At 39.1% G+C, this 72,089-nt stretch overlaps 1 protein-coding gene across 5 annotated transcripts; it reads left to right on the forward strand.

The window, feature by feature from the left end:
• The first annotated feature begins 18,396 nt into the window (after positions 1–18,396).
• On the forward strand, positions 18,397–44,199 carry ppp2r5ca (protein phosphatase 2, regulatory subunit B', gamma a). Of its 5 annotated transcripts, none has more exons than XM_030718175.1 (16): positions 18,397–18,773; positions 18,862–18,927; positions 19,912–20,062; positions 32,335–32,534; positions 34,943–35,053; positions 35,180–35,272; positions 35,438–35,568; positions 35,668–35,727; positions 35,827–35,935; positions 36,206–36,259; positions 36,428–36,598; positions 36,697–36,824; positions 37,818–37,919; positions 38,077–38,149; positions 39,499–39,615; positions 41,706–44,199. In XM_030718175.1, the coding sequence occupies exons 1-16, from the start codon at positions 18,627–18,629 to the stop codon at positions 41,838–41,840; spliced, it is 1,848 nt and encodes a 615-aa protein (XP_030574035.1). In that variant the 5' UTR covers positions 18,397–18,626; the 3' UTR covers positions 41,841–44,199. The 5 variants fall into 5 exon arrangements, with proteins under 5 accessions (XP_030574035.1, XP_030574037.1, XP_030574036.1 ...); XM_030718177.1 differs by having other exon boundaries at positions 18,405–18,773; positions 39,534–39,615; positions 41,706–41,836; XM_030718176.1 differs by lacking the exon at positions 39,499–39,615 and having other exon boundaries at positions 18,406–18,773.
• Positions 44,200–72,089: the final 27,890 nt, after the last annotated feature.

A 72,089-nucleotide genomic window follows, 5' to 3' on the forward strand; every position in this document is an offset into this window, starting at 1 on the left:
AACTCAGCCATGAAGTGGTAGGCCACATAAAATCACAGAGCGTGGTCAGTGGATGCTGAGACGCATAGTGCACAGACCTCCAAACTTTGTGTGGCCTTCAGATTCAGATTAGCTCAAGAACAGTGTGTAGAGAGCTTCATGGAATGAGTTTCCATGGCTGAGCAGCTGCATTCAAGCCTCACATCACCAAGAAAAATGCAAAGCATTGGATGCAGTGGTGTAAAGCACACGCCACTGGACTCTAGAGCAGTAGAGACATGTTCTCTGGAGTGACAAAATCACGCTTCTTCCTCTGGCCGAGTCTGGGGTTGCCTGCAGAAAGGTACTTGTGTGACTGCATTGTGCAAAATCTAAAGTTTGGTAGAGGGGGGCATTATGGTGTGGGGTTGTTTTTCAGGAGTTATGCTCAGCCCCTTAGATTGAGCAAAAGGAACTCTTAAAGCTTCGGCATACCAAGACATTGTGGACCAGTGGTCCCCAACCTTTTTTGAGCCGCGGACCGGTTTAGTGTTAGAAAATATTTCCACGGACCGGCTTTTAAGGTGTGGCGAATAAATACGTCAAAATAAATGATACGACCATAACCAAGTGTGATATTTTCTACGTATAATAATAAAAAACGGGAATCCACTTTGTATTCGTATGCAACTCTATCAGCAGCGTTCTCGTAACATCCCGCCTCAACATGAATAACAGGCTCTCTGCCCACAGCGCTCCCTGGTCAGCTGTTAGAGCCATGGTAAAACATGCCTTCAAAATAAGATACACTGCAAAAACAAATACAGTAGAAATCACCTGAGTCGGATTCAAATGGCCCAGTTTGGGGTCTATTATCGAATTTCGCTGCAATGGCTTCTGCTTCATCTATTAATTTGCTTCTGCAAATTTTATAATCTGAAATTTTACTCGTAAGTGCAAGTTTGTAGCTTACACTTGCCACGATTGTCCCCGGTGAAATGAACTGATATAAACACTAAAACAATTTCCAGGCGTTGTTAGTGTGTGTGTAGTTGTGCATAAACGAGCCGATGCATGGAAGTGGGCGGACAGGAGCTGAGGAGGGTTTTAGCGCTAAACTCATCCAGCTTATGCGATCACATTTAACTGGAAATTTATTACAATGGGACCAGATTTTTCATCCGAGGTAGGTGAATATCCGACGGATTTATGTGATGATTTTATTGGAATTAATGTTAGGAAAAATCAGGACCTGCAGATGCCATCCAACTAGAGCGAAAACCCGATTTGTGCGACTTCGACTTAGGTGATTTTTACTGTATAAAGCGCATGAAAAATACAACTCACCATAACACTGAATCAGTGTAAGCCCCCTGAGCTTGTTTCTCTGATACTCATTTTTGCTGGCTTCTGGTTTGACTGGGTTCGGCCGATTTCACATGGAGCGTGGCTGCAGAGCCGCGGTGTCAAGCGCTGGAGAGTCAGTTTGATGGCTGGGTCTACCTCACTGCTATCCCCAGTGTTGATAAATAAAAATGGTAAATGGACTAGTTCTTACATAGCGCTTTTCTACTCTTGTTGAGCACTCAAAAATTTAAAGAAGCGTTATGTAGGTCAACCAACCGATTTCGTTAGACAGGCCTGAAGCTTCTGGGTTTAATTTTAGCGGTGACGTATCATGTGAGCAGAAACGTCTTGACACGTCAAGAGGAAGTCATGGAGGGAAGTAACGGAGCGAATCCGCCCATTTTTCAAAATAAAATATAGTTTAGGCGCAGATAATAAGTAAAACGGAAATAATTTAAGTTATTTATTCTTTATGTGCGGCCCAGTACCAAATGTCCCACGGCCCGGTACCGGTCCACGGCCCGGGGGTTGGGGACCTCTGTTGTGGACAATTTCATGCTCCCAACTTTGAGAGAACAGTTGACCTCTTCCCGTTCCAATGTGGCTGTGCATCAGTGCAACAAGCAAAGTCCATAAAGACATGGATGAGTGAATCTGGTGTGGAAGAACTTGACTGGATAGAGTGGAGACTGAGAGCTAGGCCTTCCCATCCAACATCACTGTCTGACCTCACAAATGGGATTCAAGAAGAATGGTCAAAAACACGCTCCTAAATCTTGTGGAAAGCCTTCCCAGAAGAACTGAAAGTATTATAGCTGCAAAGGGTGGGCTAACATTATGTTAAACCCTATGGATTAAGAATGAGATGTCACTCAAGTTCATATGTGTGTGAAAGCAGATGACTGAATACTTTTGGCAGTATAATGTATAAAGAAAAGAGGGGTAGTACTCAAGCATCAATATGCACTGTACAAGGTTAAAATTGAGCTTTAGTGAAGAATATTTAAACCCCATTGTCAACAGTTACACATGTAGGTGTGTGATGGTATTTTTGAGTACTTTGTAACTTCTAGACTTTAATTAAAATTATTTATATTGCTATCTAAATGCCGAAAATGCTGTTCGTGATTTTTAGAACTGAGATATCTAAAATTCAACCTGTATTTTAGTTGTAGTATATAGGCTAATGTGGACCTTGCAGGTTTACACTGTCATTGCCACAATTAACCTTTGATATTCTCTCCTTTGTTTGACTCTGAGATGCAGAACAAGAAAAGGTCATGATATTAAAGGTGACAAAAGGTCCCCATAACATTTCGGTCACTGAGGTTTTAGCAATTAGCAAACACATGGCAGGTAAAGCCTTTCATGAAGGAATTGGGCAGTCACTAAGGAAGAACCGATTAACCTTATAAACCCTAAATCTACCCACCTGTTTGCTCAGTGACAGCAATGCTAGACAGTATCATCTACCATAACAACAGAAAAGGGCACTAATACTGAATACACCTTTGTACATGCATATGTTTACCCAAGGAGACAGATACACAGGTCACAGATACAAACACACGGAGAAAGATTGATGCACATATGCAAATACAAAAATGTCTGCAGTGACAGTGTGTAGGCTACCGCTCACAACAGTGTTAATCATAATGAGGAGTTCCTGGCAGAGAAAATACAGGATTTGAAGGTAAGAGGAATAAAGAGAGAACGTGGGAGGGTGAAGGAAAGTCAGGAATCTCTCTCTCTCTCACACACACACACACACACACACACAAAACCCAGGGGTTGTCTGTTCAAGACAACAATCTATCTAGTTTAGTCTAGATGAACCCCAGATGAACATAAATAGAATGAGGCATGTCAATCATCTTTTTTAATGAAACAATTGTTGCTCAAATTATAATAAGAAGATGTCTGTGGAGCCAGACTTTATAAAAGATTTTTAAAAATGCTCATTCATCTGTACAAAGATTGAAAAAGTGCTTTATCACTTATGATAGTGGAGTTACCATTAATCATCTGTTCCTAGATGCAGTGTGAAACTGTATACCTGCAAAATGTATACAGCATCTTCCAAGGGGACTCCCTGTCCCCTCTCCTTTTTGCATTGCATTGGCACCATTATCATCTCTTTTGAACAAGAGTGACTATGGATACAGACAAGAAGAGTCAATCATAATCCATCTGTTCTATATGGATGACCTAAAGACCTATGACAAATCAGACAAGGAAAAGAAAGGCCTTTCGGCTATTGTCAAAGGCTTCAGGAATGATATCAGCATGGAATCTGGCCTAGATAAATCACAAAAGCCACATTCAAGGAAAGAAAATGATCCAACAGTGAAAACACTGAGATTGACCTTGAAACCATGATCCAAGATCTAGAAGAAGAAGGAACGTACGTGTACAAGTATCTGGGTGTGGATGAAGATGACGGAATCCAACACACAAAGATAAAAGAAGAAATCCAGAAGGAATATTACAGATGACCAAAGCTAAAATCTGAATGTAATGCTATACAACAGAATTAAGGCTATCAACACCTTAACAATCAAAGTCATCACCTACAGCGTCAACATTATAAACTGTGCAATGGAAGAACTCAAAAAGCTGGACATCAAAACAAGAAAGTTCCTAACAATAAAGAAAATGTACCACTTCAAAACAGATGTAGAAAGGCTATACCTCCCAAGAGCAGCAGGCGGGAGAGGCCTCATTCAAATCAACACCACCTACAAAACCACCATTACTGGACTTGACACATACCTAAAAAATTAAGACAATCATCTTCTGGGTATTGCCTGGGATCATGAGAAAACAAAGAAAGCACTGTCAGTGCATCATCCAGCCACCAAATTCAACTTAAGCTACCTGATATATAGAAAGGAGAAAACAAGACCGTTACTGACTACATCTAAAGAACAAAACAAAAGCAAAGGCAAAGTAACACTGGAACAGTTTAACAACATACGGGAAGACAAGCCCTATATAGTTAATATCCAAAACATATTAATGACAAATATGTGGACAAAACACAAACAAATGGCTGGCCTCAAATCAGAAACAGAAGGTTTCATAATCATCTCTCCAGACCAATGTATCAAGACCAGCTACTACAGAAACAAGATTTTGAAAGATGGTACTAACCCTATGTGTAGAATCTGTGATCAGTTTCAAGAGACAATAGACCACCTTGTCTCAGGTTGCCCTGAGATACAGCAAGGCAGCAATATATGTCCACTGGACAATCAGCAAACTCTACAACACTGAAGTGACAAAGAAATACTATGAGCATGAACCATCAGCGTGACTGAAAATGAAGACGCAATAATACTCTGGGTCATGCCAATCCAAACTAACAAAGAAATCAAGACAAACAGGTCTGATATAGTAGTCAAGGATAAGAGGGACAAAACATACCTGCTCATTCATTCATATTCCAGTGCCAACAGACAGAAATACCAGCTTAAAGACATCTGAAAAACTATCAAAGTATAATGACCTAGAAATAGAGATTGAAAAAATGTGGTGAATGAAAAGTTAAACATTACCAGCGGTCACTGGTGCACTAAGTCTAATCAAGAAAGGGATAGAATGATACACCTTAGTACAGTTCATATACTGAAGAGAACTATGAAATAGCACACCCATATGATTTCCTCAAGTTCAAGGAATGAACTCGGCACCATATTAGACATAAGCAGGAATCTAAAGATAATAATAAGAATGATGTTTTTCTAAATATACGTTTCTATCAAATGCTTTCATTATAGGAATTAATATTACTGATTTAGTATAACCCTGGCTTTCTTTGAAGTCTTAAAAGGACAATACTGTGTTTTTGTTTTTTTCAACACATCAGCATAATTAAATCTTGGTTTTAGATCCTAAAATATGTCTTTTGGCATTATTATAGATAAATATGTGCTATTATGCCTGTGTTTGCTAATAGCTGCTATACTTTCAGCTCTAATTTTTACAAACACAAGATAATTAAACAAATCTTGTTTGCAGATCCTAAAATATATGACTTTTGGCATTATTATAGATAAATATCTACTATTATGCCTGTCTTTGCTAATAGCTGCCATACTTTCAGCTCTAATTTAATTGCAATAGAACACAATGTCTGCAACTGCAGTGCTGAGTGGACAACCCAACCACAGTGATCCTCCTACGCTGGCCAGTGACAGCTCCAATAAATACTTCATGGCTGCTGCAGTTCCTCCGGAAAGCTCATCACGGAATAAAAATGTCTTGCTTTTCAGACCTTCTGGAGCAGTTATCATTGGAAATTCACTACATCCACAGGCTTTGTTATCTTCTGGTACAGAGGAAGATATAGTTGTGTAGTATAGTTGTATGTAATGTTTAGAAAGTATCATATTTACAATTTTTCATCTGCTACTTACCACTTAATGCAGGGAAAAGCTGGGGCTGATTGAGTCTTTGCTTGGCAGTTTCTAAGGCCTCAGGTATGGACAGCTTGCTGTAGTTCTTAGGCACCGCTTTCTTCAGCTCAGATAGCTGGCTAACTCTCCATGCTGCCTTGATCCTGACCTCCAGTTCTGTTTTCCATGGAAGGTACTACTCATTGCGGTTGTTCATCTTATAGCCAAGCATCTCAAGGATCACTATTGCCGTGGTAATGATCAACTGGTTGGTTTCAGTGATGGTTGCAGTAGGGACTGTCCATAATGCTGCATTCGCATCTTCTAGTTGACTTTCAGAGGATACTTCATGTAATCTTGGTAATTGCCTGTGGAGGGTCCAGGTTTTCAGCGTAGCCATGAGCTTCTCTTTCAGGTCAGCTGTTCTGTCATTCAGTGTACCAGTTGTTCTTGGGACTTGGTATTCAAGTATGGGGATGATGATATCTCCCCCTTGACATGATGTCCTGGCTCCCCTTACTATAGCAATCTCTTCTCATCAATCTCTAGTTGTGATAACAATTGTTTCTTGCAGATGTTGGACACTGAGTTGTTTCAGTGTCAGAATTCACAGGTCCCTCATCTCTTCATGTAACCCCTTTCACTGTCATTAGGAACCTGAATATCTGTAACAAATTCATTCATATTGTTTGGAACTCAAGACTGTCTCTAATTGCAGGGAAACTAATGTCAACTAGATCGCCATGAATTATGGAATCACCAAACTAATTAGGATGTCACTGAGAATTTACATGGCAGACTGACAGGCCAAAACCTCCAGCCCTATAAACACCTCATAATAGTGAAAATGAGAATTCAGATAACTGAGGTAGAAATAATAAATTCATCTACATTATTATTCCAGAAAGTCTTCGTTTTCTGGCTTTAAAGCTTGCACACAAGACTTTTTAAGGAAGAAATATTCTGAACCATTCTGACAATGTGCTGTTTTTGCAGCCAAATTGTGTACACACACACACACACACAAACACGCGCGCGCACACACATGCACACACACACACACACACACACACACACACACACACACACACACACACACACACACACACACACACACACACATGCACACACACACACACACACACACACACTTATCAGATCATTGCTCTACCTAAAGGGCAACACAAATCCTCCAAGAAATGCCTCTCTGCCTAAATTTGCCAGAAAAAAATAAACCTTCATCCCAATTTCCTGTCTTTGTACAGTGCTGCCATGCAACCATGGAGCGAGATAAAATGGTAAGTAATTTCCATACTTGCTGTACTGCCTGCAAAGTAACTGAGGGACTAATTAGTGCTGAATGACAAAAGAAAGCATTTTTTTCTGCACATTTTGAAATACACCATTAAAGGCTAATTATGCGAATCCATACCTTACAGGAATCACATTTTACATTGCTGAATCTGTGCTTTGAGCTTAGATGCAGAGCTCCCCACAAAAAATTTTGCTGCTGTGATAAAAGGTTTTAAGCATGAATTAACAAAACCCTCATTAGCAATACACAACACCCACGTATACAGTAATGTACAATTATGTAATTACCCATTCAAAGAGCTGTTTATTTACAGACAGATGATTGATGTAAAAAAAGGCTTCCTTTTATTCTCCTGTTATCTGTGAATTTATTTATTTTACCACAAAATAGGCAATATACAGCATCGTCTCTTCTACTGGTCAATGTGTTGAAGTCAAATTTAAATTTCTACTTCTACAAAGTGATTCTGAACGTCACGTCTAGGTGATAGAGCCTCTCCAGATATGAAGATGCATTTCTCTTTCTAACGGTCAAGTACATTTATAGGTCAGGTTGGATGGTATCTGACTTGAGGCACGAGTACAGCCTTTTATCAACCTGGAAAAGCTGGCCTTTCTGTCAGCCTCTCTCTTGGTCTTCAGCCGCCTGTATTCCCCAGATTATAGCCTGGGCAGCTGGCTCATTTTCTGACCTGACTCCCCAGCAGAGAAGATGGGGCAGAGACTGAGAGAGAATGCAGAAGATAGTGTGAGGAGGAGATAGGATGAAGAAATTTGAATAGGATAGAGGAAAAGGGAAAGAAAAGTTGCTCTGAGAGAGTCAGTGGTGCAGAAGAGAGGAGTCAGAGGAGCCACTGACTCACTGAGTGGCACTGTGGTATTTCATTTCAGAAGCATGCTTTTCACTGGAGCTTTATCTCTTATGAAATATGGTGTATGAAAGCAAGATATAAACTCCAGAGAACTGAGGCTTTCTTAGAAGGCAGTATCATAAACCACACATTTTCCCACTCATGTGTGATATTACCAGTAAATATAACAGTCTAGTAACAAAATGAGGCAATTATAAATTCCAAACTGGAATAATATTTTACAAGGTGTTTGGATCACAAACTATTCAAAGAGAAATACGCACAACATCCTGTCCTGTCCTTTATCCTGCTTTGTTTCTATGGCAACACAACCTTCAACAAGTCCACATTTCCCACCAACACAGCAGCCACAGATAAACCGTCACAAGCTTTCTCTAAGGAAATTGCTCAAAGCAGACATATACTATTTGACTGGAGTGTATTTGATTTGTTGATGTTCTCTTTATATCTGCTGTGTACATTTTTCAAGGAATCAGGGTTAGGCTAGCTCTCTCTTTTAATTTGCATGCATTCGCGTCATTTTCAGCACTAGTGTATAAGGCTTCAAGATTTGAAGCACAGAGTTACCAAAACCATAAAAGCATCAGTTTACCTCAGACTAAGTGCTTGTAGGAAAGCGGAACAACACCTCAAACCTCAAATCTTGTCCTTACATAAGTTTGCGATGATGGAATTTAAAGGCATTTATCTAACAGTTCTTGCAGAACAACACTTTAAATATCTTTAAGGAAGATTAGAACACTGTGATTAACCCAAATTAAACTAAATTTATACTTAAAATCCAAACGCCTGTTTTGCACATCAAAGTCTATGATCGTAAGAGTGCAGAAGTTTCAGAAAGCTGACTGTGGCTCTACTAATTCTGCATCCTGATATTTTGAATATATAAGTGCATTAACACTGACAAGTACAGTCCCGATTGTCCAGATGATCCAAAAGTATTGAATGCTGTACACTTCTCAGTGGTTGCCATCTTGACTATGTAGCAGAAAGGAAGGGATCACAAGTTCAGCAGCTAGTTTTTTTGGGTATTGATGAAACAGGCTGTGATGTTGCATGGTGTTTATGCATGTTAAATTATCACCTTCAATACAGAAGGTCTGGCAAAATGTTTAAGCTGAAAATTTCCATTTCAAAGTGAGACGAAACTACCCTATCAAAATCCATGCCCCTATGACCATTGCAGATCTTTACATTTAATATCAGCTGAAAGCTCAGCACACCTAAATATAACACATAACACACCTAAGTATCTGCCCCAGCTGTAGGTGGGAAAGATGCATTGCAGATAATGGAGGGGACAGGGGTCACTGAGTACTGAGGTGCATAATGTGTAAAAAGTCACCCTCACTCTGATGGTTCAGTCACTGCAGAGCTCCAAACTTCTTCTGGCATTATAATCAGCACAAAACTGTACACCTGGAGCTTCATGGCATGGGTTTCCATGGCTGAGCAGCTCCTGTATGCATGGCCCAATATTTTTGTCCATCTAAGTAAACAAATAAAAACCACATGTGTGAGAAAACACTGAACTGTCTCAAGAGTGTCAAACAAGCAATCACAGTAACAGCTGCAAAAAGAAGATAGAAGCGGTTTAATCTGATTAAAATGTAGTCCCTGTCTTTATTCTGAGCCATCCCCTCTTGCGCTCTCTTTTTATTTCTCATTTTATGGCAGTGACAGCTGCAGCTGTGACAGGCTTTTTTTTTTTTAAATCAGTCTTTCTTTTCCTACTTTTTCTTTTAAAAGATAAATGAAAAGCAAAGGCAAAAAATAAAAGAAAGGTCTGATCCACATAATGAGGCAGATTCAGTTTCATTGTTGATGTTCACCATGGCGTTTAAGAGCTGGCAGTTTTCATCCCTGTGGAGAAGAGTCCTCCCTTCTTTCATTGAAGCAGCAGGAGGAATGACTTGAGAAAGCAGGAACATAAACTGTTGAACAAAAGGTACTTTCATTACAAGCAAAGACTGACAGTGTCAGTGTCCAAATGAACATGACACTGAGATGGCAGCTGTGGCTGCAGACTGTCAGCCCCTTTTGGTAAGACAGAGCCAGTCACAAACACATGACAGAAAGTACAATGCTTGGGTGGTATCACAGTATTACCATTTATAATGCATTTAGAAATTCAGATGGTATGATTTTCAGTGCTTTCAAAAATACAGATACTGATGAGGAGATGCTGAATTGAGGTAACGTACCTTGGCGCACTGTACAGCAGTGAAGTGTATAGCTCAGTGAACTATGAACGACATAACTAGAATAACTAGTAAAAAGAAAATGCCTCTGCTTCTGTATGATAGCACTTTATATATAATCCCACTGATAAATAAGCCAGCTAACACAAAGGAGCTGCATGACCACTGGAATCATTCATCCACTATCTGCAAATCATCACTGGATAGTGGTGGCAGTTTAACATTATCTCAGTTCGAAGATAATGCTAGAATCAGCTACCTTCTTCCCTCGTAGGTCAACGTCCATACGCCTGTTCTGAATATGGTTACACAGTTCTCCAATCAAGTGGTTATGTGCATAGAATTTGTGTGACATGGACTGCATGTAACTACTACTGCTGTGCAGCATGGACTGTACAAAATTCATTCCAGATTTCACAATAGTTCCCTGCTGTTGTACACTGATGAAATATCAAACAGTATTTCTTGTGCTGACTAGCAAGTGGAACAACCTTTATACAATTAATCAAATCATTGTGCAAATTATTAGGTTTAACGTCTTCTACATAACTTCTACTGCCAGCGTACTCACCCCAGTCTCTTCTGGTGTTCCTCAGGGTTCTGTTCTTGGTCCTCTCCTTTTCATCATCTACTTCCTACCACTTGGACATATTTTTAGAAAACATGGTATTCATTTTTCATTGCTACTCGAATGACACCCAGCTCTACATGTCTCTGACTGTCTCCTGGAAATAAAAAATCTGGTCTCACATAATTTTCTTAAACTAAACAGTGACAAAACAGAAATTCTGCTTGTTGGCACAAAGTCCATTCTTGCCACATCAAATAATTTTACATTCACTATCGACAATATTTTACATCATCCCTATCTCCTCCAAAGTCAAGAGTCTGACAGTTAGCACACTCTGGAAATTACCACACTCGCCTATGAGGCCCACATCAATACCCTTACTCGGTCTGCATATTTCCATCTACACAACACCAACCACCTTTGTCCATCCCTCACACCTGTCAGCACTGCCATTGTTGTTCATGCCCTGGTCACTTCTCACACTGATTACTGTAACTCAATTCTTTCTGGTTTACCACTCAAACTCCTCCATAAACTTCAAATTGTCCAGAATTCCACTGCTCGCATCATAATCCAAACCCCCTCCACTCAACACATCAACTCCATCCTTCAGGAACTCCACTGGCTCCCTGTACACCATCGTATTGAATATAACATTCTCCTACCCACCTACAAATCTCTTCATAACCTTGCACCCCATACATAGCTGCTCTCATTCACTTTTACACTCCCTCAAGTGCACTTCGTTCCTCTTCTTCCATGCTTCTCACTACACCTCCTGTCTGTCTATCTACAATGGGGTCCAGAGCATTCTGTTACACAGTCTCTCCTCTCTGGAACTCACTCCCACAGTCCTTGAGGGACATAGACAGTCTATATCTAAAAACCTACCTGTTTAAACATGCATTTGGAATCTAACTACAGTGGTTTTTAGGGATTTCATTGCATTCCGTTTAACACATTTGTTTTTATTCCTCCTATGCTGCTGCTTTATTATTTTCCTTGTTTTATCTTTCCCATGTTACTGTTTTCTTGCCTCTGTTTGTTGCTCTATAGTATTTTATTTTTACTCTGTAAGGTGACCTTGAGTGTCTTGAAATGCAAATAAAATGTATTGAGAACCTCAGCTTCATTTGTCAGCTTAATCTAGAAGTGATGATGATGATGATAAAGCCAAGTGCTGCACAAAAAGCTGTTGCATTCAAGCCTTACAAAAATAGCTTGACAGACATATGAGAATGGTCCTGCTTTTGTCATATGAGATGCAACAGGACAGTCCATTTTGCCAAAATTTCATTGAAGCAACTCAAAATTGTACACAGTAGTTTGTATGGCCCCACGTGCTTATGTATGTCTGACAACATCGGGGCATGCTCCTAATGAAACGATGTCCTGGAGGAACTCCTTCCAGATCTGAACCAGGGCATAACTGAGGTCCTGGACAGTCTGAGGATACAATTCTGTTTTCCATGGCAAAGAAATGGCCAACTGGGCTCCACAATGCCGGGCAGTGAGCACAGGGCGCACTAGAGGATGTCAGGCCCTCAGGCCACCCTCATGAAGTCTGTTTCTGACTGTTTAGTCAAGGATATTTGCAATAGTGGTCTGCTGGAGGTCATTTTGTAGGGCTCTGGCAGTGCTCATCCTGTCCCTCCTTGCACAAAGGAGCAGATACCATTCCTGCTTATGGATTAAGGTCCTTCTATGGCCCTGTCAAGCTCTCCTAGAGTAACTCCCTGTCTTCTGGAATCTCCCTCCATGCTCTTGAGACTGTGCTGAGAGACACAACAAATACTGACTATATGCAACCGCTGTAGGGTTCAGGTATCAACTCATGGTACCAGTAGTGGCACTGACTAGTCGAATGCAAAACTAGTGAAAAAACTGTTATAAAAAGATGAGGAGGGAAACAAGTCAGTGGCCTCTACCTGTAAAACCACTCCTGTTTTGAGGTTGTCCCACTAGCGCACCTGCTGTTAATATCATTAACTTCAAAGGAGCTGGAAGTGATTAACAATCCCCTCTGCTACTTAACTGACCAGATCAATATCCCAGATTTTTAAATTACTTTTAAATGACTTGATATATATATATATATATATATATATATATATATATATATATATATATATATATATATATATATATATATATATGTGTGTGTGTGTGTGTGTGTGTGTGTGTGTGTGTGTGTGTGTGTGTGTGTGTGTGTGTTTGTGTACATTTTCCCCTTGTATCGTGTCTATTTAGTCTATTTTTTTAATGCATCATGTATGTGACGATAAATCCTTTCATTGTTTTGTAACCAGATACAGGTTCTCAGAGTTCTTTTCTTCATTTTTGTAATCTCTGTAATGCACTTGTCTACAGCTCTTACAGACCAAAGAAAATTTCTATCTGTTTCCTCACAAAGAGGAGTTAAAAATGTTTCTGGCAACCAGTGTTAGTGTCAGTTTTTTCTCTGAATCAAAGTAGGATGTGTTCCAAACAAAGCTGTCTTAATTGAAACGTTAACATCACAATGCTATTTCATGTGGAGACACTGTCAGATGTACCTTATTAGATATTGCATGAATGTGTTTGTTTTATGATAAACAGCTTAAAAATATCTAAAGGGACACACCAATGACTAATAAGAGCAACTAAGTGTGTGACATAGTTAATTACACACAGATTCCTTGTCTGCAAATCCTGCAGTTTAGGGCTGTCCTGAATATTATTTTTTGGGCTTTGGAGCTTTAGTGGTAATCTGCAATGAATATTTGAAGCTGTGGCTGGTGGGGGTCAGGATGGGGTGACGCTCATGAAGAATCTTGTAACTGCAAGGTGTCAGATTGCTCCAATTCCTCAACAGTTAATGCAACACTTTTCATGAACCCCTTGCACTTCAATCACATATTGACTGTTCGATTAAGAACCCACTGTTGTGGTGTACAGAGGCAAAATTGAAAAAGAACTGTCCAAAGACCCATGGATCTAACTTTCATGAAAACTAGCTCCTTCCTGGAATCTGTTAGAGTCACTCGTCTAGTTGGGTGAGTACAGCTACAGTGAAAGTAGTTATCAGTGGGACCACTTTGGACTTTACCTTCTACATCTACTCCAGTTGTTCCTTAAGCCCTGGTGTTTTGGTAACCTTATCTTCATATTCTATTTTAGCCCCACAGGACAGGGGTCTACAGATCAGTAAAATGGGAAAGAATAAAATTCTATCTATGTTAAGTGGGCATAGCTCACTTGGAAAATGCTTGAGTTGTCTTGACTGAAAATTTCCATTCTCCTTCCACAAATTACACACAGAGAATAGTAAAAGACATTTACTATTAAATACATCCATGTTTTAATTTCCTTTTTTCACTTAAGATTCCTTTCTTTTTAATGCCTTGACAATTCTATTGTTAAATTTAAATTTGTTATGTGAACTTTTTCAGGTTGACCGATAAAAAGTGTCTGAATGTATAAAGTCTCTGTAAAAGACAGACATCAGGCAGAAACGTGCATGCAAAGGGTAAAGTCCAGGGAAAAGCTCTTGGGAGAGCACTCCAAAAACACAAGGAAAAGGAAAAAAGGTCGACGCTGGCACAGCATGCACCATAGCCTGCAGAATATGAATTGAGACCAAGTGGAATTGGCACAGAACAACAAAGGGACAGTAGAGAATAGCTACAGGTGAAAAGAGTTAAAGGTCACTTTGAAGAAACTAGAAAGATGAATCCCAGAGGAAGATGTTACTGAAGCAGGTGGTACATGTTATTTTTCCAAGCTCATCAAGCAAGTCATCTGCTGAGACAAGATGAGAGCAGCAGGATGGGTGTAATAGAAGTAACAGGAAGTAACAGATAACAGACTCGCACGTGCAAACTTGACGGAAACAAAAGACAAACACGGAGACTAAAGGAACAGAATAGAAATACAAAGGGAACTAACAAACCTATAATCAACAAAAGCCAGGCAAAGGACTAAGGTACCAAATAACAAAACTCACAAGTTCAAGGGAAGTAAATGCAACATAAACCACAGGGAAAAAAAAAACAGTTACTGCAATGAACAGGAAACAACTGATCAGGGAACAAGAGTTAATTTGACACAGGGGAGAACAGATGGACTAGACTAGGGGAACATGGAAAGACAAAGCACAAAAGCAGATGAGACTGAGACACCAAGGAACACAAAAGGGAACTAAACCACCCACACGTCAACAGAAACTAAAACTTAACAAGAACTGAAACTCAGAGGAGTAGGCCTAATCCATAAAGTGCCACAAACAACAGGAAAGTTCTCTAAACTTCAAAAACAGAGGGAATCAACTGCTAACAAAGACAAGGACAAATAGTGAAATACAAATGATGAACTAAATATACCGTGCCACAATGGAGGTACCAAAGAATGAGTAATACAAACAAGGTTACAAAGAAGCAATACTTGAACATAAGTCGTTCACAAAATGCACGGAAACATTTACAAAAACTCAAAGCCCTGGGACCATGACTTAGATTTTTAGTCTATAAAATATTGGAAGAAATGGAAATGTGCCTGTCATTACCCAGCAGTCCCAAACCCAAAATATATGGCACCCTTCAGGTAGACAATATTGTAGACACCGAGTGTACAATATTGCAAGTGTTTCACATCTGCCTTTCTTTCAAGTTGAAATGTAAGAGTGAGATCAGAGGTCAAATGTGACATGATATTTGGATGCAAACTAATGTGATAATAGGAATCCCCATATACCAGTATCATTACTGCACCTAAATGTTCCCAGTACAAGCAAAGGTAACAGAAATAAGCAGAGTTTTAGAGATAAAATACATTTCATGAAAGTTTGACCTTATTTGACCTTGAAGAAGAGGTCAGAGATCAAAAGTAGCATGATATTTAGAATCCCCATATATCATTCCCTGTATGCCTCTATGCTGTCAATACAAATAATGGCACTAAAAAACAACAACATTAAGTTGACCTCAAAGACCTTGGTGGATGTAAAGCGACAAAGTTTTATCAGAAGTCATTCAAAACTTTTCGAGTTATTGTGTTCACGGACAGAATGACATGCACGCACACACACAATAACAGGATAATATCAGACTGCAGCCTTTTGTTCTAGATTCATTTACTTGTTGAGTTTGAAACTTCTGTAAAGTGGGGGAAAGATTTTGAGGGGGTCACTGCTGTACAACTCGCTGTGCAGGTGGAAATTCTGAGCTGTTGGTAGCACTTAAAGGATCACAAAAAAGCAATTCAGATTCATCCTGAATGAAATGAATTACCCTCTAAATCAATCTGCTGAGCAATCACAGTTCCCTTTCATGATGAAAGCAGGTAAACAGACCAGCATATGAGTGCCAGCTTGTGTGACATAATCAATACACATTTGTGTGTTATCAATGGAGATCGTGCACCTGTGATAAAGCACAATGATTACAGTCAACCGAGCCATTTCTACCTACTGATTCTCTTTTGTCCTTCCAGGCAATCCTCTTTTATTGTAACAAGCGGTCCATTTCTCTCTCCTGTCATTCTGTTCACTCTCCTGGAAAAATAAACAAGCTTTTGTCGAGCAGCCCCCTCATTAGCCCCCTTTTTCCAGGACAGTTTCCTTACGAAAAAAGCTGGTGTTATGGTAACACTCACTTCGCTAGAACCTATTATACCGAGTGCTATAATAATTTACATCAGGAGAATCTCACAAAGGGCTGTCTAATGAAGAGTCAGGAAAAGAGACCCGAGAAGACGGAGGCTAAGCTTTAAGTCAGTAAGGAGGTATAGGCTACTGGGAAGATTCACATGGAAAAAAAAAAAATCGCCCCTCAAACTACTGCTAATTCTTCATCACAAGGACTTGCAATGAGAACTACTCCATTTATTACTTTTCTTTGTGAGGAGAGGACAGATTGTGCTGTCTCACGCACAGCCATCCATCCACCCAACCATGTAGGCACAAAATGCAGACCCTTTTTTCCCCCTGTGTTGTTGCATTGACTGCTGTTGCTGAGACAGGAAATGAAGGGAGCCGTATCATCGAGTAATAACACTGCGATGATGAAGAAGCTCTGGCCATGGACAACAGAGAGAGAGAGAGATGGAAACACAATGATTCAGAGAACAGAACACTCTCACAACCTAATCAATACACACCAGTGTGCCGCATCAACAACCAGAATAGAAAACAATCCTACTCTGTTTGTAGCCCACACATGCATTTATTACTCATGTCAATCTGTACTTTCTTCTCCAATCAGTCAGGATAAAACACAGAGCTCACTGGAAATGCCCAAAAAAAGCAGATGTCGAGAGAGGTGAACTGTATTCTCTCTCTGGTTTAAGGAGGAGTTCATAAGGTTTTCAAAGACAGAGAATGAAAAAAATAAACAAGAAGCATAATTACCAAGAGATTGGTTTATTATTAATTTGTTTTTTCTCTGTTAACACTAATTGGACTTCAGAGTGTTAGGGTTACAGAATTGGTGCCGAATTTTCTGCAAATGACAGAACACTCACGGATGAAAGAGTTTGTCCTCAGTTTTTAAGTTTTACATTGATCTCCTTAGTAACGCCTGCTTTAGGGCAAATACAATTTACCAGGAATGAACGTTAGACGAAGTTCAAAAGGATGCACCACTGCCACCCTATGGGCAAAGATGTCTATTACAACAATGTTGCAAGTTGAGTGCAGATAAAGACACAAGGATAAACAACTAAGGACAATTACCTACTTAGACTAGTTAATTTAATAGTTAAATTTACAAAACAAAAATAATAAAAAATTACTTAAGACAACTCAGCTAAAGGGGCAGTGAAGTTGGATCAAACATTAATAAATAAGATAAATAAGATTTCATTCCCAGTGCTTTCTGGTGTTTTTTTTATATATTCATAATTGCTGAAGATGTGAGGATTTGTCCTTGAGACCATTTCTGCTACTAGAATTGTTTCGTATTAAACAATTTTTTTTTAAAAAAAGACTTGAAACTTGCAAGGAGGCTATGAAATATTAATAACTTTTGTGAAAGCTTCTTTCCTTTTGGCCTTCTTAAGCTACTTCTGTAAACATTGAGCTTCTATTATTAATGGTTGGCCTCTTGATTCAGAAGGTCAGTTTGCGTTCTTGGTGTCAGTATTTAAGAAAATACAAAAAAAAAACACATATTTAGAAAAGAAACAAAGAAACAAACACATAAAAAAGACAACTACAAATTGTGTTTTCATTTAATTTTTATGTGACATTTTAACTCTCCTTAAAGTCCTGAGAATTTGGAAGAACGCTGCTGCATTTTCACCATAACTGCAACAAAAATGGGCGCTTAATTTATTAGCTATATGCTATTTTGCAAAGTAGCCAGCTGACTTATCTATAGTGTTCAAGCTTGTCAGTTAATTGATACAAATAATGTTAATACGGTATAATATATAATATAGAAAGCATAGAATACGACCCTGCAGCAGGAAATGGAGTCAATAAGGTTAATTTCAGTGTTCGCACATAGTATGCTGAGCCCAATTCCTCTCCGGTCTGGGGTAAAATGCAGGCGTCCAATCCCCTCTGGCGTTCATATTTGCAGATAGTTACATAACTTTTAAAAGTTGCGAAAGTCTAAACTGAGTGGGTGCCTCGCGGTGCATCCCGGGACACTCACAGAGCATGACTGTCAGCCCGGTCAGGCGATGGCTCAACCGGTCTCACACACAGAAAGAGACACAGACACACACAGCTCTACCTCCCGTTTTCCATGTACAGCTCTGCCCTCTTGTGGCCGTAGTCAACTTTTACAGCCGACACAGGAGACGCATCACTCGTTTAGCTGGAAAGTGCAACTATGGAAGGAGTAACTTGGATGTTGACAGCGGACATCGACCCAATTTTTGCCGTTATTAACTGTACCTCTACAAAGGGGTGAGTAGTGCTGTGCTGCCGCCTGCAGAAGTAGGATGAGTCCTTGCGGCTCGGACTGAGTCACATTGTGTTTGGATGGTCAATAGTCGAGGAAGCCTCATTAGTGTATTTGAACAGACGTGTTTTAACCAGGATTCTGCTGTCAGTGTGTGGCCACACTTTCACTCTGCTGACACTGGGGATTCCCCTGTCAGTATGCCTCACAAGAGCAAAAAAGAAAAGGTAAATTGGACTTTGATGCGACTGCTAAATGTTTGTATTCATGTTCATCTGTTTATTTGTTTTATTGATTCCCATACTCGTTCTTTAGGAATCCTCCAAATCTGGAAGATCTAAGAAATCTGGAAGTAAAAATGGGTCTTCAGGTGACCAAGAAGTAAGTACTGTATTTAAAAAAAAACAAACAAAAAAACTTTTCAATGTCCAGCGAGGACTTGCACTGAATTATAAGTACTAAATGTAAGGTCACTGAGCATTTCTCACTACGTGGGTATAATAGAGATGTCTGTAGGGTAAAACTTTGATTTATTTATTTAGCTGATGCATTTACTCATTATTTATTTATGTATTCCTTTGTATTAATTGTGTTTGGGTGCTTTAGCAGCTCTAATGGCTGAGGGAGGAGAGGTTTTCTTGAAACCTCTTGATTTTTGATCAAAAGTTCATGCCCATGAGCAGCTTCTATACTATAACGCTGCCTTGACTTCTGCTGTTGCTTGTATTGCTTTCTGTGAGCAATTCATTTGTACTTCAAGCATAATAACTTTTTGTCGTCATGAAACGCAGGCAAAGTTGCTCATGTGACTTGTGACATGATCTTATGACTTTATTTTCTTGCACTCAAAATACTTGCACTCAAACCCTAGTTTTACCCCAGCATGCCCTGTTTGGTCTCTGAACATAATGCCAGCCATTGTGGTGGCTATTTTTGTCCTTATCATTTGTACATCAGTGATGTTGAGTGGCGTTTGGAAAAGACCTGATTGATTGACTCCTGGACCGGCTGTGTGTTCCCATTGACAGCTTTATCCTTTCCATCTATGTTCAATTATTCTATCCCCTGAGGTCCATCACAATCTCTGTCAACAGATGCAGTACAGCACACCGCCGGCTGTGATCGGGTTGCTTAATTGAGAACTGATTCAGAAAGGAACTTGAGCCTTAACCATAACACCCTCACCTCTCCTGTCCCCCCTCCTCCTCCTCCTCCTCCTCCTCCTCCTCCTCCTCTCCTTCCTTGGACTCCACAGTGACACTTGAGAAAAATAATTCCTGTGCCATTTCCTTTGGGGCAGGAACTACCTTGCCCTACCTTGCTCTAGTAACAAGAGCCCTTCCTCTGTGACTCTTGTTTCTGCAGGGCGCCAGTAAGAAAGTGCCTCCTGCAACTCAGCTGATGAGGGTAAAGCAGCCAGGGTCACAATCGGCCATGAAGCGGGAGAAGAGGTTCAGCACATCCTCTTTCCCCCTAAGTGCTAACAGAGAGCTACAGAAGCTACCCGAACTAGCCGGTATGCCTCCTTCAGTGCACAGTATCTCAAAAAGGAGCTGTCTTTCTTTTCTTCTTGTCCTCAACAAATGCAGATTAAGTACAGTTTCCTTACATGCAGAGATAAGCTACTCTTGTTCTGGAAAGCACAAGCTGACCTTTATCTTAGATTGCATGTTTGGCCATTATGGATGAAGGGAATCGTATTAACAATTCATAGCCTTGGTGGATCCTCATAACCATCTTTTTAACCTTGAGGTCTCGCTACATAATTTATATCTAAGCAGACTGCCCATCAGCTTTATCTGTAATGCAAATGATGTGCAATCAGCTGTATCTGCAATCGTACCTGGAAGAAACAGATATTACCCCCCTCCTCCCAGAGGGTTCGCTCATGTAAGATAACACTGAATGAATGGACAGAAAGAATCCTTGAATCTGGGCCATTGAATAATCAGAGAAAATGCAACCTGAAAATCAAACATAAAATGGAAGCCTGAGCATGTCTCGCAGCGTTAATCATTTCCGATAAACAAAGTTGCATAAGCTCATGTTATAACACAGCCTGGCCACGCCATGTGGATAACTGTGATAAATAATCGGCATACTAACAGTCATAATTATAGCAAGCAGGATGGTTCCACTGTCAGTTAAAAAAACCCGTATTGACTGATTCAGCTAGTACATACAGTACTGCACCGACACTAATTCTGAGATGAGACCGTTAGGTTGAGGTTTGAACATTTGCATCAATCTTTCATTACTTCTTTGTTTACACAAAGCATTGCGGACAGGATTTGGCCTAAGTGGTTTCCTGTAAACTATACCCAGCTATGCTTTGTTCTCATACCTGGATGAGGTGGGTGACACTACGGAGAAACAATAGGAGGCATGCAGCACGGACAGCCTGCACGGCGGAGTGAGACACGTACACAGTTCTGTGGCAGTTTATCTAATGATAATTTGAGGAGTAATAATTAGCTTATTGTTTCTATTACCGTATGTTCTCTTGCCCCGTGCAGTGAGGTGATCTGAGGATTACAAATCAATACAGTTGTCTGATGACTATGAAAATTACATAAGTCTTATCAATGGCATTGAACGCATATTGGAAGTTTTTGGACAAGTCACAGTGCGCTCCACCATTAACAATAATAATAATAATGATGATGAAGAAGAAGAATACATGCTGTTTAATGGACTTGATGTTCTATTTATTTGTGCAGACTGATACCACTTTCTTAAAATTTATTTAAAGAAAATTGACATTGAAAAAAAAATAACCGATGAAGCAGGTTAGGTTAGTATTCCTGACACTTTTATATTATATCTATAATAATATCACTTTTCACTCAAAATTACACTGCATCTCAGTGTTCACAGTATTTCAAATGCATCAAAATATACAGCTACAGTACAAATTACAGACAAAACTACTTTATCATCTATGTAGTTTGACCATGCATGTATGCTTTTGGGAAACATGGAAAGTAGGCCTTGTTACAAATGTAATGGAGGTCAGGGATGTGTTAGTAAAACATTTAGTGATGGGTTTGTGTTTCGGAAGGCTCTTACACAAATGGCCCAGTCTGTGCTGCCACCTTATGGCTGACAATGGAATAACTGCTGTTTCCTCAGCTATAATGTTGAGATTTTTCATGATATTTTAGCATAATGTAGAGCCTTGTTGCCCTCTGGCTGACAGTATACTAAGACTGAGGCTGGTGGCATTATTTATTTGTTTTTGTCAATAAATCAATATCGTCTTTAACTACTTTCCACATGACTTCCACTGGAGATGTGAATCTTGACTAAAAGATCCACAAATATTTAAATAGGTGTAAATTGTGGGAAAAAAAGCATTTGTGTTTTCAGCACTTTTGTACAACAGTGGAGGTCTCTGGGCAGGGGCATAATGTATAATTGACCACAAAGACTTGTTAGTAGGATAATTTATATTGTGCTTTTTGAGTGGGAGATTTTAACATTAAACTAATAGGGCATGTGTCGGAAACCAGAAGTATTTCTAGTAAAGTAAAAGGGGTGTCTGAAGCTTTATACACTTTTGCCCAGTCTGTCCAATTTGTGAGAAGTAAGTGGCAGCTTTCAAAAAATACTGGTGCCCGTTGTCATGGCTGTGGAATGTAATGGTACCTCTTGGAGAGGCTTTGGCCCCTGAGAGAGAGAAAAGCAAGAGTAAGAACTGCGATACACTTGCCCTTCCTCTCCTTTCCTTTTACTTTAATTGCTTAATGTATTCCTCTGTGTCACTGGGTGCCTCTTTTCACTAAGTTTTAATTCACACTGTAATGAGGTGCAGAGAGCCAAAAATGAACTTGCACTTGTACCTGCTAATTCAGAAATTACTTACCCAGATGAATTTTTTTACCAATTAAAATAATTAAGGCATTTATTTTTCAGTCATATAGCAATATACAGTACTGTGCAAAGGTCTCGAGGCAACCCTCATTTCTTTATATTTTGCTAGGAAAATGGAAGATAGGTGCAGTGATTTGTTGAAACGTGCACGATTCTAATGAGCTTGAAAGTCAATATTTGATACGACCATCTTTATTCTTCAATACAGCCTGAACTCTCTTTAAGTAGTCTTCAGGAACAGTTCTCCAGGCTACTTTAAGGACATTCAAAGCTCTTCTTTGGATGTTGGCTGCCTTGTTTTCTATTCTCTGTCAAGATGATCCCACACTGCTTCAATAATGTTGAGGTCTGCACTCTGGAGAGGCCAATCCACCACTGGTTTTCTATCCAGGTATGCTTTTACTGCATTAACAGTGTGTTTGGGGTCATTGGCATCCCAAAAAATAAAGTTGTTGCCACTCAGACACTTTCCAATTTTTAGTTTTTTTTTAAATTTTGACAAGATCCCCAAAACTACTAGCTGACATGCAGCCACAAACCATGACAGATCCTTCACCATGTTTTACAAGTGGCAGTAGACACTCACTACATACTGATGACATTTTGAACCAAAAATTTCAAATTTGGATGCATCACACCATCAGACCTGCTCCCACTGATTTTCAGTACAGTTCTTGTGTAAATTGACATACCTCAGCCTTGTCTTCCTATTTCCCTTCCTTAAGAATGGCTTCTTCACAGCCACCCTCCCTCCGAGACCATTTCTGATGAAGCTTTAGTGATCAGTAGATGGATCAACAAGGGTCAGATACATCTTTCAGGCCCCATGTCAGGTCTTTGTTGTTTTTTTTCTCTTCTTTCTTAAGGACATTACTTTCATAAATTGTTCATCTGCTGTATATAGTTTTTTTTTTTTTTTTTTTATCACTTTCACTTCTTCTTTTGTCCTCCACTTGTCTAGTTTACTCAAATTTTACAGACACACTGCTGAATTATCTTATTGGTGCAAAAATACAATTTTATGCCTGTCAAACTTGGCATTTTATTTGCATTTTTATTTTTGGCATTTTTTTGTAGATTTGACAAGGAAAATGGAAACAAATTGTTTTTGCAACAAGCTGCTAGTAACAAAATGCCTAAAGATACTATTTAAAATTTTATGTTTGCTAAGTTGTCTGTTATGTGTAGATATACTCCTGGGTCATACCTTCAGTTAGGTGCCTATTTTATGCTTAAATGAGTCATAGGTCAGTGTTAAGTGGCTTAAAAAACAAACAAAAATTCCTTTTAAATGGTCAGCTACAAGGACTGGACTGAAAATGAATGAAAAAAAAAAACAGCCAAAGAAAAACTCTGACAGACCTTCAGAAAGCCTGGAGAGCTATTACTCAAGACCACTTTAATTACAATAAACTGTCTCCTTGAAAGCAAAATACAAAGAAATGAGGGGTAGATCAAAAGTGTTTTACACTGTACCGTATATGTCTTAAATAAAACTATTTTGTGCATCAGAGTTTCTTCATAGTAAATGTATTTTCTTCTGTATTTGCATCATTGTAAATTATTTGAACAATTGAGTAGCATTGGAATGCGGTGCATACTCAGTTCTAATTTGAGATGCAGGATAGCTGGAACATACTGTACACCGTGGCCTCTTTCTTGGACTCTTCATTAAATTCCAATTAATTGTCTGACTGTGTCCATTGTTGCAAAACAGCGCAGTCCCTTTGTTTTTAAATGACTGTGAAAATGGCTTTGTGAGCCCTGCTGTTATGAAAAGCCTGGTCTGTCTTGTGGTGTGAATGTGGTTTCACTGTGTCCTCTGATAAATCACATGAAAAACAGGACAGCTACTTCATTACGTAAAGATGAAATGCAGATTAATCATTCAGTGTCTTCAAGAATTACTAGTGCTGGTGTAAACATTCCCAAAGTAATTACTCACAAAAGAAATTAGTCACATTAACAGTAACTGATGAAATAAGCATAGCCTACATCACATATAGACTGATGTATGACTTGACATACTCAGACTTGTAATATTCATCTTGTATTTCTAATTAACTTTTATGTTTGACTGATTAGGTAAACTTTAAGACAGGAAGCTCCTGCTGTGTAGAGCTTTTTCTATTCTGTGTCCTCATGCATTTAATTTTCGGTGCACTTGGTTTCATTTCCTGCTGAGAGCAAATGCAGATGCAAATGCAGCAAGTTCCGAACAGTGTCTGCTTCATAAAAACTTCTTACAAAGTGCATCAGACACCAGCAATTTATTTTTTTTAAATTCTAGATTCATTTTGTTCACATTTGTTTATTTAATTTCACATTGTCTCATCATCTTGTGTGCAGAGCCTCCACTGATTCTCTGTAGCTCTTCTTGTTGGAGACCACTGGTGCTTCAGCCCTCAGTGGTCCAGTGCTCAGTTCTCATGTGGTTTCTGCGTTGTCTGTGTTGCTCATTGAATTCAGAGACGCTAGACCGCATCTGACCCTCTTCTTCACCTCGCTTTGATAAAGAACCAAGAAGAAATGACAGGAGGAAACAATTAAATACTTTGAAGATTGAGCCGGGGTTTCTCTCTCTAAGCACACTCAAGAGTAAGTTATTTCCAGCTGCTTTTCCAAAGTCAGATTATGCCGAAGCCCCTGCTGATGGCTGAACTGTGGAAAAGAATTAAGTCAATCTGATCTAAGATCTGTAGCAGGGCCTGCCTTGCAGAGCGTCACCAGAGACCAGTGAGTGGAAAGGAGGAGCAAGACCAAAAAAAAAAAAAATTGTATGACCCACCCCCTGTGCAACCTTTTATCCTATCATCTCCCCTCTCTCGCCGCAGTCTTCGCCTCTATTGCTCCAGAGCTGCATGAGCTAAGCCAATCAGCTGGCTCCTCTGCTCCTTACGTCACTAGCCAGTTCCCTCCAGCAGCACGGAGCTTCATTTTCTGATCTGCTTTTGTGCTAAAATGGAGGCTGGCCTCTCGCCCTGAGTGGATCGCCTTCCTGGTTGAGGTTTAGATGTTGACATGCAATAAAGCTGGAGACAGGATGGTTGTGGATGCACCCAATTCCAATGGGCCGTTTCAGCCGGTGGCTCTTGTGCACTTCAGAGGTATGTAAGGACAAATTATTCTTCCTGTATTGTCCTATGGAAATTAAGAGAGAGAGAGAGAGGTGTATGTTGCTGTGCTCCTGTTCCCCTCCACTGGCTTGGCTAGTCAGCCGTTTAGGATACCATTATTGCTTCTTAGTTTTATTAAGCAGCCGGTTTTATCTGAGAGAGAATGGTGGTTTTTAATGTTTCGGTGGTCAGCTGCGAGACCCAGGAGCTACATAAAAATCTGGTTTTAGTAGCTAGCTGCCCATCCCCCCGCCAAGCTAGTGATGTCAAAGGAAGTGAGGTCATAGCCTAGGGAAGGGTCTCTTCTCTCTAGTTTTTCGTGTTTGACTGTGATTCTGTATTTTTGTGTTTGATGTGGAGCTGGTAATCGCTGCCCACGAGGAAAAGCTAAACGGTATTCAGATATTGTCTGATGGCTTCACCTTTTAGGTGATTCAAACTGGCCCAGTATTTTTGTCATCTTATAGTGTGTCTGTGTGTGTGTGTGTGTGTGTTATAAGCAGTCACTGCTCTGCAGCAGGCTGCAACCCCCTTTCTCCAGCTCCCCCACCCTTTTCCCTCTTTACCGGCTTGCGAGTGACATGCTTCGGCAACCTTTTTCTCAAACTAAGAAAGTCAAGCCAGAAGTCAGATGGCATCTCATAAGTGCATATCTTGTAAGCAAAACAGTGCAGTCAGTGTAACCCAGCCATCTTTGTCAGAGCACAGCAGTAATATTTTAGGATTACAACATCGGACTCTGCCTCTTAATGCCTGTACAATGTACTCAGTCATGTCTGAAAGGGCCAGCCTGTTACCACTGTACTCGGGGTGCAGCCCAGCGTTAGATGAAGCCTTAGGCGATTATTGATTACTCTCTATTGAGCCACAGAGGCAAATGCCTTGAATGACAACAATGTTGTGGAACAATCAGGCTCTCTTTGTCTCATTCTGTTTCCTCTTATTGTGAGACTCCATCATTCCAGCCATGTTCAGATCAAACATCTCTTATCCTAGCCGTTACAAATTTAGTCTAGATCCAGCTGAAAGTAATTTCCATTCATGCTTGGCATCTGAATGAAGCAGTTTAATTATTGTGAGATCACTGGTTTCAGTTCAGTTCTTGCTGTGAGGGGACACTTAATCTGTTACTGCACAAAAAAAAGGTATGTGCATTTGTATAGGTGTGTAAGTCCATACCGGGATATGGTGTCTCATTTCAGGGATAAACTTGAAGACTAGCATCTATGTTTGTTTAGTCTGAGCAGATTAACTGTGCTTTCCACATGCTACACTACCAGTATTGTTAGCAAACAAGCATATACACATATTCACACTACACTCTTTTGACACATTAAACCGAACAGTTGAAAATTAGGCACTTGGCTGGCGCTTTTACAGAAATGTTGATTTACGTGTTTAGTTTCTGGAAAAATAAAATAAACAGATTTAAATGTTTGGTGATACATTCTGAAAACATGGCGCTGGATTCCAAACTAAATTTATCTGTGAAACATCATTTCCCTCCTCATCTGTTTTGTTTGAGATCTCAGACATCATTTTAACACTAACACTTCTTTTTTCTTTTAACACTTCTTGACATTATTAGTCACAGTGGAAGCTCCAGCTATAAATGTGTCTCAAGGGTGTCAGTGATGCATACCTTTTTACCAAACAATATAATGGACCTTCATGCGGATGCTGTCCTCGACAGCGTCTATATTTTGGACGTATAGACGCCGTAGAGGTGTTGCCATAGTGCATGCAAAATTGTTTTAATGACTGAAAGTGGCCAAACTGTCTTCTTATATGCTGTCAAACCTGTGACACAGTTTCTTTCTGCATTGCTGTAAATAGTAATTGGTCAGTGTTTACATTGATCATATCATACCATCAATAAGGCAGATTGCCAAACCACTCCTGGCTTCAGAGTAGCAGCTGTTCATTTGACCCATTTACAGAGAAAACCGTATTGACTGTGGTTCCAGTGTGACTCCACTTATTTGTTATCTTGGATTGAATGTGGGGGGGTAGTAAGATAAATCTGTCTCTGTTCTCCACAAGATGTTTGGGCTTGTGTGTTCATGCACATGCTTCTTCCCACCTAAGGCTTTTATGAGTTTTATTAATAGAAGTCACACTATGGTTAACATCAATTTTGGGACCCCAACACTGGGCCTTTTATGTGTTAAACAACAATGTGGTTTGTACATTAGGAGTATACAGAAACTTTATAGAACAGACAGACAGGCTTATGTAATAGGAGTGCCTCAAGTCTGACACGGTCAAGGATGCAAACCATGGCCACTCATTCGGGCCAGCTTCATGTCCGACAGGACAAATGATAAAATATTTTACGACACAGGCCTTGTGCTATAGACAGAAATGGTTCACTTAAGCACGTTGGTGTTTAAAAAGATAATAATGTTAATTTAAGCCTTCTTACAGTTCCAGTTATCTCAGCTTAGGAGCTTAAATTGCAGCACCTCAGTTTGTTCTACAGGCCTCATTCTTAAAAATGCCATGTCAACTTTGGGACACAGTTCTCACCTGGTTTTGATGAGATAATGGGGGGGGGGGGGGGAGATCTTTTGGATGAACCACTGTCTCACTCCTAGTGTTTTCCATCAACATCCCAATCGGCTGTCAAATCTTTATGGAAGTGGCTGATAATGGCTGTGCACACATTTGCCCTCTCCTCTGGAATTCCCAGTCTGTTACTGTCATCAATATAAATTGGCCAACTTGAAACTGACACTGCAGAAGTGTGTGTGTGTGTGTGAGTGTGTGAGAGAGAGGGCCAAGTCTCCATTATGTCTGAATAAGAGAATCTCTCTTCTTACCTAGAATCTGCCTGTGTGCAAGAATGTCACACACAGGCTTTGTGTGTGTGTGTTTGCATCCTCCTCTATAGTGTACTGTTGACTCTGTCACTCTTTGTATGTTCAGTAAAAGTAGGGCAGGGACGAATATGTTTAGCTGTTTCCTTATAAGTGTCTGTCAAGTTTTAATGATTGCCTCTTGTTTGTTTATTTGCTCATTAATTTAATCTTAATTAAAACATGATTGAAAATCATAACAAGAACAGACAGAATTAATTAATCTCAGAATAATATGATTATATATTGATTTCATGTAACCAGTTTGCAGTGCTCAGTTTAGTGTTATCAGTTGGTATACACACACACACACACACACACACACACACACACACCCCTACCTTTTTCTCATTTTAGCCCTGTGCTACATTCATACATCATAATTTGCCTCACAACCTAATTTGCTTATGTCAGTAATTGTAAGCTCTAAGCCCACAAGTTGCAGTACACTCACAGAAAACAAATGGGACACTTTTTTTGTTTTTGTTTTTTGGAGTGTTTGCTTTACATATACATGATGTACTTCAGTTCACCCATAGCATCATCCTCCTCAGGTGCAGGCAGCACCCAAGTCTAAGTGCCAGCACTTAGTTTACTGATTAGGAATTATGTCATGTTGTTTTCCAATACCAAGTCTAAATCTGTGAGTTTGACCCCAGTATCTGCATCTCAGGGTACCCAAACTGAGTGTGTATCAGAGCACAGGTATCTTTATAGCTAAATCTGTTTCTTTTACTCCTCATATTCAACAGCTAGTCAGAAGATTAAAACTGAAGTTCCCATCTCTCATTTGATCGCTGTAACATTTCTTGCTGTGATGTTCTGTATGTGCACGCTTCCTCTCACTACATGCTCTGGACGCCGTGTATCATGGAGCATTAAGATTTATCACAAATTTAAAGCTCTTACCCACGTTTGCTGTATGAGCAGGTTGGCCGGTCCTCCCAGTGTGTTTGCAGATTCAAACATTGGTGTGTTCTTATATTTATGTGTGCATTAGATCTGCTTCCCTTTTATCTTCAGGCTTACATGCAACAGAAGAGTTTAAGTCCTTACACTTTGAGGTCCCAGGACCATCTGTTATTGCTGGTTTCAATTTGCTGCTCCTTCCACATGGAGCAAATTACAAAAACATCTCAAACTTTGGGATTTGGTCTCAATGAATGGGTTTAAGGCACTTTTAAATAATCTGGAAGTGATGGCATCGAGCAGTACATGTTTTGCTTGACATTTTTTCTCCAGTTTAATCTTATCCTGTTTGTACGTATGGCTGCTCTCTGCTTCAAACTTTAATTGTGCTGCTGCTGTCTTGGCCAGGACAGTCATGAGAAAGAGATTTAAATATCAATTTGTTTTTTCTTGGTTAAATAAAGTTAAAATAAAACAAAAATGTTAAAAAATGATTGGAGCAGGGACAGTTTTGCTACTCGACTTGTTGAGGCTTGTATAGATTGTGTAGATGGCATTTTTGTCTTGTTTAAAAACTTGCACACCTACATAACTTTAAGTCACATTTATGAATCCCTGAAGGGGAAATTAAAGGGCGTCCTAAGTAAAAGGGCAGCTGGGGGCAACATCTTGTTCAAGCCCACTTCAACAAAAAAAAACTGAACCTACCATGTTTTTGATGGTTGAGAGAGAACCACTCCAGAGGCAACCCACACAAGCAGAGGGGGAGCATGAAAACACCACACAGAAAAGACAAATCTAGGGTTCGAACCCAGGGCCATGTTGCTGTATGTTGCTGATGATATATATGAATTACACTCGTCACAATACTAGAATTTTAAACTTGATACTCAGGAAAATACTTGATACTCTATACCCTTTATGATGCCACAGGAGCAAAAAAAAAAAAAAAAGGACAAAATTAATCATTTTAAATAACAAGTAGAACAATGCTTGTTTGTGTAACTGTTTATTGTGTTTGTCTGTGCTTTTGGTTCACCATATTTTCATTGCTGATCAGATATTTGTTAAGGTAGGCTGCTGCTATTTCTGTGTTGGTGCTGGCAGACTTTTTCTCAGCATCAATGTGGGACTTCAAGAGAAACAACACTTTTTAGACACCATTGATTGTCAGGTTAAATTACCATTTATTTGTTAATGTTACAGATGGGCAGGACTGATAATGTTTGCTGCCTAGCTTCGACATAGCCGCTAGTTGCTTCCTTAATGATAAGAAATGGCTAATGTTGGTAATGGCAAATAGTTAAATGACTGTTAATGTATGCGCCAGCCAGGTTAAAATTGATAACTGTTTAACACTTAAGTGTTGTTAAATTGGGAACTTTACTGACCCCTTGAAATGCTTCATAAAGCCTGGGATGTCTTTAAGATGCTTTGCAGTTACACTGCTGTTCGTGTGTTCAGCTGCTAGTGAGAGGACGGGCTGTGTACCTGCCTGTCTGCAGCATTGGTTCTGAAGCAAAGACGGCCCCGCTGTTATCAATAGTGTTGCAAATGAATATCTAATCCCGTATTAAATCTGAGTATCAGTTTTCATTTTTGACAATGCTACACTGTACTTAGGCTGCCTACAGTACCCGTGGTACTGAAGTTGTTTTCAAATTTTTGGTGTCAGAATTCAATTCTGGTGATATCCCTAATATAATATATGATATATCCATGAGTCTTTAAATGTCTGATCAGAAGTAGAACTAAAATTAATGGTAGATCCCCTCATGAGAGACAGTTCTTGTTGAAGAAATGAAAAAAAATCTAAATGAAAGGTCAATGTAGATGCCGTAATATTTGAATGTTTGCAGGCAGTGATTGCTAACACTGTTATTCATCATCTCCTGTTATCAGATCAAGAATATACTTTACTAGCAGAGGCTCTAATGAGAGCATACATATGAGTATAACACACTGTTACTACGTCTGTTTTGTTCTACTGTATCAGTTAGCCAGCACCTGACTTTATAGAAGAAATTTAGGTTAGTGAAGCCAGAAAATTGACAGTCTTTTCAAAAACATGTTTGTTTTTTCTTTAGGTAGAGGAGCAAATGTTATCTCTTAATGCCTTATTTGCAGACACCATTACTTCTGCCTTACACGTGTAAAGCTATAGCTAGCACCCTGTTAGCTTAGCATGAAAAAAATTAAAAAATAAAACATGGAAACATGGTTAGCTTTAGCTAGCCCTCTGTCTTCATCCAAGGTTGGTTTTTCTGTTGACGTTGGGGATATGTGATGTGTATCTTGAGTTTTGACTTTCAAAGGTAACATTTAAACATCATAAAAGAGGAAGAGAAACGGGCTACATCAAAGTTGTATCAAGTAACTGCATAATTATAGTGTCACTATGTTATTACTGCGCCACATGAACAGGTAGCACTGAAAATGGTTATTTCCTCCTTGTGTTTTCATGTGTGAAGTGTGCACTTTGGCAAAGATTGTTTGTTTATAAGCCTGTGCTCTTGAGCTCAGCTGGATTCAAAGCAAAACAGAGAGTCTTCAAACCACCATGGACAAATATAATGACTAGCTAGGGTTCCTTTATGCATCTCTCAGGGTGTGTGAAATGGCTAGAGTGTGACCGTTCACCTAGTTCCCAAATCCTTCTCCCTCTATCCTCCATCCTGTCTTTTCTGCTCTGTTAGCCACCCCCCTGGGCTCTAACCATCTTAGGCTTTCTCTCAGTGCACTCAGTCTTCATGACTCATTTGCTACTCTTCACTCCGTTGCTGCCTCATATTTTTTTTTCCCGTTTTACACGTTGCTGTTTTAACTGTCGTCCTTGACAGATAAACCGCCCCCTCCTTTCTCTTGTGACCCCCCTCACTCTTTGAACACGACTCCATTCTTCTATATTCTCAACTGCTTTATTTTATCACCACTGTTCAGCCTTCCGCTCTCTTTCAGTTGTCTCCAGACTCTTCTCTCTCCTTCTTTTCTTCACCCACCTCATTTTTTTTTCTCTCTCCATCTTTCTTTAGATGTGGCCCCTGCGGAACAGGAGAAGCTCTTCATCCAGAAGCTGCGACAGTGCTGTGTTCTTTTTGACTTCCTGTCCGACCCATTGAGTGACCTGAAATGGAAGGAAGTGAAGCGGGCAGCTCTGAGCGAAATGGTGGAGTACATTACCCACAACAGGAATGTCATCACAGAGCCCATCTACCCGGAGGTGGTTCACATGGTCAGTAGAGCTGAAGGGAGTTTGCCCTCAATGCTGAAGATTATAGAATATCATTGTTACAGGACAGAGATGATCTGAGAAAGAGTTGAGCATGCATTGCATAGGAGAACAGTGTCCCTGGTGATGTTTCTAATAGGGTTTCACTGGATCTTTTGCATAGTTCATCAAGGTTGGATTGCTTCAGATGTTCTTCAGATCACCCATACATTCCTTTTTTTTAATCAATTAAAAAAAATTGTCTTGCTGTTGTCATTCATTCCGATTTCAAGAATTTCTTTCACTGAAGCTCATTGCAGCTTTTATTTTTCCAGATAGACTGAATATTATCAGGTTTTTGACTGATGATTGAGGAAAGGCTAGCAATGTGGGGCTTTTCAGAACTATAAAATGTAAAACAAAAAGCAACCAAAGCTGCAGCCCTAAACTTGACCAAGGTTAAGATTTTCTTTTCTTCAGGTATTAACGTTGCATTACTGATGTGTAAGCATTTTCGCAACAAGAAAATCTCTTGTCATTTTTATCTATCTATCTATCTAGATAGATGATTGAGGAAAAGCTAGCATCTATCTATCTATCTAGATAGATAGATAGATATTTATTTTTTTTTTTTAAAGAATGAAGTAAGTTTAAGCCGCTGGGAATGGGAGGGAAAAAGTAGATGAATGGGCTTACATTAAAAGGGGCCTTTTCCAGCAGAGGACTTTCTCTTGGCACAGGGAGTGATGCATTTTATATTTTCAGGAGCTACAGTGGTTTGTTTGGAAGGAATGGAAAAAAAAATAGCTTTTTCCTTTTTGCAACAGCAGCTTAAACTTCAATAAAAGAATCAAAGTAAAACAAGATTGTTATGATAGGTATTGTGCTGACTAGAGATGCACTAAGTGATATATCCGATTCCATGCTAATTCACCACATCCTGTCCAGAAATGTTACTACACATCAGAGCAATGCAGACCACAACTGTTGCTGTTCCACTCGAAAGCAATATGCCAAAATACACAAATCTGCATATTCATATATGCAGTGACACTTCTTCCCCGAAAAGCAAAATGTAACATGTAAAGGGCTCTTTTGTAACACATTTGCAAGTAATCTGCCAGTGCACCCATTTGTTGCTTTTCACAGGTCTGCCAATCTGTATATTGGTTCAGCTGGTTTGTAGTCTTCTGTCTTTTAGACTTGCATCTAATTTTGGTTAAATAAACTGCTTATTAGTTGAACCTGAAGCTCTTTATTTTGAGATTGAGACTAAGAGAGAATGAAGGTTGTTTAGTGGTCAGTGTTTTCATGAACATAAATTTAAATTAAAGAGAAGTTGCAAAAATCTGTACGTTGTACATTGTTTTGAGTAGGGCTTAGAAATTTGTCAGCAAGTCAGACTTCTGATTTCTTTCAATCAGTGCAGCTCAAACTTTAGTGTGCAAAGTTGCAGTGTTTGTATGATGGAAACATTATAATTGTGAATCGCTGGATCAGTTGTATTTATTTGTTCACGTCCTCTTCAGTAAAACACCTGGTGAAACAGCACGAAAAAAAAAAAACGGGAAGCATGTTTGAGTTTTTCGCTGGCTTGTTTTACAAATTAAAGTTCGTTGTTGCATAAGTTACTTGAAGCTTCACCATTTTTTTTTTCTTTTTTATGAGAGGACAGCTGACATGCTGCTGCAGTTGTGCTATTGTGTTTCTGTATCATTAACCAGCATACAATGTAGCTTTTAGATTGTCTTTTCACTGTGTAAAAAGACAATCTGTAATGACCAGAAAGGCATATTGGTGGTGGTGGTGGCTTTAACGTTAGAGGTCACATCTTATGCAACAACTGTACAGTGTGCATTTGATTCCACATCCTTTATTTGTTTATTTTATTTGTGACTTTCTTTTTTTGTTTAAGTCCCCTTGGTTATTGGTCAAAGTGCAGTACAATACAGGCAGTCGATCCTACCTTGTAGCTTGTCTTTTCAAACAAGGCACTCAGTGTTTTACTAGGCCACCTGCACTGTCCCATGATCTGCCTTTTGGGGAAGATGCCCACAGGGGAGTCAGTTGACACTGTGAGAGACCAGAAACTCAAGATACTTGAATTATTGTGGGCTTAAACCCCTGGAGTCCAATTGCAAGGACAAAGTTACCATTAGCCTAGAAAGAAAACATATTTTCCAGTCAATCATTCTGTTTTCTTTTCTTTTTTGTTTTTATTTCAGATGTCTTTTATAACCTAATTTTGGTAGAATCATGGGCAAATTTTTTTTTTTTTTTTTTTTTTTTAATTTCTAAATTTTTAATATCCTGGAGTCATAGTTCATATCGTTACCAAAACAAATCGACAAATGGAAGTTCTCTTAAATTGCATACTGTCCAGGGGAATAAACGTTTACAGTAGGATATTGTTTCCATTTCTCTTGTTTCAGTTTGCTGTGAATATGTTTAGAACATTGCCTCCATCATCCAACCCAACTGGAGCAGAGTTTGATCCTGAGGAGGATGAGCCAACACTTGAAGCTGCATGGCCACACCTCCAGGTTGGCATTTTATTCTTTGTTATCGGAACACAACAAGTTTAAAAATGTTTATTCCTAACCTAGAAGACGCTCAAAGCTTGAATCATCCTTTCCTAGCATTGACTCCTCTGTTTGTATCTTTTGCAGCTTGTCTACGAATTTTTCCTTAGGTTTTTAGAATCCCCTGACTTTCAGCCTAACATAGCGAAGAAATACATCGACCAGAAGTTTGTTATGCAGGTCAGAAAAAGGATACTTGAAGATTTTCCCTAATATTACCACCAAACGGTGAAAATCTATTATGCTGATAAATGAAAAGATGATAGTAAACAGAAAAGTTTGAAAAGCAAAATAATAGGACAAGGCATGGTTTTGTGATAATGTTTCACTTTCTGTGCATTGTAGCTCCTAGAACTATTTGACAGCGAGGATCCCAGAGAGAGAGACTTCCTCAAAACCACCCTCCACAGGATCTATGGAAAGTTCCTGGGGCTGAGAGCATACATCAGAAAACAGATCAATAACATTTTTTATAGGTGAGTTCATGTTAGAGAAGACAAATGCTTGCTTTATAAATTGACATTGTTCTTGAGTCTTTGTGTTGCCACTTAAAAAGTCTAAATTTGTTCTTCTAGGTTTATCTATGAGACAGAGCACCATAATGGTATAGCTGAACTACTGGAAATACTTGGAAGGTATGATAGCAGCAAACATGAAATATAAAAAAATATATATATAAAAAAAACATTTTTCCAGATGTTCTAATAGTTCTTTTTTTCCCCCCCCTTTTACAGCATAATCAATGGATTTGCCTTACCACTAAAAGAAGAGCACAAGATTTTCCTGTTGAAGGTTTTATTGCCTCTGCACAAAGTTAAATCACTCAGTGTCTACCATCCACAGGTCAGCAATAGGGGCTTAAGTGTTTATTCTTTTGTTTTCTTGAATATGTACAATATTTACTTGGAAATGCCTTTTTATATATTCTTGTCCTGACATGCTTTGTGTGCGCTCCTCTTTTCACGAGAGCAGCAGGTCATTCAAAAACGACGTGTCTCAGCCACTCTGTCCCTCAGGCATCTTGTGTCCCCTGCTGTGCTTCCTTTTAATTTGCTCGTGCATAAGTTCAGATACTTTTCCAGTGCAGTGAATGTATTTGTTTGTGTTTTGCAGCTGGCCTACTGCGTGGTGCAGTTTTTGGAAAAGGACAGCACTCTAACTGAGCCGGTATGTCAAATAAAAACATGCCAGACTGGTTCTTTTTTGTGTGTGTAATGCTGCTTGTTGACACCTTGGTTTTCACTGAGATTGTTTACCTTACCTTTAAGCTTAAAGCTGCTGTCCCTCTATTCTTCCTGTCTGGTTACTCAGCATCATCCTTAATTATCCCTATAGGTGGTAATGGCTCTACTAAAGTACTGGCCAAAGACTCACAGCCCCAAGGAGGTGATGTTCCTCAATGAACTGGAGGAGATCTTGGATGTGATTGAGCCCTCTGAATTTGTTAAGGTGCAGGAGCCTCTCTTCAGACAGTTGGCCAAATGTGTTTCCAGCCCCCACTTCCAGGTACTGGATGACTGATCACAACCGTCATAACCCTGCAAAGAAGTTCTTCAATTGTAGTGGCTGTGACTCCAAGTACATACCGTATATGTTCTCTTTAGGTGGCAGAGAGAGCCCTGTACTACTGGAACAACGAGTACATCATGAGTCTGATCAGTGACAACGCAGCAAAGATTCTGCCAATTATGTTCCCCGCTTTGTACCGCAACTCAAAAACTCACTGGAACAAGTAAGCTGCCTCTCTACACAGTGTACTTTCATTGCACATAACACCAATCTGATGCAATGCCTCACACAGTAGTTCACATACTGCTCTTAAGTACTTGTGTTTTGAACTGTTGAACTATTATTGAACATCTAAACTCCTTTCACTTTTCTCTAAACTTAAATTAAAACATGCTTAAAAGGGACACAACCAACAGTTTTTATAGTTACACATGTCTGCAGTTATTTTGTCAGTATACTGCCAAGTAGGGCTGGGCAATATGGACCAAAAATAATATCTCTATTTTTTTTTTTTAGCTGAATGGTGCTATATCTTAATATTTTTTCTTCCCAAAAGGCATAAACAAAAAGGCACTTCCGAGTCAAAGCTACATGTCCCAAATGTCTCACAGCTGTGCTATTAAAATGTAAACAGAAAAGATTCAGAGCAAAAATAGCAAAAGGCTGACTTATTCTTTAAAAAGCCAGTCTGCAGTGAAGTAGACTTCACCGAAACGTGTTCTCCTGTACATCTAGTACTGCAAATAACAAAACGTGTAAACAGATTGAATGAATAAAATTCCATCCTTCAGTCCGCAGCATTCTAGCCAGCTCAGTAAATCCATAGACTTATGCGCTGACGTATCACAGCAACAAGTCCACCCACTCAACGCGGGGTCTACGTATCTGCTGGCTGCATCACAAGCACACGAAAAAGACCCACTTTCACTATTAAGGTCACTTGACTTACAGTACAAACCAACTTCCGCTATGGAGTTGCGTTATGGCATAGACTATATCGATATAAACGATATTGTCCCATCTTATATCGCATATGAAAATATATCTATTTCTTAAAAACTTGATATCGCCCAGCCCTACCGCCAAGCATTTAATATTTGGGTTTTTTAAATTTTAAATCAGTGTTTTTTACATTTGATCCTCGAGGGTGAAAGCGACCTTTACACAAATGTTACTGGTATCACTGGACTCTTAATACCCTTTCTTGTGTTCACAGGACCATCCACGGCCTCATCTACAACGCTCTGAAGCTTTTCATGGAAATGAATCAAAAGCTTTTTGATGATTGCACACAGCAGTACAGGGCTGAGAAAAACAAGTAAACATCAAAGTCTCTTTTTTTTTTTAAGTGATGTTGAAGTGGTGCTTAATTATAATAAGCCTTAACGCCACAGATGAATTGTTAGGTTGGATTTCACATTAATCAGTGGATTGGAACCGATTAGTGACAGGACGGTTGGTGTTTTGTTAAACAGGGAGAAGGCAAAGTCAAAAGAACGTGAAGAGGCTTGGCTCAAGATTGAGAACCTCGCCAAATCAAATCCACAGGTAAGCAGTGTGTGAAATTATTTAAACACAATCCCTCTTTCACTGTGTGTGAGCGTGTTTGTGTGTCAAACTATACAATATGCAGTCCTGACTGGAACTGTTTGGACAGTTAAGCTCTGTGCTGAAGTGTAGCCCGTAAAATAAGAGAGACTGCATCAGAGTACCAAATGAAGTCTATTAATATGCAAGTGAAGTTAAAATGCCAAATAATATGGCTTAACCCGCCCCCCCACCCCCTATTACCAGAGGGGTATCAGATGGATTTTGTACAGATGCAAAATGCTGCATATGTTTTCCTCATAAAGAACCGAGGCCAGGTTGTGCTTTCAAAAAACATTTTTCCAAAAGTATTTTTGAACGTGTGAGAAACTGTTTTATTGGCCCCCTGTCAAAGTGAGGGTGAGAGGGTTCATGACCCCAAACAGCACTTCATCTGTGAAATGTGGTGATTTTTGTGTATGTGTGGTTCCCATTAGAACAGTGATTATTTAATGAAGCTCAATGAAGCAACACAGTGATTGACGGAAAGGTGCAAGGTGTGTGGCAGGTTCAGCCAAAGTAATCAAATCACGTTGAGTTTTCATTCTTCTCTGATCGAGCAACTGAAGAGTATTGCAGTCTGATGAATTGGTTAAATGGTGTCAGTCTGATAGAGGATGTATGCAGTCGGTTTTCTAAAAATATATAATAAAAAAATCATTTTATTTCACTTAATGGGCTTAACGGACTTGATGTATGCACACCACAGTTAACACTGTGTATTGGCAGTTTGCTGAAGCACAGAGCTTAAAGAAAAACAGAAAATGTGTAACTGTCCAAATACTTTCCAGGACAAGCATCTTGTGTTTTCTGTGTGTAAATTGTAGTTGCATTGTAGTTTCCTTTCCTTCCTGTTCTGTTGAAGTTTGTTTAGTTTTATTTGTTCAAACCCTAGCTTGGAACCCCCCCCCCCCAGTGACAGAGCTGGTAATGATGGAAAGATCTTTATGAGAAACAATGTGCTTAGTTGATGTGAATGGTTGGTTGAATTGGGCATCTCTATTATTCTTTCTATAGTGTTAGAACATATTTCCTGAACGCTGTCAGCAAAAGCAGGAAAAAAAAACGTAATATTTGCACCCCAAAGAGCTCAATTGGCTTCATTGTGGATGCATGATCAAATTTATAGTAGTTTGGAGCTTTTAATAATTTTGATTCCTTCACCTCAGCTAAAGCATATTAATCTGATAGTATCAATAGACTCTTGTTCTTTATTTTAATTCATTTACTGCCTTTTGGATTAATTCTTCTTTGCATGCGACTGAAAGTCTTCTCTCCATTCTTTTTGTTTTTGTTTCTTTTCAACATAGTTCTCTATGTATGTTCATTCCTCTGACCTCAATAGTCCTGTAGCAATGGAGACGGATGTCCCTTTGATAGAAGATGTTCAGAGGTTAAAAAAGACAGTTGAGGAGGGCGCAACTCAGGTAAACCTGACTTTCTCTCTGTCTGTCTTTTCTTAAAATTACCCAATACTTTAAAAATAATCCTCCAAATTTTCCCGAGTAAAACTGCAGATGGCAGTTATAACTATTGTTATCAAGCAACCCAAATTCCAAAAAAGTTAGGATGCTGTGTAAAATGTAAATAAAAACAGGTTGCAATGATTTAAAAATTTCATATACCCATATTTAATTCACAGCATAAAACATAGGGGAAAAAAATGTAAGAAAAATATTAGCTTATTTTGAATTTGATGGCAGCAACACTTCTCAAAAATTTGCATCAGGGCCATTGTGTTTACCTCTTCTTTTAACGGTCTGTATATTTCTGGAAAGTGAGGAGACCCATTGCTGGACTTTTGGGAGAGGAATGTTTTTTTCCCATTCGTGTCTGATATAGGATTCTAGATGCTCAGCAATCGTGGTTTTTCTTTGTCATGTTTTTTTTTTGTTGTTGTTTGTTTGTTTTTTTGTTTTGTTTCATGATGCATCAGATGTGTTCAGTTGGTGAAAGGTCTGAACTGCAGTTAGGCCAGTTCAGCACCCAGACTCTTCGACTAAAAAGCCATGCCGTTCTATGCGGTTTTGCATCGTCTTGCTGAAATATGCAAGGCCTTACCTGAAAAAGCCAGCGCATGTGAGCATATGCTGCTCCTTTCAGCATCAATGTTGCCAATTGCATAGGCAGATATGCATCCCCAATAACATCAGAGATGAACGTTTTTGAACCAAGTGCTCATAACAAGTCATCTGGCCCCTCTCCTTGGTCCGAAAGATGTTATGTCAATGTTTTCTAAAAAGAATTTTGAATTTTGATTCGTCTGACCACAGAACAGTTTTCCACTTTTCTTCAGCCAATTTTAAATAAGCTTTGGCTCAGAAGCTGGCAGTGTTTCTGGATCATGTTCACAGATGGCTTCTTCTTTGCATCATAGGGCTTTGACCTGCATTTGTGGATGGCACAGTGAACTGTGTTCATAGACGATTTCCGGAAGTGTTCCTGAGCCCATGCAGTGATTTCCATCACAGAATCATGCCTGTTTTTAATGCAGTGCTGCCCGAGGGCATGAATATCACAGGCATCCAGTGCTGATCTTTGGCCTTGTCCCTTGTGCACATAGATTCTTGGAATCTTTTGATATTATGTAATGCAGATGATGAAATGTCCAAAATCTTCAGTTTTACATTGAGAAACATAATTTTGAAGTTGTTCTATAATTTGTAGTTGCAGTTTTTTGCAGATTGGTGAACCTCTGCCCATCTGTACTTCTAAGAAAGTTTGTAACCCAATTAGTTACAAAATGTTCTTCCAGCTGTTTGTTTTTAGTACCAGTTATTTTTCCAGCATTTCCCAACTTTTTGAGATTAGTTGCTGCCATCAAAATGAGCTGTTTTTCTTAAAATTATACATTTTCTCATTTGATATAGTTTCTGTTTTCTATCATGAATAAAATATGTGTTTATGCAATTAGAAAATCATTGCATTCTGTTTTTATTTACATTTTACACAGTGTTACAACTTTCTGGATTTGGATTATTGTTGTTGTTGTTGTTGTTGTTGTTATTATTGTTGTTATTATTGTTATTGCACTTTTTTTTGAGTATGGGCTTTTGTACTTTCACCAAAAAAAAAGGAGGGGAAAAAAACACTGTGGACTAAACACTAGAATCAAATCTTTTTTTTGTCCGTGCTGCTTCTTATGTGTGACACTAGTTTGAAGTTTAGTATTATACAAATAACTAACCATATTAAAGAACTGTGTAAAAATAAATAAATACATTTTAAAAAATTATGAAATACAATATAAAATATTACACTCAACCTTAACTTGATTATTGCAAGCACTTATTTGGTAACTTTTATGTTGGCTCATAATATTTCCACTGTCTTGAAGAGTCATTATGAAATTATGAAGAATCTGGGTTTGTTTATGTACATGACACCTCTAGTCGTTTAATATATCAGACTTTCATTTTGTCTCTGATTAGATCAGGGTCAAAAGACAAAAGATGTAAATAAAGTATGAGCATCAATAAGCCTTACTTTCCCCTCTTCTCTTATCTTCATCGAACAGTTGCAGCATGACCAGCGGAAAGAGCGGCCCATGATGCGACGCAAATCAGAGTTGCCTCAGGATATCTACACCACAAAAGCCTTGGAGTCCCACCGCAGAGCTGAAGACATGTTGACCACCCACGACGGACTCTAGGTCCCACCATCTGCTGGCTCTTGGTTCAGTTAACCCTCCTACACTCTACAGCCATGGACATCTTTTTTGCCCGGGTGCCAGAGTTACACTGGCGATCCAAGCTGGGCTTTCCACCCCCAACTCCCCCATCAGTTTCCCCCAGAATATTTAGTTCTCCTTATTCCTGCTGCTCCAGAACAGAAAACCTGTATCCACCTCCTTCAGATTTCTTCTTTCTCAGGTTTTTTTTTTCCCTTTATTTGAAGAGGAGTAGGAGTATGTTTGTGTGACTTTTAGCCCTGTATTTTCCAGTCACTTTCCTCATTTGTTCACCTTCCACTCTCCTCTCACATCACGGTGCGCTCACTGTAATTGTGGAACCTGAGAGTACAGACAGCACAACACAGGTTCTTCATTCCTTCTTACAAATGTGTTCACAATGGCTGGATATGGAAAACTAGGACCTGCCTGACTAAATGTCTAAGGATCGTCTCTTGGTCTTTTCTCTGTTTTCTTTCAAAGGGAACAAAAACAGACCTTATTGTTCAGATGAAAGACACAACTTTCTGTTACCTGTTGTACGTTTTCTTTATTTTTGCTCTAACACGCATCTTGTCAGTGCCAAGACTGTTGTGTTCTGTTTGTTTCATGTTTGTATCCGTGACTTTAACAGGGTCACCTGCCTTTGTTTCCAGTCACTGGTGTTTTTGATTTTTTTTTTTTTTTTTTTTTGGCAGGGGGGCCTGTTTTGTTTTTGGTTTTTTTTCTCTCCCCCACTTAAGACTAAACTGAGGCCTGTCCTTAGCCTTGCGATCTCCAGAAAAGACGGCTAGTAAAGATTTAAGTTGTCCTGTGGACATCTTGACACTTCTCATTTATTGTTTTGTGCCATATGCCGCTCTTTTGTATGCTTGCTTCCTTACATTCATTGGCAATATTTAACAACCAGACCACGGCAATGTCTACAGTTTAAACAATGGTATTGAATGAAAACTGTGTATTTGCTGCCTATGTTGTTGTAGCATGCTGAATAGAAAAATGCAGAGCATGGCACATTCAGGATGATATGAGATAGGGTATAAATAAATTATATAAGAAGAATAGGGAAAATGTAAAGGGAATGTAATAGAGTGAGTTCTTCCTGTGTTGAATGGAGGAGGAGGTACAGATTTGTACTGTTATAACACCTGCAAACTCCACTTGCTTTTTAGCATTACTCAGCACATTTGCTCATTGCTTTTTTGGGGGTTTGATACCCTCCAAGAAGTAGATATGGAATTAGTTTATGAAATATAAGTTATTCACAGATTTATTTTTTTTTTAAAGACCTGCCACAAATGTTACCAAATATAAAGATGTAGCATGTTTGTTTTGCTACCATTCCGAATCTCACTTTTCTGATTTGTAGGTTTTATAAATTGTATCCTTCTCAGTGAGGAAGATTTTAAAGTTTGGGAAATATTTTCCAATCAGTACCATTGTTTAAACTATGGAGGTCTGCTAGATGTCTTCATATTCGATGTGTTGTATTTCATTGTATTGTCTCTGGAGGTTAGTAGTGTGGATGTCAGGTTTTGGATTTTTTAATTTTTTTTTGGCTGTTCAGAATGCCTAGTGCTGAAACACACTAGTGCGAAATGGCCACAAAAATACCAGATGCTGAAAATAAACTGACATTGTGACTTGGCTTGTTAACTGTATTAATACTGTATTTGCTTGAACGCAAAAAGATGTAAATTAAAACTACCATGTTAAACATGTACATTTTACCCTGGAGGAATGCCATTCACCAAACTGATTTCTGTTTATGAAACAGTCCTGCTTGCTGGGAGAGATGTTTTAATGAATTCGAATGAGTTTTGAGTCAGAAATGTCAGAGGTTTCTTTTTAGTGCTGAAAAACAAGTCAACCGTGACGATAAGAGATGATTTTAAAATGATTTGGCGGCTTGTTCTCTTCTGCAGGATCTTTTCAAATCTTTTAATTTTAACATATTATTTCCAAAACATAACTTAAAGTGTCCTTTTTGTATGTGACCTGTACTATATGCTTCATTTAATATTGTATATATGAGTTACCTTGTTTCATGTAGTGTTATATATCTAGATTAATTTTGTACAAATTGTCCCTCTGTACAGAATAAAACATCAATAGCAAGTGAAAGAAGTCAATCTGGCACATACCATCTTATTGCTCCTCTTTTTGGCTGTACTTTGAGCATCATGAGAATTTAGAAAATGGGGCTTATTTTTATTATTAAAAACTGCAAAGTTTCCTCCCTCCACTAAATAACTGAAAAATATCCATCCCCATTGTGTGATCCTATCCCTGTCTTTAGTGGTGTAAAAACTATTAAATGAATAAAGAGATTATTTGAATATATATTTTCAACCATGAATCCATTTTGGCTTTACTTAACAGACATCTTAAATAAAATACATGTAATTTGTACATTTACCGTAGCAGTGATAAAGCGTCACAAAACACTCAACACTGATAAATCAGCGAGCTGCTTTTATTAATTTAATTTATTAATTTTTTTTAACTTATTTTAATTTTAAGTCTGCTACCGAAAAATGAAATGTAATGCTTTAAATCTGTGACAGATTTTCATAGTATGTTGCTTATTACACAGAAATATACTTCAAAACACCGAATGAATCAGCTTGGATATCTGTCATTTGAGATTTTTTGCAAGTGCTGAAACAGGGAGATAAATCTCTGGGGTCCAAATAATACAAAATGTAAGTAAAGATAGAATTTGGTTAGCTATTATAACAATATGTGGGAGACTTTTTGGCATAGAAGAGCATTTGTTTCTACATATCATTTATAACATGAATATGTTTCTATAAAAGTTCAGTTTAAAAGCAAAAAGGACACATGACTACATCCAAGTAAACAACGCAGGAATAAACGGAGGAATTAACCACAGCCTCAACTTTAAACGATTTTATTTTAATGTTACTGGCAAGTAGAACGTCTGGCAGTGAATTGTTTTGGACACCAGGGGGAGACAGATAACTGAAAATGGACATTTGCTTACTGTCGTCAGTAAAATGCACAGAAACATCTGCAGTAGCACTTATAACAATAAAGAACTCTTTTTAGCCTTGATGCAGATGTGGAGGTCATCCAGGGTTTCTGAATCTTGTGTGGAATTTCAGTAAATTCAAGCAAATATCCACATCTCAACCCCCCCACCCCCAAACACACACACACACACTCACACACACACTGCAAAGAAAATGTTGGTCTCACTGGCTTTCAAGCAACGTACTGTGAAATACTTTGAGCAGGTTAAATACAGGTGATTTTTCTGTGATTTAGGGCAGATGTTTGTGGTCAGTGTTTGTCATTATCTTATTTATTTATGTCTAAAATATAGAAAATGCCACAAAAAAAACCAAATTTATTACCAGACTTGTCTAAGTGGAGGTGTTTTTGACATTTCCTTGTCAGCTGTCTGTCCATTAAAGCACCCTATCTTTTAAAATCTATTACAATCATTTCCTCCTGCATTTTTGCACAGAACCAACAGAGGATGTGCTGCTGTGCAAAAGTCTTGAGCCACCCCTCACTTCATTCTACTTTGCTTCCCTAGAGCCAGACTTTCTTGTCATTTTTAAAGTGGTCTTGAGCAATAGTTCTTCAAGCTTTCAGAATGTCTTTCAGAGTTTTTCTTTGGACATGGCTGCTTTCAGCCCTTGTAATTGACCATTTTCGGAGGAATGGTCTTTTTGTTTGTTTGTTTGTTTGTTAAGCCACTTAACACTGACATATGAATCATTAAAGCATGAAAAGTCACATAACTCAAGGGATGAACCAGTCTTGTGTCAACACATAACAGTTTATTTTAAATTGTATCTTTAGGCACTTTTTTTATTAGCAGGCTGCTGCAAAAAGACATATTTTGTTCCAATTTCTTTAGCTGAAACTACAAAAAAATGCCAAAGATAACACAGTTTGACAGGCATAAAATAGTATTCCCAAAGAGCTATTAGCTGAAAACGTATCTCAGCACGGTGTGCAGTGTGTCCTTAAAAAAAATGAGGAAAATGGACAAGTGGAGGACAAAAAGTGGCAGGCCTAAAAAAAAAAACTACAGCAAGTGAACAGTATCTGAAAGTCATGTCCGTAAGAAACAGGGGAGAAAAAAAAAAACAGCAAAGATCTGACACATCCGCCAGCTGATCCATCTACTGCTCACTGAAGCCTCATCAGAAATGGTCTCAGTGGAAGGGTGGCTGTCAAGAAACCATTTTTAAGTAAGGGAAACAGGTATAAAAGGTTGAGGTATAACATATTACACAAAGGCCAAATTACATACGAATTGGACTGAAAAATCAGTGGTAAGAGGTCTTATAGAGTGATTAATCCAAGTTGTGGGTTCAAATCCTGGTCAATATGTACGGAGGAGGTCAGGAGAGAGGTACAACAGTGAGAGTCTGCAGCCATCTGTAAATCACTGTGGAGGCTCTGTCATGGTTTGGGGCTGCATTCCAGTCAGTGTTGTTGGGGACCTCAAATTTGATTGAATTATAAACATAAAAGTATCATAACATTTTGAGCTACTATGCAATACTATAAAGTTGGTGTCTGCCTGAAAAACAGTTTCATTTGTTTTGTCTTATATACTGTATTTCCATGCATGTTTGCAAATGTTCCAATAAATCTTTTGCACAGTACTGTACACTAATACCCAATATTGGATGAACTCCTCACATTCAGGTGGCATGTTTTAAAAGTTTTCTATTTCCATTGAGAATGCAGTCATACTTTTTCTGCAGTACATCCGGGATTAAATCAAACCGTAACAAATGAAAAGCAGAAATGATTTTGCTGTATAGATGTTTGCTTTAGTGTGCATGTTTATAGCATGAACGACGCAAAAAATATGAAAATACACAATGAATTGTTGTGTACAAGTAGCTGTAATTTTTAAAAAAATGTATGAATAGTTTAATACTAAAACATTAACTATTCTGTAACTGAAGTCAAGCACATTTGCAGAAACTGTATTAAATACTGACAGTCAGTATGTGCTTGCTTAATTTCTCATCTGCCAGTTATAGATATTACAGTTTTTCAGTATAGTGACTTCATTCTTCTGCACTGGGCAGATTGGAGACTGTGATTTGAATTGTGTGTGTGTGTGTGTGTGTGTGTGTGTGTGTGTGCGCAAAGCTTCTTTACTTGGAGAGAGAGAGAGAAATAATAGGGACACGTGCTTTATGGATAACTTCCTGTTGGTAATGAGTGTTTTTTACTTGATGTCTTTGTCTTCCTGTAACAGTTGGCTGTAGTAGCTTATCTCCCTTTGCAGAAGGAGTATTAAATCTTGATCTTACACAAGGTGAAGATGAAGTCACAAAGGATTGGTGAGCGGAAAGCCAAGTGTAAACAAGTCTGTTTGTTTTTTCGGAAGAGGATGATTTCAGGGAAAATAGACATTTGTTGTTCCCCAGAGACATTTCTGTTGCCTTGTCCTGAGCCGACACCAGTGATCAAAATAACCCTGAAGTACAAAGTTGGCCTGAGGGCCCAATGTTGTAAACTCAGACTTACTTAATTAAAAGAAGGTAAGTCAGGTAGGGAGCAAACAGGACACTGGTTGTACTTCTACATTTTACTTGTTCTGAATGCAGCCTGAAACAAAACTCAGCACCAAAAGCATCAGTAGATAAATTATCATGTGTGTATCATCTCTGTGTAACTGATGCATTTATATGATTACAGTCTGATGATCACAATGCTGCATGGCTTCTTAGCCACTGTCACACATAATCAAAATAATAGCAGAACCTACCAAATGAATAATATTAGCAGTGCCACATGTAATTACAACAGCACCAAAGGAATAATTGAATAGGATAAAAATTTGCTTTTTATTGTATTAAAAGTTAGCAAAACAGTCAACCATAACAGTTTCCATGTGTTCACGGTATGTTTAATGCAATTCTGTTGCAACAAGGCACGGGCTCACTTTTACATATATACACATGCACATGCAACATCTACAATCAAACTGCTTCCCATGTTCAAAAATAAAACAAGCATGAACATAAACATAAATGCATATGCTTGCATTATTGTTTTGGCTTTGTATTATTTAAAGTAACCACTGGCATCCCCAGTGAGTTTAGACTAGATTCGACCAGATGAGACCCATTAAGCATATTTTCAAGGGAATTGTGGCAGCACTAAAAACTGTAGGCAATACAATAAAAAGTCACAACAGATACAAAAACAGATACTACTAAAACAATAATGGAAGTAGATTAGATTACAGATGCAGTATATTTCTTATATGTACAGCTTTTGTATATGAAAATGAATGTTAAAATATAAAAGCATCCCACGGCTGCTTGTAATCCCATTTTATGTCCGAGGGAGACTGCAGGAAATTGAAAATTTATGCCAAACGGCAAGATTACAATCACATCCAGATGATACGGAGTCTTGAGCCTAAATGTGAAGATCTAAATTGTCACATGTCAACATGAAACTATAAAGCTAAATAAATATGAGTGCTTTAGTGTTTCTCTGATGCCCTTATTTGGTCCTGAGATTCAGTTGTTGTAGTGCAGATGCCAAACACTTGTAAGCAGAACGCTTTAATGTACTGTGACTGCAGTTATAATGAAGGATTATCGCTGCAATTTCGACAAATGTTTCTGCATATTAACTGTGACCTGATGGAAACCTGCAGTCAGGGTGTCAGCCTGTTTCTCTTCTCGGGGCTCATTGAGCGGGATCACTGAGTAGTTGCTTAAATCAGAGGTTCTCAAAGTGGTTTCTGGGGACCCCCTTTGGTCCACAACCCACAACAAAAAGATCATGTTGTATGAACTGTAAAACTGTGCTCTATGGAGAGGGACCAAACAAGCATATTGTGGTCGTTAGTACTTCTTGGAATATCTTTGGGCAATTAGAAACCCTGATGGAACACACATTACTTACCTTTGAAGTGTTTTAGGTTGAAAGGGTTTAGAATGCAAAAAGCTCCAATAGCATTTAAGAATACAAATGCAGAAAGCATTTAGTAAATAGGTGTTAGGTTTATGAGGGGGTTATGAGGGTTCCCAGGCCACAAATAGTTTGGCAACAGTTTAGGCCCAGAGGTGCAGGTCTTTTTGAGCATGATCAGTGATCAGTTGCTTAAATGCGAAGACTGTTTTACTGGTGGTCCCCGACATTATATGCTACTAAAAAAAAAATACCTGTTCATATGTCACTGTCTTTGAATTGTCTTTGGTTTCTCTGTTTTCTTTTGCAAGTTATATTGCTAACATGGCCTACATACCATAGCCTTGCCCAAGGGTGTTATTATTCTTTATGTGCTGTGCCTGTACAGACTATACCAATGTGTTGGGAGGAGGCTCTGCGTTTAATTTACTATTATTAGTTTTTTTTAACAAATAAAAGCCAGTGTTAATGGAGTATGAAAATAGACAAAACCAAGTTGAAGTTGAAACAATGCAGCAAAACAACCCAGAAAATGCTGCAACACTTTATATTTATATTTTCAAGGAATTTAACATTGCACTAACTGATAGCCTTGTTCATAAAATGTATTGGAGGAATAAAGCCAATGCCAAAATTAATTCTTACTGATCCTGGTCATAAACCAGCCTCCTCTGTCAAATCCCACGGCATCTCCTGGGATTGTGTATCGCAGTGTTTTTTTCTTGCCAAGCTGTCCTCACCTGCCCTTACCTTACTCACAGGTGGCTCAGAGCCAAGACTGACAGACTGCTGGAAGGGAAACTTGCCACCATCTGGAATATCACAGGCTGCCAGAAACAACCACAGCCAGCTCACACACAAAAGTTACATTTACGCACTATTGTGTGTGGACCAGTATCTGTCTTTCTAAAGTAAAGGTATCTATTTATTATTTTATCTATGCTGGACAGGTGCAATTAAATTATATTTAATTTAAAATAAAGTATTAATGTATATGGACATTTTGAGGTTGTCAGAAAATATAAAGCTTAAAAAGAATACAATACATTTAAACAAGTACACATTTCTAGTACTTTATGACAGGAAACACATGTTGGGTGTTGGGTATGATTCTCTCTCAAGCCACAAGTTGCCATGTGTAGATTTTGTGTGTCTTCAATATTTATAGTTGTCTTATTCAGTCCCTTTTTAATTTGCTAGAGTTTATAGTTTAAGCTATTATGCATGCCTTTTTGTTTTTTTTTAAAGTAAACAACACTTTTTCTTCATATAGACTATTTACTTCTTCTGTTTGTCTCCTGGGGGTGAGACACTTTTTCCTTTTTACTTCAATTAGCATATTCAGACTATTATAATTAATATGCATCCATTTCCCTTATGTCTGCTTTTGTTTCAAAGGTTAAATCAAGAAAAGAAAAAGATATTATATAGACGACATGTTTGCATAATGTGTCAGAGTGTTGTCTTAGGGTGGGCTAGAAGCTGGCTCTTATGGCGGATCAGGATTCATCCTAAAATCTCCAGATATCGATGAGGCTGAAACTCCTGGACATTGTTTCTATTTTGCTCTTTAATCTTATGGGGACTGTTTATTAAATGTTTTACAGGGTCAGCTTCAAAAAACAAGGTACAGTGCTGTGGTGGTGAATTAAAAAAAAGTTAAATAATGCATTTTAAATAACACACTGTAGAATGGGTTCAATAAACTCTCAACCTATCTTATCTACTGCCTTTGCATTATTGCTCTTGTAAAGCTTTCTTGGTTTTACTCTCAGTTTAGTCTTTAGGGTTTTAGTTATAATTTCCACTTCCCTTGTGTCTTCTCATCATCATGACATCTAAATATTATGATGGCTTTGAATTGATATATAGTACCAGTCAAAAGTTTGGACACACACCTTCTCATTCAGTGTTTTTATTTTTTTCCTACATTGTAAATTAATACTGAAGTAATCCAGACTATGAAGGAACACATTAGGAATCATGTAGTAAACTTAAAAGTGTTACACAAACCAAAAAAGGATTTTGATTTTAGATTCTTCAAAGTTGGCACCTCTTGCTTAGATGACAGCGTTGCACATCTTGGCATTTTCTCAGTCAGCTTCATTAGGTGCTCACCTGGAATGACTTTCAGTTCACAGCTGCGCCTTGTCAAGAGATCATTTTTTGAATTTCTTGCCCTCTTCATGTGTTTGAGAGCATCAGTTGTTATTATGGCAAGAACTAAGTAAAGAAAAATGACAGTCCATCATTACTTTAAGAAATGAAGGTCAGTCAATCCGAAACATTTCAAGAACGTTGAAAGTATCCTCAAATGCAGTCGCAAAAACCATCAAATGTTATGATGAAACTGGCTCTCATCGGGACTTCCCCAGGAAAGGAAGACCAAGAGTTTCCTCTGTTGCACAGGATAAATTTATCAGAGTTACTGGCCTCAGAAACTGCAAGTTAACAGCACCCCAGATAAGAGCCCACCTAAATGCTTCACAGAGTTCATGTAGCACACACATCTCAACATCAACTGTTCAGAGAAGACTGCGTGAATCTGGACTTTATGGTCAAATTGCTGCAAAGAAACCACTTCTAAGGAAGAACAACAAGAGGAAGAGAATGGCTCGGGCCAAGGAACACAAGGAATGAACATTAGACCGGTGGAAATCTGTCCTTTGTCCTGATGAGTCCACATTTGAGGTTTTTGGTTCCAAACCCCATGTCTTTGTAAGCCACAGAAAAGGCAAGCAAGCGGTTCCCACCGTTAAGTATGGAGGAGGAAATGTGATTGGGGGAGGGGGGGGGGGGGGGGGGGGGGGGGGGGGGGGGGGGCTTTGCTGGTGACACTGTTGGCAATTTATTCAAAATCTAAGGCACACTTAACCAGCATGGCTACCACAGCATTCTGCAGCGACATGCCATCCCATCTGGTTTGTGTTTAGTGGGACCATCATTTGTTTTTCACCTGATCTAAAAGCAATTGAGATGGTTTGGGATGAATTGGACTGCAGAGTGAAGGCAAAGCAGCCAACAAGTGCTCAGCACCTCTGGGAACTCCTTTGAGACTGTTGGAAAACTATTTCGGGTGATTACCTCATGATGCTGATTGAGAGGATCCCAGGAGTGTGCAAAGCTATAATCAAAGCAAAGGTGCCTACTTTGAAGAGTCTAAAATCTAAAAAATATTTTGGTTGGTTGGTTTGTTTAACACTTTTAAGTTTACTCGAGATTCCTAATGTGTTCCTTCATAGTCTGGATGACTTCAGTATTAATAATTAATAATGAAAGATTGAATGAAAATTTGATGACCCACATGTGTATCAGACAGCTTTCATTTTAGGTTCCTTGGCATACTTGCTGAACATATGAATGGTGAAGAGGAAAAAAAAAAACTATACCTTTTAACTTAAACTGTCATGCTCATGTTAAATTTAGACTTAATTAGACATGCAGGATTTTGAAAACTGGATAAGCTGTTATGAGTGAAACTGTAATATTGGAATATTTACTCTAACTCACGCATAGTCTTCAACACACTGTCATGATGACTTCATTCGTTACAAATTAAAAGAAAATTGAAACTTAATCCACTCCAAACATGCACGGCAGCATTTTACTTACCTCAGAAGCCTCCGTGAAACCTCAGTGAACTGCAGCCAGTAATCTCAGGTTCATAGGTTGAAATCCTGGCTTAATCCTACAGGGGGAGTTGTTACCTGGATGAAGGGAGGAAGAGAAAATGTGAGAGGGAGGAGAGTGCAGCTGAGGTGAATGGTGGGGTAGGAGCCACAGCCCGAAGCCTCACCACGGTCTAGCAGAGTAATCTAATCAGGTGTTTCAGAGACTCTCTTATCCCCCTCTTTCACTCACTTTCTGGGAAAGGAGATGAGCTTATTCTTCATTTTTTAAGTGATCTTCTCCATTTCATTATCTTCAAACAGTTATGTAAAAGTATAAAAACAAGAGATAAACATGACTGGTTTTTCCCTGCAGGAAGTCTAGAAATCTAGACAATATTCAGGATATTTACTGGCAACAAAATCACAGAAATGACACAATGATGATGAGTCAAGACAATATTGTTTGTTTTAATGTGGAAGTTAGTGACAAATTTAGCATTCTGGTATATTAGTTGGTTGAAGCTTGACTTTGAGCCAGAGTAGCTTTTTCAAAAAATGCCTTTAAGAGTCGACATTTACCACGTGTAGACAAAACCATCCCAGGGAGAAAGTTGCGTAGAAACATGGGATTTTCCAGATAATCATCATTAAGAAAACTAGTTTTAATTGTTTCAGCTTAGTTTGTGAGTGTGAGTTTTTATGTTTACTGGCTTTCCCCAGTTTGTTTTTCTTATCTAAAATCGAAATTGTTCATCTTGCAGTAAAAGAAATTTTAAAAAATGCTCAGTGTTTAATTCTCATATATCACCAGAGATGAAATTGTTATTTGATTCCTTAAAAAGTGAGCAAAAAAATCTTCAGAAGCCAGTTTTTATACTTGCCCCCCCCCCCCCCCCCCCCCAACGCTGCTTCCAGCCACTGCAGTGTTGCTGCTATTATATTTGAGAGCTAACTGAATAAGCTGTTCTACTATCCACATTCACTGCAAAATAAATAAAAAGAAAACATTTCACTAGACAGTTTTGCAAACAATCAGTCACCAATTAAACAAATCTAAATTTAAAATTCATACACTTCTGTGTATTACTGTGCACTGACAAACTCCGATAAACAGGTCTCAAGGCCATATTGGGTTGATGGATTGTTGTGTACAAAATTTTTAGTAGAGTCTGCAGGGCTAAAATTTCAGAAAGGCAACAACACTCATACCACATTCACAGTGGTGTAGATCATGCATTGTTTAGGTCAGTGGTAAATATATTTCTTTTGGGTTACACTTCTCTTGGTTTTATTTATGAGCTATGTGCTACCTGATTTATTGCATGGGAGATATAACTGTTTATAGAATCGGGCAGGTAGACCCACAAGTGTCCATTTTTAAATGGCTTAACATTTACAGTATTTACATTAGTTACAGTGATGTTTGTCCTTAAACCAGTTCAACTGCCAGTTACTGTAAGGTTAGCTAAAGCACTTAATAAGCCAATCAGAGGGCAGAAACCCAGTGCATTCCAGCATGTAGACATGATTATAAGAGGACCTGCTGGAGTTCAAACTAAATGGTGTAAACATCAAAGAGACTTTGAACATGGCTGGCTTGCTTCTGATAGATCGACTGGTTCCAGTATTTAAGAAACTGATGATCAATGGAAATTTTCACACATGGAGTGACCAAGAAAGGGCATCTGGTGAGGAGGAATAATGTCTTGATGATGGTGAGAGAAGAATGCTCTGATGTTTTGAGACAGAAACAATCTATTTTGAAATAATCTGTCTCTGGCTGTGGCTCGGCAAAATAGAGCAGGGCATCTACTAATCGGAAGGTTGGTAGTTAAATTCCTGGCTGCTCCAGTCAGCATGCCAAAGTATCCTTGGGCAAGATACTGAACCCTGAGCTGCCCCAGATGCGTTCATTGGAGTGTGATTGCGTGTGTTTGAATGTTAGATAGAAAGTGCTTATGTAGAGTAGAAAAGTGCTATATAAGAACAAGCCCACTTACCAAAGGCATCAGCAACTTAAATAACCATTATCATTAATGCGGTATTGCAAAGAGCATCTCTAAATGCAGAACATGTCGAACCTTAAAGCAGATGGGCGTCAGCAGAACACCACATCCTGCTACACATCTGCTACTGTAGCTAAGCAGAGTTAACTTGGGCATCAGTTACAGGCTCATACAAAAATATGCCATTACAAAATGTTACCTGGTCTAATAATTTATACTGTGACAACCAGAATTTGGCGTAAACAGCACGCAAGCTTGTCTTCATCTTGCTTTGTATCAAATTTCCCAGCAGCTGCTGGTGTGGTAATAAATTGTGGGGTGTTTGTGACACACAGCTAGCAATGGCACATTATTTAATCAGCACTGACTGAGTATAGTTGTTGACAATGACCTTTATGATCAATGAACCCATCTCAACATGTGCTGTGTCACAAAACTATCATCTCACACTGGCTTCTTGAACACGAGATCCACTATTACAGCGTGTGTGACAATGTAATTATGTCCTTGTATGAACATATTCCTGAGATCAGGCCTCACTATGAATAAGCACTTCACAGCTTCAGCAGTAAATTCAGTAATGCAGAATCCAAGAGACTTGTTAAAACAGATTAAGTATTGAGCCTGTTTATCCACATTAAATACAATCTCTTAGTCACTGTTCTTTTGCCTTATTTAGGGTTGATGGAGACAGAACATTAAAGTCCCAAGCAGCCACAGAACAATTTGTGAAAACTAATAAATGCTTTGTTTATTTAAAATAAATGGCAGCTCACCCCTACAAACTCCTTCAGACTGACAAGCAAAGCGCATGCCAAGACCCACAGGTGTGGCAGGCTGATATGAGAGAAAGATGAATGAATCCTCTGCGGCAACCATTTTGGCTCGTTATGTAGCAGACTGTCGTTCGCCCGGAGCCAATCATCTGCAAGCCGTAAGCTTGCCACACCAATCACTGCCAGGCACTTGCACATTCCAATTAGCAATCATATTCATTCATACCTAAGGCACATCACGCAGGCATTTTCATAAAGAAAAAAAAAAAAGCAGACCAGCTACAAAAAGAGCAAAAAATGATGGCAGGTTAAAAACCATCACAATCAAATTATTTCCATTATAAGTTACATTCATTCTTAAATGGCAGGTAGCTGAATCCCTGAGAAATGTAGCTCTACTTTAGTCTCATGTTACCTTCAAATGACTTCTACATTGTGAGTCAGTGGCTCAGGTTTCATTCCCATGCAAGTGATTCTGAGTTAAATCAATGTAATATTGTTGTATTATAATGGATTAAAAAGAATAAATAAATAAATTAAAAAAAAAAAAAAAAAAAAAAAAAAATATATATATATATATATATATATATATATATATATATATATATATGAATGTAGTTGCAATGGAGAAAAAAAAGACACTGAATATTTAGAAAGCGTTCCTCCCATATGTAAGCTGCCTTTCTGACATTTTTTTTCTTCTTCTGCATTTATGTCTCCCGCTGATTCGTCCATATGGTTAACATGTTGGAGTTACTGCACATGTTGTGTACTCAGCCCATGTCTCACACATCTCCTCCATCACTTTCCAGTCAGTCAGAGATGAAACAGAATGGTAATGGACAACATATTTGACAGCTACTGATCAAGCAAGCTTCAATCTGTAATCATATGAAAGCTTGCAAATTTTACAAGGCATCTGTGGCAAACATCTGAAGATGTACAATGTAAATGCATACTGTTTTATGTATATATCTTGATTATGGGAGGCTAATGGGCTGAGCTATAATTATCACATTGATGAAAAGGCAAACGGTTCATACTGACACTTCAGTAATGACCATGTTTGGAGAATTATATACATCCACATCCTACATGACGTGACATACGGATAATTTAAGTTTGGGTGGGAAAGCTGAAGTGAAAGTCGAAGTCATTCAGTTATTTATTTGCCCTTCCATAACCTGTGGTTTCTCCTAACATATGAGGATGTGGGTTAATTTGTGTCTTTTATTAGGTGCAAAAGGGTACCATTTTCTTTTATGAGCCAAATATCCTGGAGATTTGAGTCAGATTTGAGGCACCTGGTGATGGGAAGGATGAAAACTTTATTCATCTTTAACTATCTTTTTTAGTCTTGTGTATAGTTATTAAATGTCTATATTCCTCTTTGAAGAGCTGGAAGTTTGAAGGGAAAACTTTAAATAGCACAAATCATTCGTTACTGTAATTGCTAGAACTTTGGCACAAATCTCCCACATCCATAATGACAGAGAACGTATATTCCTAGTGTTTTTAAATGCTGAAATCTTGCAGCAATGCAAACAACACATACAGAAAGCTAGCAGGAACTATCACCAACTATAACTATCACTGGCATTTTACACTTGGAAGTTCTTTGGAAAAAAAAAAGCTACATTTAGCAGACAAACAAGCCTCTTGGGTGGTATACACAGACTCATGATAGAATTCCCTTTAAAACATACAACATGTAGTCACTGGTGTTTTGTATGTTGATGTCAAATTAATGAGCACAACTGCCAGTAAAGTCCCAATAAAATTCAGCTTTCTGGTCTCAGACAGATGTTGAATATGATGTTGCAAGCCAGTACCTGCATACTTATAAAGTGTCTCCCGGTGTGCTCATTTAATATCCACATCATCATCTGGTGCAAACATTGATACCTTATGTATTAACTGGATGAAGGTGCAAGCATCAGCAATGGCTCATTCAAGTAACATTCTTAACGTGGCGCATATGCAGCAGCTTCAAGGAGAAAATGTGACGAAATTGTGGCTTTTGCTGTATTGTTTTACATGAACTGTTGTGATGCATGCACTGCAGCGACAAACCTTTCTGGGACTTGCCCAAGAAAGGTGCATTCAATTCAATTCAATTTTCAATTCAATTCAATTTTATTTATATAGCGCCAAATCACAACAAACTGTCGCCTCAAGGCGCTTTGTATTGTGGGTAAAGACCCTACAATAATACAGAGAAAACCCAACAGTCAAAACGACCCCCTATGAGCAGCACTTGGCGACAGTGGGAAGGAAAAACTCCCTTTTAACAGGAAGAAACCTCCAGCAGAACCAGGCTCAGGGAGGGGCAGCCATCTGCCGCGACAGGTGCATGTGAGAATATAAATGTCCAGCATGGTCAGATCAGACATTAGTCAGCATTTAACTTGCCACTCACTAGTATCAAATCTGTGGATTTTCTGTGCATTGACCGTTAACTAGTGGGATTCATGTTTGTTGCTGCTCGCTTTAGGCAGCTCCCACACCTAACCCACACAAAGTATTTCCAGTAGTGTGAACATGTCTGAAATGGACTACCTCCTGCTCTCTTATATATGTGAGAAAGGATAACTGTGCAAAATAACATCCTTATTAGTTGAATCTTTATGATGGTGCGTCCAGGGGCTGTTTTTGGTGTAGAGCCTCTCATTATTAGACCGAGATGGAAGACTGAGTCAGAAGTTCAGAGTGAGTTTGAATTTTGTGGCCGGCTCATGTATTTCTGTGCTCGTCTTCCTGTGTGTGGGAGGCTGGGTTCAATGACTCCCTTCAACACGATGCCAAAAGATTTGCAGGTCGGCAGATTGGTAGGCATAAATATGATTGTGTTCTGAAGTCACTGAAAGATCTGTTGATTCAACGTTAGACAAGAAGAATGTTATTTATTGTAACCATAATGTCCGAGTGGTTCTGATGACTTTTTTTGTAGACAAAGACATTTTGTTTTGACTTGAAAATCGGATTAAGTTTTAAATTTAGACATCACTGATAGATAAGAGTTGGCTGTCCTACTTTTAAGTCTTTCAAGTAACTTGTACATCTTGGCAACCATCACTTAAATGTCAGTATATTCTTTTTTTTTCACCATACTCTATCATATAATATATTTTTACAGTATCCTTATCAATTCAAAGCTCTAGCTTATTTGAGCTTTTGTAATACTAGTCTGTCTTCTTTTAAACAAGTTTTTTATTGATCCTGTGACTGTCATAACCAAGATAGGAAATCCAAAAATCAAAGTCTTAGACATGTAAGAATATCCATAAATGCTGGGTGATGTTTGGTGCTTCAGAATTCAAATCAAGTTCACAGCAGCTAAGCTGCCTCTCTATGCAATCGAGCCATCACCCAAACAGCGGGGGTATCGAGCCGACATTCACTCTAATTATAAATCAACCTCCTGCTTAGTCTCCTCAGATTGCTCACACTGTTCTCTCTCTCCCTCTCTGACACTCTTTTTTTCTGTCTCTCTCCTTCTCTCTCTTGCGCTCTGTCTCTCTCTCTCGCCCACGTCTATCTGCAGCCAAATACTGGTTCATCTGAGGTAAATCTGCAGCGGATGAACAATCCGGTGCAGTTCAGTAGATGCAGTTCAGACCGGGAGTCTGAAAAGTTCTTTCAAGCAAACAGGTGTTCTGTCCAGAGATGCTTTTAACATTTTAATTACAGCTGATTATATGAATGTCACTGACACAGACATTCATATATCATATGTGTATATAATTGACATGTAAAGCTTGCTATCTTTACATGTCATCTCAGTGGTAGCTCCGTAACTGTAATTCTCATGCTGTCGTTGCCACACCTGACGGGAGCACACAGAGCTGGAGATGCACCCTGTCATTATTAGTAAATTGATGACATACAGAACCTCCCATTTGCGGAGGAAACACATGGTAAAGTTTGACCTTAGGATGGCGCCAGAAGAGAGGACATCTCAAATTTGACTCATTCCACACATACCTGTCTAATTGCCATGAGTTAAAGTTATGTTCAGCCTCACAAGCTTTATTATATTGTAATTATGAATGTCTGTATCAAATGCCACATCTATCCCTTTAGCATTTGCTGTGATAGTTATCTCTGGATAAAGTTATTTGTTCAAACAGTCCAACTGGCTGATATTCCCATCCTTAAATCCATGCCACTTTCCAAAATGTGCATAATCCCAGATGCTCTCAACATAATGCACATGTTTAATTTAAAAGTTCCTGCTTTGTTAGGAGTTATATCTCGGCCTTACAACTGAGTCAATTTTACTGCATCTCCTGCTGTTGTGAAAGCAATAATAGGGCACTATGTCATGTTGTTAAGGATTCCCAGGATGCCTAGTCCACTGACCTGATCTGTAACCCGGTCACAATCCTCCTGACCTCAGTGATTTGTTCTGTCATGCCAGGTGCCAAAGTCTAATAAAATCTGCATCTCACATTAATCCGTCCTTGACTGTAGCAAACATCAGCTTTTCAATGTGGGACAAGGTTCCCATTTTTAAGGGTAAAATGAACGCAGACCCTAAAAGCATCCAATGATTCATTTTTTAATCCGAAAAGGAGTTTTTTTTTTCATTTAAATGTGTGTATACTTCTTATTACAATAACGAAGACCAAGAAAATCTCAACCTTTTTAAGTCAAACAAGATCAAAAAGAATGTGATGAGAGTCCTCCCAGTAATCAATGACATCTAGTGGATAGAAAAGTCACATGAGCCAATGATACTATACAGCAGTTAAACCCGTCTGTAACCCCAGATGCCCCTCGAAACTGGAGCTCAAGTAAACAAGCTTGACTAAACAATTAAGTGAAAACCAATGCACCAATACCAAACCAGCCACACTTACTGGTGTTATGCCCAGCTCATTTTGGAAAACGTGCTGATTGTCTGTCAACAAATCTGGGAGGAAATAATGGATTTGCATATCTGTTTTGCCATAACTGTCCCTTTTGCCTCTCCAGTTGTCTAAACCACACCCTGAGGTGAAATGAGTCCAAAGGAGTGTGGGGGGCCCTGCATTGTGGTGGCTGAGCTTAGGAAGGATTTAAACACTACTACTTAGCGACTCTTAACCCCACTGACCCTTTCGGAGTAATACAAATCCTGTTGTGCTAGAGAATTACATTAAGCCCTTGCTTTGAACCCAGGCTTCAGCAAGCACATGGACTGGAACATTTATACTAGAGTTTTTAGCTCTTAGCATAACTTGGTAGGTTAGCTATGAGTTTTGTATTTTGATGTGATTAGTGGACACTGACACTGATGCTGCTGTGTTAGACTGGAATGAATTGGCGGAGATGGGCCACACAGACTTTTGTTTCTTTGAGGTTTCGATGATAGTAATTTTTTCTGTTTATTGCTGGCAACTTATCACCGAAAACGTAATATAACGTAACAGGCGCGCATCAGCGGCTTACTCAAGTTGTCTGATTGTCTGCCATTCTGTTTACAACTGCATTTCTCCCCTTTACACACAATCTAAACAGTGAAGCTCAGCATCATGAAGTCATCCTATAAATTTCATGATCTGACCCCCTTCAGTTGAAACAAAGTGAAGCCTGTGCAACAGGTGCTGGGAGTGATTTTTTTTTTTGTTTGTTTGTTTTCCTTGTTTTTTCTTTCTTTTCTCACCTCAGAAATGAGGAGCTCATTTGGTGAACAGAATGCAACTTTCATGCTCCAGCAACTTATAGATGAAGTGGTAGGGGCTTTAACAAGTAACATGAAAGCAATTGAATTGCAACAAATAGTGTACACATAGTTTAGAATTTCCAATTAGATGTATGTTTTCATTCATTTCATTAAGCAGGTCTGGCTGACTTGCCAACAGATGTGGCATACCCCGGATGGTTATGAATAATATGTTCAGCATGTCTTAGTTTTGCATTTAGTGAACCTCTGCATATGATATAAACTTGACCCTGGCCTTACACTAACCCTCACGTAAGATGTGATCAAAAAGTTCTGGGTATGTGCCCCTAAAAATAAAGAACCTGATCAGATTTCAATTTGGCTCCCATCTCCCATCTCCCACCTTCCCGTGCACCTCTGTACTGTTTTCAGTGGCTACTATTTTTAGAAGTCCCATCATGTCCTCTCATACTTGCTGGATCTCCTCCAGTGTGTCAAAACAGCAAAATTTAAGCTTGATTTTTATTTTTGGGATGGGAAAAAAATCACAGACAGTTAATTCGGGTAAACAGAGCAGATGGTGACCAAAAATTGCATTGACATGTGCAAAAACAACTACTGCGCTTTCACTGTGCATGATAGCTTGCTCTGGTCTTGTCCCTTGGGTGCCTGGGGACATTACATTACAAAATTCTACACTGGCAGTCTCACCATGGAGGACTAATTCAGGTTGCACATGGTGAATACTGAAAAAATGATGAGCATCTCTCTCTGCTGATGTGATGCCTTTGGGCTTGGACACTGCTGAAAATTGACGGATTGTATCTGGAAGGCCAGCTGTCATTAATCACGACATTCACTCAAATTTGAGTCGTTTTAGAGAGACACTAATGTTTGAAGTTAACGCTCTCTCCAGAAGTTTGAGATCCATCCACCCACACTGGAAGCTGTCTGGATATAACAGAGAAGATGACCTTGAGGGGGAGATCAGTCAGCTTTAAATAAGGTAGGGTTTCTTTTAGGCCTGTTCCCATGATTATTTATTCACACCTTGTATATGATACAGTGGGGAAAATAAGTATTTGATACACTGCCGATTTTGCAAGTTTTCCCACCTACAAAGAATGGTGAGATCTGTGATTTTTATCGTAGGTACACTTCAACTGTGAGAGACGGAATCTAAAAAAAATCTAGAAAATCACATTGTATATTTTTAAATAATTAATTTGCATTTTATTGCATAAAATAAGTATTTGATGCAACAGAAAAACTTATTTGGTACAGAAACCTTTGTTTGCAGTTACAGAGGTCAGACATTTCCTGTAGTTCTTGACCAAGTTTGCACACACTGCAGCAGGGATTTTTGCCCACTCCTCCATACAAATCTTCTCCAGATCTTTCTGGTTTGGGGCTGTCGATGGGTAACATTGAGTTTCAGCTCCCTCCGAAGATTTTCTATTGGGTTCAGGTCTGGAGACTGGCTAGGCCACTCCAGGACCTTGAAATGCTTCTTACGGAGCCACTCCTTCGTTGCCCAGGCTGTGCGTTTCAGGTCATTGTCATGCTGGAAGACCCAACCACGACCCATCTGCAGTGCTCTTACTAAGGGAAGGAGGTTGTTGGCCAGAATCCTTTGATACATGACCCCATCCATCCTCCCTTCAATACGGTGCACTCGTCCTGTCCCTTTTGCAGAAAAGCACCCCCCAAAGTGTGATGTTTCCACCCCCATGCTTCACAGTTGGGACAGTGTTCTTGGGGTTGTACTCATCCTTCTTCCTCCAATCACAGGAGTTGATTCCAAAAAGCTCTACGTATTTTGGTGTCATCTGACCACATGGCTTCTCCAATGCCTCCTCTGGATCATCAAACGGGCCTGGACATTTGCTGGTGTGAACAGGGGGACCTTGCAAAAAATCTGCAGGATTTTAATCCATGACAGCATAGTGTGTTACTAATGGTCATCTTTGAGACTGTGGCCCCAGCTCTCTTCAGGTCATTGACCAGGACTGATATGGGCTGATTCCTGACCTTTCTCAGAATCATCCTTACCCCACGAGGTGAGATCTTGCATGGAGCCCCAGACCGAGGAAGACTGACGGTCATCTTGTGTTTCTTCCATTTTCTAATAATTGCCCAACAGTTGTTGCCTTCTCACCATGCTGCTTGCCTGTAGCCCATCTCAGCCTTGTGCAGGTCTGTTACGGTTCGCCGCTGAGCAGGCAGGAAGGAGGACCCCAAATGCAGAACACCGGGGTGGTTAGATGTTAGATTCACACTAGGCATACAACGAAATGATCGTTCCAGATCACTCATCCAGAGACGAGCATCTGTGGTCATGCAGCCAGAGACTGGCCCGACCGTTAGGCAATGTGGTTTAAGTGTCTTGCCCAAGGACACAACGCAGCGCAGGGTCAGGGGTTCGAGCTGGCAACTTTCCAGCTGCAAGGCAAGTGCCTACCCACTGTGCCACTGCCACTAGTGTTGGTGTTTCTATTTACACACATATGCTACAGAATCATGAACTCTCCATGGAATAAACTCTGACAGGGACAGACGAGAAATAACTAGACCTGAATAGACTAGACCAGATATGACTTGACAAACATGCACAACAGCGGAGTACAACTAATGACACAATAAAGAACTGACTGGAACGCAGACAATATATACACACTAGGTAACAGGGGGATGAGGAACACCTGGGAGGGAGACACACAAGCAAAACTAAACCTAAAGCACAAGGGCCAAAGACAGACCAAAATAAAACAGGAAGTAACCTAACACTGCACATACAGACTTGACACCTAGGGAGACTTACACACAGAAACCGTAACAAAAAACTATGGAACTATAGAAAAGGAACATAAAACACTGGGCCACCGGCCCAGGACCATGACAAGGTCTACAATTTCGTCCCTGGTGTCCTTAGACAGCTCTTTGGTCTTGGGTATGGTGGAGAGGTTGGAGTGTGATTGGTTGAGTGTGTGGACAGGTGTCTTTTATACAGGTAATCAGTTCAAACAGGTGCAATTAATACAGGTAATTAGTGCAGGTCTGTGAGAGCCAGAATTCTTGCTGGTTGGTAGGTGATCAATTATTTATTTCATGCAATAAAATGCAAATTTGTTATTTAAAAATCATACAATGTGGTTTTCTGGATTTTTAAAAATATTCTGTCTCTTACAGTTGAAAAAAAATTACAAAAATAAAAATTACAGACCTCTCCATTCTTTGTAGGTGGGAAAAACCTGCACTGTATGTGTGGATTCAGTCTCACAATCAAGTAAACACTTGACTGTTATGATCTTTCTTTCCTAGAATAAGCAACTGAAAAATGATCAAATCAAGCCAACAACCTCTTTTATCACTTGGAACTGCTTATATGAATGAAACATGGACATAACTGAATTCAAAGAAATTCTGAAAGAATATGTAATTTTGGTCATTTGGTGGTAAAGAAAACTAAAACTGGGTTGAAATCTTTTCACTCTGGTGCAGACTTGGCTCTTAAACAACCAGTTATACCATAACAAGTGTTATTTCAGCTGAACTGAGTCACTGCATTGTTAACCACTTCCAGTAACAGCAGCTTGTACCTACTGGAAATGTATGACTTCTCCTACGATGTAAGTTGAGACAAATCAGATGCAACAGCGCATCACAAAAGCATGCCCATTTTTGAAGAAAACTTTATCCCAGACGGTAACAACAATTAGTCATTGTTCACATTTAAAAGACATTTCCTGTTAAAGCTGATGAAAGAACCTTATGTTGCACAAGTAAACTCTAAAAAAGGAAAGAAAGAAGTCCATCCAGGTTGTGAGAACAAAAATAACTGCTGTGACTAAATAACTAGCGTTATTCACTTGTTCTTTCTGTCTTTTACAGCATTTAAGTTGTACAAGAAACCTATGAATTCACACAAGTAATTGTAGCTGTGCGTATTGGCCATCTCGTTGTTTTTTAAACTCACTCCACAAATGCAAACTTGAACATTTTGGCTAATGTGAAAATCAACCATGGTCTCTCATTCACTCTGGCTCTTCAAGGGTAAGCTGTTGGGCTGACATTCAAAAGTTCTTTTTTTCTGGCAAGGGAAAGCTGTTTTAGGTTAACAGCCCCCCAGATTCTTGGAAAGCTTCATATTGTAGGCTATAGAAAGAGGGCCTCACTGCATAGTTTATGGAAACCTCAGGGAATAGTTCACAGTAAATGCAAGAAAAACAACAGAGAGCATAGGCCAGGACACAGAATTGCAATTTTCTCTGTCAATTTGCATCAAGCTCCAATATTTAGGATGACATTAATGAAAAAGTTTAGTGCTGTTTGATCATTGTCTGATAAACACACAAAAAAACTGAGACACTAATCTGTGGGAAGAGAGCAAGGTCTAACATAAGCAAGTTAACAAATATTCCACTCTGGCTCTCACACATGCCGAGCACGTACCCTCCACATACGCTCTGCTTCTCATTATGCTCACTTACATGCTTCTCATTATGTTCGGGCCATCCTTTCCCTAGGCCTATAGCTTTATAGCCATTTATGTGTCAACTGAATTACCACGGAGAAGCGTCTCTGTCTCAGATGAATGTCTACTCCTTCTTCAGCCTGTTCTGATGTGTAACTCAACGTGTGATCCTTCTCTGATCCTCAATTAGCCCTAAATGTCCCTCTATGCTGTCTATATATTCACTGTAAATTGTTAATACATTAAAAGATAAGATGGTCAAAAATTCAGGATCCAGATTAAATACAGTAACTGGCTTGTGTATGGTCACATAAATAGAGTACAATATACCTCTTTCTCATGATAGAATTAATTTTACATGGTTGGAGTTCACTCCTTTCTCCTGTCTGCTGCCTCCAAAAAAACTGTGGCTAATCTCAAGGCAGCGAGTGTGTGAGCCTGTCCTCATCTGAACTTTGGGTGGATAAAACGGCAAATACACAGCTGAGTCCTGCCGCTGCGCAGCCTCTCGCTCACTCTCTCTTTCTCTCTCTCTCTCATTCTCTCCCCCTTCCTTTCTCTCTCTCTGCTCAGCATTAGCTTGCTTTGCTCCATTGCCACCCGCCTGCTCTCAGCATGTCAACAAGTTAGATCTGGGATGTGACTGTGTCAAGTTGGACTCATGTCAGGGCTAAATATATAAGAAGAATGCTATTTGGAATTCAAAGGAAGGTGACATAGAAACGCTAAAAGCGTTAATCAAGGAGATAAACACATGTATGCAGATGCAGGTGCACACACAGACAAACAAACACTGATGCACGCCCATGCATAAGTGACATTTAAAGCTATCAGGTTATCTAATTCCTAATGAAAAGTGCAGTGATGACATGGATGTAAAAAGGGGGCTTTATTTCTGTGGCAACTGAAAGAGAAGGAAAACCAAAAATGCTGCACTGCGCCGCAGTGTTAAATCTTAGTGACTTGTGCTGAATTAAGTCCACAACAAGAAGTACTGGTGATCCACCAAAGTGATTCTTTTTTTTTTTAGCCCACAGCTTCTTAAGCTATCAGCAAAATCAAAATAATCTGTTGCACCTATAGTTACACAGAGGAAGTATGTACTTCTCATTGGTGGCTCGTAGCCTTGCTGTGTAAATATTTAGGAATGACCTGACTGTGGTCCAGATGTTCTTTATGAACAGCATGAGATGGCAAGGATAGGATTTCTCCACCATCTGTCCATAAAGTTAAAGACTTTGATCAGAGAAGATCTTGCATCTATCAACAAAAGGCTAGGGTGTATTTATTAATCTAAAGGGTGAGCAGTAATATTTATCATTGTCCTTTAGTGACATTATGAGATCATAAAGTGACTGGTCACCATAATTGCTGCCTTCATTTGTTGTTTGTTTGTTTTATATACTTAATTTTATTGTATTGTTTCATTTGACAGCATGTCTGGATTACACATGTTGGAATTTGTGTTGTGTTGATTGTACATACAGTGAATGTAGTTTGGTCCAACCTGTCTGATTGTGCCCTTGAAAGAAAATCACATATTTTGTTGAAATAAATTAGTAAATGGTCTGCCATTACTGCGTGCAACACCTTTTAAAATGTGTCTAGTTCATTTTATGTGTTTCTTATTCACTCCTTCAGGCACGTGCTCACCAATGGGTGCTCTCCATGTGGGGTGCTCACCTGCCAGTAGTAGCATATTGGGCTTTGTTGTCTTGCCCTGGTCATTTTCCTGTGATTGAACTGCAAACCCTGCACCCCCTGCAACTTGGTGGACAGCTGTCTCCATCGCAACAGCTATTGGTACAGCAAAGGAGGAGCTTATTGTTTTTTTGTTAAGAACAAGGAGCCAGCTATTGCTCTTCATTTAATGAAGATTTAGCTGTTGATGCAAGATCACTGTGGTGTTTGACAATTAAAGCAAAGGTTTAAAGCCATTTTCCAGACAGTGTCAGCAGAATGACACTGGTGAATGGCCTGAGGTTATCTTTAATTACATGTAACACACAATGGGAAGTAGCTTGCTTTAGAAGCGTTGGCACTACTGGAAAATACTGCATTTGGTCTTGATGAGGTTGCTACATGGGTAGAGCGTACACGAAGCAGGACCATTTACTCCCTGTTAGTTCGTCAACAGTGAAGTATTTCCTGCGCTGTTTTCACACTGGCGCAATTGGACATCGCACAGACTTTGCACTAGGAAGTTAGGAGAATAAAGATCAATCAGTGGCTGACCCGACTGCATCACACATTTGCCATTTTCCGCTCACACGGAATAAACCATAATTAATAGTGCTCTCGTAATGATTCTTTGTTTTCACCATAAAGTGTGGCATGAGTGTCTTTTTGTTTGCTGCACTTTTTTTAGTACGTTAATCCCACATCCAGCAATTCAAGAAAATGGTGTTCAGATAGCATGCTAACCTGAACTAATACTGAATTACCAAGCAAGGAGTTCTTACACATGCATTGTGTAAAAGTAGCCTAAATGATAGCTGCTGCTTTTCATTTGTTCGAGGTTTGTTACAAGCAAACTGCTTCTTGCAGCACCTTCTCAGTTGTCTTAGCATTCAGTTTGGACTTCATTTACATGCAAGTGCCAGAAAATTCTTTATGTAGACATTTTCTGTTCACTGTGCAAGTTATCACAGAGATTCCTGTATAACACTGATTCAAAAATACAACAGCTGTCTCGTTGTCTCTTTGAAAATCTCGCAGGTCATTGGAATTGACAGTGTAAAGTTGGTGGATTTTTTTCAGTTTGAGGCATTAAAGCTCAGGTTTTATGACTCTTTTGCAAAAGAAAAAACAGAAATAATGAAAAGTAACTTGTTGCCACAGCTGTGTCACCTTTACTATGGAAAAAATTATGGTATGTGGGGATTTAAAAAAAAAAAACATGAAAATGAGTAATGACCTATCTACTTACTTAGTTAAAAATGTAAGAAACACACTGAATTGCACTGCATTAAATTACACCTGGCAGACAGATCTGATCACACTGTGAGCCAGACCACCTCTGGAAGTCTGGCTGGCTTAACCATCTACCAATCACTCTTAGATGTAGACTCAAATAGTTCTTTAATACCAGGCGTAAATGTGGTTAAATCTGGTTTCTCTATTATCTTGTTCTCATCAGCAATTTACCAGGGCACATTTGGGGGTAATGACCTTATATTACCTACTCTGTTATTCTTTAAAACCTCATTTGAAAGCATATCTGTTTTGTTTTACACATATACTCGGTGTGCTTGCGGCAAAATACTTGCAGAGCAGATGTGTTTTGAGATGTTGAAATGTGATAGTAAGATTGAGACACTGATACACAATAACAACTCTCAATCGACTGTAGAAATGTACTGCAAGTGGGAATATCTAAGACAGGTGTGGGCAATTAATTTTTCCCACATGAGAAACTGGGACTGTTATGGGGGGTCACACCAATAAGCTTATAAAGAGATACAATTAACACTGAGCAGAGCTGTGTTCAGCTTATTGGTGCACACCCGTAGTCTAAGACATTATTTTATAATAACTGAGTAGTATATCCACACTGCAGGTCATTTGTAAGTAAATGTAATGCTTGTCCCACTGCACACTTTCATTTTCTCAAATCTGATCGAAGTGGCTTTAATGTAAAAACACCGCTTGATTTTACAATAGGTGTAGAGTTGAGTCTAAATTGTTCACTAGTTTCATTTGTTTAAAACGTCTGAGTTTGCATGTTTCCTTATGGCCGTTTCTCCTTCCAGACGGCTCTAACACATAGGGTGCTACGTAGGTAGGTGTTTACTCCTTGAAAAACCTCTCACTTCCCCCACAAACACATTAAATATGGAATCACAAATTGAAAGTGGACTTGGTGCGGACTTCTTATGTAATGCCACCGTATGATGGGTATGATGATTTGAGCAAAAAGTTTCTCAGCCCTGTGTAGGTGGAAAAGGACACTGACAACAGCTTTTTCCCAGCAGAAACTCATGTTTGGAAAAGTTTTTTTTTTCTCTTACATACTCTGACATACTGTGAAGTCTTGTTGAAGCGATAACTGTTATATAACTATACAGTTAATTTTTTTTTTTTTTTTGTATAATTTTGCATTGGTTGTATTGTTAAAAACTCAGGCTGAACAGGGCTAGGGAGACTTTACACACAGATCACAGATTTTATTTGTACCATCATTAGATACATGGTGGATGAAAAGGCTGCATGCTTTAATTGAACTGATTGGTAATATAGTGGAATCAACCCCTTCAGCTTGGAGGGTGGCAATCATGGCAGACAGAAAGCATGCAGATCTAAGTTATTCAACAGGAGAGGACAACTTAGCCTTACCTCAACTTGAGCATCTACATTGTAAACAATCTGTACTCAAGAACTCAAAGCTTGGAGAAAACACAAGAATGCCAAGCCGTGTGTGTGTGTGTGTGTGTGTGTGTGTGTGTGTGTGTGTGTGTGTGTGTAGCTGCTGTAACCCAGACTGATGTGTTGTAGCCTACTGATGGGCCGTATCTGATTGATGGGCACCTGGTGCGCATCAGCTATGGCATGTGAAACCTCTTAGAAATCCTTTTTAGAATGACCTATGACTACATTTTTGTGAGTGCTGGTTACTTAAACAATGACAGTTCATGCTCAGGAGAAACAAAACCTCAAAAATGTCAAAGAATCGGACTGTGGAGTGTTTTTTTTCTTTTGTTTTGTTTTTTGTTTGACTTTTAATGCTAAAAGTTTCTGAAGCATTCTGGTATTGGTGGTCACTTCTTCTTCTTAGTCCTATTTTTCCCTTTTGGGACCATCTATTGCAGTTTCCGTGACAAGGTATTATTTTTACAGAGGACCAGGTGCTGTGTTTCGTCTGGCCTCTACCCTGAGACCTGTTTGGCTTGGTTAGACCTGCCAGGAGCTTAAGCCCTTGCCGATATAGCTCTCAAGGACCACTGAGACACACAAGTTCCCCTACCACAAGAAGGTATCAGCACACGACGGAGATCAACATGATGGTATTCATAATGTACCTAAGTACCATATCTATGGGATTGAACAGCATACAGGCACAGTCCTAGTACTTTAATGACACTTTCTTCGTCATGCTAGTTTTCTTTGGGCTTTTTACGCACTGTTGGCTACTCTCCCTTTAGCATATTTTTGTGCACTTTTGCTTGTTTCTTTTCCTGTTATGTCACCTGTCAAATCTCTTTGACCTGCACTTTATTGCTCCAAAGCTCTTATCCAAAACACCCCGCCCTTTGCATTATTACAGTACATAACACAAAACAACATCATGTCCCATGTCGCCCAGAGTCTTAAACCATATTGTTTTATTTATTTTGTATTTTTGTCTGAATGAGACTCTCGTTCTTATTCATTCTGCATTTTAAATATTTAGGGAGCTGCCTATGATTCACTTATTAACCTGCCAAAGGCCTCTTATTCATACATCTGAGAGGGAAGGGTAGAAATCCTCTCTCTACTTGGTTAGTGGAAAGTTCATTTTCTTGGTGTATTATCCCCCCCCAAAAAAAAAAAAGTCTGCAGTAACCTGATCAGCACTTAAGTAGAAGTACAATCATTCCCTGAGGTTTAGTAAAAGTGAATCATTCCCTAAAATCAGATCACAGACAGAACTCAGGATAGAAATCCTAGAAAACAGTGTAAAACAGGCCTGCACATTCTACACCGTCTGCATTACTTTTGCTGTTATGTTCTGGATGAATGCTTGGATGTCTCCTGCCCCTCCTTTTCTCAAGTGGTAAGTCACGGACACCTGATTATGGCACACAGTGTCCTTAGAAAATAAGGACACTAAAGCGACAAACACAGTGCCCTCAAAAAATCGGGCCACATGCCCCCCTCACTTGTTGTCTCTCTGTCACTATCTTGCCTCTCATACTTGCTCTAACTTAATCTCTCGCTCTCTTCCTCTGCTCTGAAACGGGACGTGAAATGACCAGCACACGTTCCCACTGGGGGGCTCAGACTGATTCATGTGGGAGCTGCTGCAGAGCTTCGCACTTCTTGTCTTAATATGTCCAGGCAGATGAAAGGGGGAGCAGAGCAAACCGATGGCACAGACCAGTGCTGCATTTTCATTCCTTTGAAATGGGAGTGTGATGCCAGGATTCACCAGGGGGTCTTACAAAGCCAAGGCAATAATACAGAGGAGAGGAGGGTTATGGGGGTGGGAGGAGGTGTGCTTGCAGATTGGTGAGAGAGAAAAGGGAAAATAAGGAAAACGAGACAGATGGAAGGGAGATGGTGTGAAAAAAGAAAGAAAAGAAAAAGCAGTTCAGAGCTGCGGATGACGGTAAATGAAGTAATGTGCAATAACAGTCTGTAATGTGAAAATCTTTTAAAGGATTGGCTTTAATTTGTAGCCCTTAAAAAGATCATGAAATCTTTTGAAATTACTGGGGGAAACTATTTCTCCCAGTCTGCACTGAGCATAAATACATATGAATTAAACACCTGCAGTCTGACAATTCAAACACAGCTGGACTCGGTAAATTATCTCATTTTGTGCTGTGTTATTGAACAGACTTATTTTGATCAACATCAGAAGAAAAACAGAGAACAGAGTCTGACGGAGAATTCCAAATATTTGTAAGTCTTTAATCGCCTGTAAAACATTTGAAGCACACCTCCCCAGATAACACACAGTCATGTTGTACCACCCCGCATCTGTGATGAAATATTATTTCTGGAGCTATGTTACCACTATGTTATCATGCAGGACACAAAACAATCTGGGGTACATTTTGCTAAAAAAATCTTCAGCACCCGTGTG

The sequence above is a fragment of the Archocentrus centrarchus genome, chromosome 22 (assembly GCF_007364275.1).
Source record: "Archocentrus centrarchus isolate MPI-CPG fArcCen1 chromosome 22, fArcCen1, whole genome shotgun sequence".
NCBI classification, from domain to species: Eukaryota; Metazoa; Chordata; class Actinopteri; order Cichliformes; family Cichlidae; genus Archocentrus; species Archocentrus centrarchus.

Excerpts from the sequence above, each read along its gene's own strand:
- ppp2r5ca (XM_030718175.1), top strand. The coding sequence starts at position 18,627 with ATGGTCAATAGTCGAGGAAGCCTCATTAGTGTATTTGAACAGACGTGT. Across the intron at positions 36,825-37,817 it reads TCAAAAACTCACTGGAACAA|GACCATCCACGGCCTCATCT; the intron begins GTAAGCTGCCTC and ends TTGTGTTCACAG. Across the intron at positions 39,616-41,705 it reads TTGAGGAGGGCGCAACTCAG|TTGCAGCATGACCAGCGGAA; the intron begins GTAAACCTGACT and ends TTCATCGAACAG.